Source organism: Cibotium barometz, chromosome 49 (genome assembly GCF_041138505.1).
Source record: "Cibotium barometz isolate CiBa-2024 chromosome 49, ASM4113850v1, whole genome shotgun sequence".
In the NCBI taxonomy this organism is placed as follows: Eukaryota; Viridiplantae; Streptophyta; class Polypodiopsida; order Cyatheales; family Cibotiaceae; genus Cibotium; species Cibotium barometz.
Window position 1 is genome coordinate 25,742,110 of NC_141094.1, and position 72,089 is coordinate 25,814,198.

The 72,089-nt window shown below is 43.0% G+C and overlaps 1 protein-coding gene across 1 annotated transcript; it reads left to right on the top strand.

The window, feature by feature from the left end:
- Positions 1-17,099: 17,099 nt before the first annotated feature.
- LOC147610432 (sm-like protein LSM8) lies at positions 17,100-36,253 on the top strand. Its single transcript, XM_086786425.1, has 5 exons — positions 17,100-17,227; positions 17,337-17,377; positions 17,470-17,544; positions 35,483-35,535; positions 35,620-36,253. Exons 1-5 carry the CDS (start codon positions 17,194-17,196, stop codon positions 35,708-35,710), a joined length of 294 nt encoding a protein of 97 aa, XP_086642551.1. The 5' UTR covers positions 17,100-17,193; the 3' UTR covers positions 35,711-36,253.
- The last annotated feature ends 35,836 nt before the right edge of the window (positions 36,254-72,089 follow it).

Below are 72,089 nucleotides of genomic sequence, written 5' to 3' on the forward strand. Positions count from 1 at the left end.
TATGGCAAAATTTTTAAGAAATTGATACATAATTCATTCTTATGCATAACAAGAAAAGAGGACTTCCTACCATATTCTAGGATTAGTCATCCTATGTTAAAAGAATGATTTTATCAAAAGTAGAAAAGAGAAAATTGATGTGATGTGATGTGAATTGGGATAGATGTGAATGGATGAGATGTGATGTGAATCGGGATAGATGTGAATGGAGGAGATGTGATGTGAAATGGATGTGATGTGATGTGATGTGAATCAGAATATGATGTGATTGGATGAGAATGGATAAAGGACGATGGGAATACATATGATTGGACGTGGATTAAGAAATGTAGATTGACGTGAAACAATGTGGAAAGACGAGAGTTCATTATAGAAATTGTATTTATGACCTATTTTTAAATGACTGTTTTATGTCAAGAATACTGGGGAAGCATTTTGACCGTCTTGTGAATGAGGTCGTGGAGACCTAAGTGATAAAGTTGCAATACCTGATGGAGAGTCAATGGAGGACGTCTCGCGTAGCAAGGTTGGCCGAGGTCTTGACCAATCTCAGTTTGATTTAAATGGTGAGCTTTCGGTACGGTGGATGAGGGACCAAGGAAGCGGCCTATGAGTGAAGTGCTAGGTGACCTGCGAAGGATCTTAGAGGGTGTTAACCATATGGTGCTCGAGCTTTGGATTGCCGAAGATACCCACGCATGCATCGAGGAAGAAAATAGAACAAGGTATTAGAGTTATTTTTTGAACTCAAGCATGGATGACCTTGCTAGTCCTCAACGGATGAGTCCATGGCTCTTTTATATGGATCTGTTGGTTGATCTTGCCGATCTTCAATGGAGAGTCCATCTAGATTTTTATAAGTGAATATATTTCTGGGTACTATGAGCTAGGAACTATTGAAAAGGCCCCTGAGTGGACAGGTGGTGAGCGTTCTGGTTGCCAATGATGCCATAGGTACACGATGAAGGAATGATTGGAAATTAGAATTCAATCAGATATTTTGGAGGATTATGAGCAGTAATACTATGGTTTCATTAAAAGATTGTTTTAAAGACAGCTGAATCTATGAAAAAAGTAATTTCATATTGGGTGTGTAAGTGGTGTGACTATCTTGAAGTTTGCATGAACTCCGGCTAGGGGACCTGGGAACTCTTTTCCCTGGTACCTGGGACAAAACATTACCAAATTTCTTAAATGGATCTTATCACTACAGTGGTTGGGTGGTTGGCTAACCCATGGGACTAGGCTGGACTGATGGATCCCTAAAATGAGACTCAATTCTGTTATGGTACGATAGATGAAGTAAATCCCGAACAGTCCTTGTTCTATGGTGGTGGAAAAGAATCAACGGCTATGCCTCTCGATGAGGAAAAAAGCATTGGTGTTTATGATCCAAGTGCAAGTTTTCTCCTTGATCTGACCATGTGAATTATAGGTTCGGTCGGATCACTTGGGCTAGTTAAGGCTCTTGACTACGTTAGAATAAAAATATCCTGAAGGAATCGCCCATGCTTTCTAGGCGAGGGAAGTTTTTCCGGGTTCGGTTTTGGAAGAACCGAGGGATTAGTCTCTTGTCCGGATATCCGTGGGTGAGGCCTCGAGTGAGAGGCTCTGCCCTGTGCAAGAAGTGCTACTTTCGCTGCTAGCAACCCTGAATTCGTTGCGCGGAGGAGGGGGTAGGGATCTTTCAGCTAGTATCAGAGTGAAATGGCTAAAGTGGATCAACCGAGAAGCAAGAAATGTCAAAAATTTATAAAGTATGAGTAAAAGATTATAATTGTGTGATGAAATTCATACAAATTGATATTTAAAATAAAAATTCATAAATTGGCCAAAGAATCTATCCTGCATGATCTTCTCACTTGCTTCAATAAACAAGGGATTTGATACTACAGTAATTGCAAGCAAGGAGGCTTTTCTACTGAGGGCATCTGCTACCACATTTTCTTTGCCTGGGCGGTACTTGATTTCAAAATCAAATTCCTGCAGGGTCTACATCCACCTTCTTTGGCACATGTTGAGGTCCTTTTGAGTAAAGATCCACTTTAAGCTCTGATGATCTATCATCAAAGTGAATCTTTTTCCCAGTAGGTAATGTCTCCACAACTTTAAGGCATAGACTATTGAAAGTAGTTCCAGGTCATGGATAGCATAATTCCTCTCATGCGTTAACATTATGAAGCTGTTCACGGTGTGAAACCCTTACTGGTTCATGATGTGAACCCTTTTGAAATAGTTCACGGCATGAAACCCTTTCTGGTTCACGACATGAAACATTCTCTGTAGATTCACGGGTTGGCCAAATTCAACGATTAGATAGAGCAGGGCCACGAGGGTCAGTTAAGGAGGGCAGCCTACCTTAAAAAGAAGGGATCTAACCCGAAAGGTAAAAATTTTTGAGCACATGAAAGTGCAAGATACCTCCGTTCACGCCATGAACCATTTCGTGCAATTTTACGCTGTGAACCATTCTCTACAGTTTCACGGCTTTTGAAACAGAGCGATAAAATCGAAAGCAAAATCAAAATTGGGTTGACAAATAGCTTATCAAATCATACATACATGTACTTAAGATCTAGAAAACTCATCGGAGACAATCTTACGCCTACTGACGACAGTGCATTGAATCACCCAGGATCTTCCTATCAAAGAAGTGTGGGATCAGGACATTCCGCAAGCACACACTTGGGTTGACAAATAGCTTATCAAATCATACATACATGTACTTAAGATCTAGAAAACTCATCGGAGACAATCTTACGCCTACTGACGACAGTGCATTGAATCACCCAGGATCTTCCTATCAAAGAAGTGTGGGATCAGGACATTCCGCAAGCACACACTTGAGTGTTTTAAGAAACCTGACCACGGCTAAAACTAGTAGCAAAGAGTCCATTTGGAAGAAGGGCTGAGATACGCTGGGTTTGGGGAAGAGGAGAAACCACCCTCCCCAACAACCAGGTCCAGTGGTATCATTGATATCACCCGAGGAATTTTTGGTCTCCAAACCAGTCATGATGAAGAAGCGCAATCTGCGGGCATGGGTCCGTCAACCAGCGTTGGACTCAGTCCACAACAAGAAGTGCCATTCCAAACGTCAAATTCTAGGCTGTCGAATACTGACACACCTCGAATAAGACGAGACATAGAAAGTGCGGCTAGGACGGGTCAAATATTCTTCCCCACCACCGAGGAAGTAGAGTTAGAGCTCAAACGGAGTGAGGTGGAAAGACAACTACAGGAATTGAGCTTAAAGAAACAAGAGCTTGATACTGAAAGGAGGACGAGAGCTGGGCAAAAGGAAACCGGAAGTTTTAACCCACTCCAGTCACAAGGGAAGGAACCAAAAATAGTTATGGGTAGAAGTGAGGGAGAAATTCCAAACTTGGAACCCATAAACAAGGAATCCAAAACGGAGGAAGGATTTACAACCATAGAAGAAGAGAGTAACTGGCTAGCATGGCAGGTGAAGTAGAGGAACGACTCTACACCCAAAAGGATATTGAGCAGATGATCAATAACCCTACGTTCTTACAAGACATGGAACTCCTGATTCTGCAAAGACGTACGGAGGTGACTAATGGGGAGTCACTCCAAGGTACCGCGGCTGGACCATCCCATGGACCTGAAATACCTAGAAGAGCCAATACAGGGATGAGGTCTAGGAAGGGGGGGAGCAAATCCTCAAAGGCCTAGAATAGATCCAGCCATGGACCTTAATGTAGCCACAAGGGCAGACTTGTTAAATACGGTGGCAAAAATGGGCCGGAGGATGGTCAGAGAACTAGGCACTGCTCTAGAAGCTCGACCTTCCCATATGAAACCCCATATCATTTCAAAACTTGTCCAAAAGTTCTCTGGGGAGACGAGGATCCTATCTAACATGTTGAGATTTTCGAATCCACACTAACCTTAGAAGGAAAAGCTCATCAGTGGTTCCGAACCCTTAATAAGCCTGAGGATAAGGTTAACTTCACAAGGCTAAAGAATGTTTTTGTGCCCAATTTTTCCCGAAGTGGTGACAGATGGAGCCCTATGGCACATTTACATAATATCAAACAAAAGGAAGATGAGTCGATGAGAGACTATGTTTCTTGTCTGAAGCACTTAAATTCGAGGTGCAAACTTTGGGAAAGGTTAATTGATCAGTTGTTGCCTTGTTTCCAGAGGGGGGTTAGAGACCATAAAATGCATGATTACCTGGTGTACTAGCCCGCCGACCTGCTACTCTTGATGCATGTTGCAAATTGGTAATCGAATATGAGGATAATATGTTAGAATTGTTGCAACCAGAAGATGTTAAAACCTCTTCAGCAACTACGACTTCGTGTGTCTTGAGCCACCAAGAAATTGGAACTCGAAGCAAGCAAGTCAGAAACATGATGATGGATGAGCTCAGTAATGCCATATTAGAGAAGTTGAAAGTCAAGGAGGGAAGAGAAACATCTAGGCATGGGCATAATCACCTTTACCCCCGTAGGGAATCGGTGTGGTGCCCTATGTGCATATTAAATCACACCACCACTGAGTGTCCCACAGTTAAGAGCAAGGCCATTACTCTATTGTGCTCACTGTGTGAAATTAGGAAATCATGACACTTCAATGTGTAGATATCCAAGGTTTCAAAATGTTGCACAGCTACCAGCACTTAGAGCCCCATTGGCTTTATTAGCGCCAACTGTATAGATCACCACTACTATTGGACAACCCAACTCTTCCTACTTACCTAGGGGGATGTTTTGGGTACAAGACGCTTCACCTTTGCCGCCACCAGTTCTACCACCACAACCACCATAGGCTAGGATCAATCAAGTATTGATCGAAGAGCCGTCAGAAGATGTTGACATGGTACGGAAAATAGAACTTAAGCGGGGAATACTACGAGGAAACGACGGCTGAGATTATGCCAGAATACTAAGTCCTACAAAATAACATGCCAATACCTATGTTTCAAACCACGGTACAATGGAAGGGCAAGGACATGAACTCGAATCTGAGAAGAGGACCGCTACAATGCTTTGGCTACGGAGGGCCGCATCGAGTCACCGAGTGCCCAAATAAGACTATGGGACATACACATCAACCGGCTTCGCTTCGACTGCCAATCAGGCCACCATCCGGACCATTAGTGTACAATCTGGAAAGATCACACCACTCAATGTCCCAACAAGAGCTAAAGCTCAAGACAAGGGAAGAAATCAATCGGATGCAACTATTTCCAAAACTGGCTGCAGGAAGAGGGGTGTCAAGGGATCAATCATAGCGGATCAAACTAGGGAAAGCAAGGAGAGCAACCAACAACTCCTAAGGGGGTCAGTGAATATCCCATCAGAAAGCTCGAAGAGGCCAAGGCCTTAGTCGAAGAGTACCAACGGCTTCATGAAGCCAAGCTGAGGGCTAACCAGGTGAGGGATACAGTTTATCCACGAAATGAGTCAACACGAGATAGGGAATTGGACGTGCCAACCCCAATCCCAGAAGGAACAGAAGAGGAGTCCCAAGCAAACACACTGTCCAGAATGTTTGAGGAAAATGGGTTGGAGGAGTCCATCCATTCCTTCCCTATGGAAGAATACGAGACACCTACATGGGAAGAACCCTCTATCTCCAAAGAACCTAGAGACATAGGAAGTCTTGCGGGAGGCTGTGCTATCCATGCATGTCCAAATGCCATTAGGGCAGCTGTTACGCAATTCACCAACCCTATGGATAGACATAAACTAAAGCCAACCGATACTCTAGATGAGACTCTGCCACCTCTGGCAGAAAGAACCTTGAGGCATACAAGGAAAACCCGAGTCGTTAAGATACTAGTTAACCAACTGGGACATTACTATAAAAGCAACGACACAAATTCTACCATACCGATCCATCATAATGGGTACCAGGCACTAGCTATCCTGGATGGTGGGGCAGGGGTTAGCATCATTACAAAATGTTGCTGGGAAAACTAAGGGGGAAACTTGATCTAAAAAAAGTAGATCTGATTGTTAAAATGGCTGACAGAACATCTTTGAGTCCCATTGGGCTTTTGGAGAATGTTAAATTCAGACTTTTAACGTTTCGTTATCATCATACATTCGTGGTCATGGACTTCCTGTGCCAACTTGATACATATGACTTAATATTGGGGAGACCCTTCATGAGGAAATCCAAATTGGTTCATGATTGGGCCTTGGATCACGTGTATGTATGCACGTGTATGTATGTAGGGATTCGCAAATCTTAAAGATTTATCTGAGAACATGGAAAGCACACCCCATGGAGGGACAGTTGTTTGGTAATGATTCGGTCACAATAGAACGAAACAGTTCTATACAGATATGCCAACCCTCAGAGGGAGATTCCAAGGATGAGGAGGAAATAAAAATGTATGCGTCACTTCCTCTTCGGACTTCAGTGAAAACTGGATGCATGTGTTGGCTACCATTAATGTAATGCAGCCCTGAGAACCCAATATTTGGAATCTGGAACCGTCCCTACGACCTCTATCTGCATGGTTAATTGGAAGATCATGGATGAGGGATCAGGAGGGGAGACATCAAGTACAGAAGGTACTATAGCACGAAGCCGTACCAGTGCTCAGTGCCTCAAACGATGGCGGAAACAGAAACAGTATATAGCCCGAAATGCCCTATTACGAAGAAAACCCATGGATGCCCACTTGCTGAGATACCTTGAGAGGCCACTAAGGCACACAATGAGTTCTCAAAGAATTGGGGCAAGGAGTTGAGTAAGATATCATTGGAGGGAAGGCACAAAGAGAAAGTCATCCTTCAAGAGCCAGACGCACCCAAGCTTACAAAAGTTGGGCATCAAAAACACAATAAAGCCCTAGCAGAGGCAGAACGTAAGGCTAAAAAGATCATGGCTAAAGACAAAAGTGACAATGAGGACAAGTCTGACTTGTTTTCAGTATACCCGACCACTTCAAAAGCTACACTATTGAACGAACGGAGGGTGGTCCAACTGACAGCTACAAGGGTGAAGGAGGATGGCTGTCCACATCGTACGATGGCCTGGCACAAGTCAAGGAGGTGGATATTGTGGGACTAGGGGAAGAAGCTCGGCCCGTATACATTGCTAAAGATTTGACTTTGGCTGAAGAAGAAGAGCTCATTTCTCTTCTCAAGGAATTTAAGGATTGTTTCGCCTGGAATTACAAGGAGATGAAGGGGGTACCACCTGAGGTGGTACAAAATACAATTCCAATCATGGAAGGATTGAGACCAACCAAGCAAAACTCATACCAGATGAATCCTAAGTATGTGGCAATTGTAAAGGAGGAAATTGACAAGCTCATTGTTGCGGATTTCATCTATGAAATCGAACATACGGATTGGTTGTCACCAATTGTGATAGTGCCAAAAAAGAATGGGAAGCTTAGGGTATGTGTTGATCTTAAAAAGGTTAATGCAGCCACTAGGAAAGACCATTATCCATTGCCTTATACATAACACATTTTGGAAAGAGTGGCTGGGAGAGAGAAGCATAAAGCTTCTTGGATGGATTCTTCGGCTACAATTAGGTGTCCATAGTACCAAAGGACCAACACAAGACAGCTTTCAACACAATGTGGGGGACATTTGCATACAAGGTTATGCCGTTTGGCCTCACAAACGCCCCAGCAACCTTTCAACGGTTGATGTGCATAGCCTTCAAGGACTACTTACAAAAGTGGTTAGAGGTATTCATTGATGATCTATGTGCACACTCTCAATGGTGGGTAGGCCATATGGCCTGGTTAAGGAAAGTGTTTCAACGAGGTCGATTATATCATATATCACTGAACCCCTTGAAGTGTTAGTTTTGGGTCAAGCATGGTGTGATATTGGGATACATTATCTCAAAGAATGGTATATCTGATGATGACCTTCCTGATGCTTGTTTATTTAAGTTGGACATGGTACCCGAATGGAGCGAAGAAATCTTAGAGTATCTAGCTTATGGTTTTCCGTAGGAAATAACTTTGAACAAAGATAAAATGCGACGGCTTATCAAGCTGGCTGCACCTTATCAACTGATTATGGGAGAACTATATAAGTTGGGAAAAGATAATGTGCTCAGACGGTGCGTTAGAGAGGATGAGTTCATCATCATATTGGAAGAGGCTCATTCAGGGATAGCAGGTAGGCATTTTGCTGGAGAAATCATAGCTTGAAAAGTTCTTCAAGTAAGACTATGGTGGCCTATGTTATTCGGGGATGCCATCAAAGAATGCCAACATTTTGCTATATCATAGCAAAAGGACAAGATGCCGCTCACCCCTATTATTGTAAGACAACCATTTGAGAAATTGGGGATAGATTTTGTAGGTCCAAAGTCCAGGGGCACATCCATCCCAAGCCCGATACATAATCGTGGCCATATACTATTTCATGAAGTGGGCAGAAGCCAAAGCCTCAAAGAGAGCTGACGCGCAAACAACTGCAAAAATTCTTATATAAGAAAATCATCTCGAGGTTCGGCTACCCATTAGAATTAGTGAGTGATCGCAGCTCACATTTTATCATGAGGTGATTGATCATTTACTTGCAGGATTCTTAGTGATCCATCAAAAATCATCACCTTTTTATCCATAGGCCAATGGTCAAGTAGAGAGTACAAACAAGATTTTGTGTACTATCTTGATGAAAACCTTGGAAGCAAGTCGAACAGACTGGAAACATAAGCTAACAGCAGCCCTATGGGCCTATCGAACATCATATAAGGTAGCGACCGGTTACACTCCCTTCCGTCTAGCTTATGGTGTGGAAGCAATTATGTCTATGGAATACCTAGTCCCAAGCTTAAGGATCGTTGTACAAGAGTGGCTAACAGAGAATGCATTAGCTGAAAGGATAATTGACTTAGAAAAGCTTGATGAGACCAGACTGATAGCATCACATGGACTCATGGTTGAAAAATTACGAAGGAAACACTGGTTCGACAAAAACCTTAAGTAAAAAGAACTTGAAACGGGGGACCTTGTCCTCATGTATAGTGTTGGTAGCACCAAGAAAAAGAAACTTAAATACCGAGGCTTAGGACCTTTCCGGGTATCGAAAATCACACCTCAGGGGTCTGTCTAAATTGAGACAATTGACAGGGTCTAAATGGAGGGTTATGTCAATGGAAGTAAATTAAAAAAATATTTTGGACCACTGACCCAAGAGATATTCTTGCAAGAACATCTCTTGAAACAACAGAAACATGAATAAACAATGAGTGCAATGGCAACACCTTAGAGGACAAGACCAGCAACTGTTCCGTGAGACGCTTACCCACACAATACCCTACATCTAAGGGTACACAACAGAAGTGGGTGCCCAAGAATCAACTAACAGATCAACCAAACAAGATGGACACCATAAATGATATAAGGAAGCCAAGAAGTGCCTACAAACAATTTAAAAGTCAAACGTTGTGGACTCAAACCAATTGGCAGGACTCCAAGCATCCAAAGAGACCTCAAAGAGCTCGTGAGCAATGGGTCCGAAAGGATTTACTGCTGCAAGCACAAGGATACTACCAAGGCAATGCAACAATATGGGTACCTAAAACAAACTCAGTGGCCAATACCATAAACAGGTCAACTCATCAAAAAGAGGGTGGTAAGAGTGTGCAACATCTACTCCCAATCCTAGCTAGCACCACACCAAACCTTGTGTGGAGGAAAAAGCAACCCTAACCAAATGGGTTGGGAATTCGCAAGGCAACGAAAGTACCCACTTTGGCTATAGAACTGAGCAGGGAACTTAAGGGCAAAAACAAAGAAATTTAGAAAGGAGATGCATATGGAAGCCCTCCACAGCAACAAAATTGTTCAGTTCGGTGGAAGGAACAATAAAAAACTCCCACATGGAACTAAAATGACTACATCAGCAAATGCCCAAAAGTGCCCAGGTGATCCCTTGGTTCTCATGGCAATAAACAAAATGTATCCAATGAGTGCACAAATGGGTACAAGGTAAGCAGTGCATCATTCACTCATCATGTGCATGTGTGAGTACTTGAGTACAAAGGAAAAAAATGAGAAAAATTCAATCTTATGCATTCACGTGAAACTACAAAAAAAAGGATTCACGTCGTGAACCACATTATAGCCATTCACGCCGTGAACCACCTTATAGCCATTCACGCCGTGAACCACCTTATAGAGTTTCATGCCGTGAAAGAGTTCAAAACAGTTCATGTTGTAAAATGATAATTTTTTGGCAACCAATCACACGCAGTGCCAGATGGCGTTCTCCATTAAGATAGCCACCCTGTCCGCAAGACGGCTATGTTATAAAATCAATTTTCTTTTCTTTTGTCATTTCACCTCGTGTGATCGGACTGAACGTTGCATTCGCATCCCTGTGCATTCTTCCAAGCTCACCATCTCTCTCTATCGATTCTCGACTACTCTTTCGAGGTGGGAGCTTGATACTCGTTTCACGCCAGAAACCAAAGATGAATTTCTTAGGTCATTACGCCCAACCGTTCCATGGGACGCTCATCTAGAAGGAAACTGTTACAGCCCATGGAAAGCTAGCTCTCCAGTACCACAGCTCGGAGTGTCTACAGATACTGGAAGATGATGAAGTGAAGGCCAAGTTAGACAAAGTCGGTCTCGGAAGAATGGTAGAGATACTCCCCCAAAATATCGACACAGAACTCTGTGCGGAGTACTTGAAGACATATGACAAGCAGACCAAAAGAGGGAGAATCACCAAGGTAGATGGCACTACTGAAGAGGACTTAATAAGAGAAGCTCTGCAACTTCCAGCTACAATCACGGCCCACATACACAACATTGACAAGATGCCTTTGGAGGACATCCTGAAGAAGAATTCTTATAATTCGAATGGTGCAGAATATGAAAATATCCAAGATGAAGCTACAGAGAAGGCATGCAGGGCAATGTCCTTAATGATGTAGATAAAGCCTGTAGACAGATACAACAAAGTGGGTCTCAACAGAATAGCTAAAGTACATGAAGAGAAGGAAGAAGATTGGGCATTCTATCTACATAAGGAGATGGAAAACTATTTGAAGGCCCACCAATCTAAGATATCTAACCCTTACCTTCTCACACAGGTGCTCAATCATGTCGCCAAAAGACCTCTCAAGGAGCCTGAACTGGAGAAACACATGCAGCTGGCCCTACTACCAGATTGCCCATTAATTATATCTCCATGGTGTGTTGCACCACTTCAGGTGGTACACCCTTCATCTCTTTGTAATTCCAGGTGAAACAATCCTTAAACTCCTTAAGGAGAGCAACGAGCTTCTTTTCTTCAGCTGGAGTCAAATCCTTAAACTCCTTAAGGAGAGCAACGAGCTTCTTTTCTTCAGCTGGAGTCAAGTCCTTAGTGATACAAACAGGTTTGGTTTCCTCCCTCGTGTTAGAAAACATGGGAGCTCAAGGATGGATTGAGCACATGATTAGAGTAAGAATTAAGAACTAGGAAGCAAGACTATGCTTAAGCATGGCTAGATTAGCTAAAGACAAATCATATGAGCTTCTTTTCTTCAGATGGAGTCAAGTCCTTAGTGATACAAACAGGTTTGGTTTCCTCCCTCGTGTTAGAAAACATGGGAGCTCAAGGATAGATTGAGCACATGATTAGAGCAAGGAGAACTAGGAAGCAAGACTATGCTTAAGAATGGCTAGATTAGCTAAAGACAAATCATATGAGCATAATGACAATGTGAATAAGGCAAAAACTAAAGTATCTTCTTCATTGGATGAGGAGCCTTTAAATAGGCTAAAGTACAAAAGGATTAAGGAGGAGATTAGGATCTAATCCTAATCAAGATGCTTATCACTTGCCTAGAAGTGAGCACCCAAAGCCTAGAGTAGAGAGCAAGAAGTAGAGATTCTCCACTAAGGCATATAAAAAAGCTGAAAATAGGACATCCAAAAAGGAGCTACTAAACCTTAGAGAAATAATCTGCTAAGGTCCAAATCTAAAACCAAGCTACTAAACCTTAGAGAAATAATCTACTAAGGTCCACTACTAAAGCCATGTAGAGGGGCCATAAATTCCAATACCCTCCCTGGACCTCAACATGGCCTGAAAATAAGGCAAGAGCGTCCAAGAAGTGTGAAGGAATACCAAAATACCCTCCCATGTTCCAAACACTAACTATGGGACTAACCAAAAAGATTTGCCCTCCCACGAGGCAAATGTCTAAAACGATACATGAGCTACATCATGTGGTGCTCAGAGGTAACCATACAAAAGTCCCACTACTAAGAAAGTTACATGAGCTACATCATGTGGTGCTCAGAGGTAACCATACAAAAGTCCCACTACTACTACTAAGAAAGTTACATGAGCTACATCATGTGGTGCTCAGAGGTAACATACATCAAAAAAGACTTCAAAAAGCCCAATCAGAATCAATAGAAGCAAAATTTGCTTCTTCTTCCTTTGTCAAAACTTCTTTTTCCTCAACCAAGTGTACTTTATCCTTCTTTTTAAAGTAAAAATTCTCTGAATGACCTTTAAGACCACAAAAACTGCATATCATCTTCAACCTGCATATGTCAACTTTGTGTCCTGACTTTCCACAATGGGAGTAGGATACTTTTGATTTGCCTACTACCATTGCATTGTCAACTTGAAAGAGACCTTCTTTGCCCATCTTTCTTTCTTCTTCCAGGATAGAAGATTCTACCTTTTTCAAGGTTAGATCTGGTACATTTTTTAAAGTGGTGATCAAGGTGCTCTAAGTGGAAGGTAAACTTTTAAGCAAAACAGCAATGACTATTTCATCTTTCAAAACTTCTCCTTCACCGGCAAGCTGAGAGAGAAGGCTTTTACCCTTATTGAGGTGAGTTGATAAACTTTCATTAGCTTGCATCATTATTCCAAAAAATTCTATCATGAGGTTCATTAAGGTGCCTTTCCCTTTGGCTCCAAATAACTCCTCCAATGTATCCCATGCTACTTTGGAGGTGTTGCATGCACTAATATGATGAATGAAATTATCATCCATACTAAGCACTAGAAGGGCTTTTCGTCTTTAGTTATCCATTCTGCTTTCTCATCTTCTTTGTCTCTGCCGTTTGGACATTTGTTCTTACCATTGACAATATTCCAAAGTCCCTTCTTTATGATTTTGCCTTGACTGACCAAGTAAAGAAATTAGTGCCATCAAACCTAGTAAGCCCTTTATCCTTGTGTTCTGACATACCGAAAAATGACTCACTCAAACAAATTACATGCATGGGAAATCAAAGTTGCCTTCCCCATATAAGTGTAATACTTCAAGATAGGATGATGGAATTGTTTTTGGCATGAACTTTGTTGATGGATTTGACTTTGGCTTTCTTCACGACTTTAATATATTTGACATACTTTGCATTGTTGGACTCACATGAAGAAGGCATGTTGAGCTTACAAAAAAAATAGTGATTAATGTCCACTAATCACTCATTAGTGATTAAGTTCACTATTTTGAAAAACCAAAAAACTGGGCCACCTTGGAGTGAAAGAATGGATGCCTTTCACTAAACATTTTTAAAAAAGCTTCAACATGCTTCAATAGCAATGTGTCCACATGATAATCATCACCCTAAACACTTAATTAAGCAAAGGAATCATTACTTAATCTCTGTTTTGACCAAAGTGCCTTTTATAGTTGCCAAAGTGCTAGAGGAGCTACAAGCAAACATTTTTAGCCAGATCTGATGCTACACGCGTGTTTGCTATGCCCAAAAACCCCCGGGGCTAAGAGGAATTAGATCAATTCGTGGTGATTGGCTCAATTTTTGCAAAAAACGAGAATTTTTCCTTCAAGATGGCGATGGCGATTCCGCCTGTTGTTGTGAGCATCATTTTGCTTCGAGCCTCCACATAGAGGGTTGCCTAGGGGTTAGCTTGAAGCCCCTAAGAGGGCTTGATCATTGTTGAAGTGGTTTGTGCACAGCAAGGCAATGTTCAGCTGTGGGTGCAGATGGGCTATGGTGAGAAGAAGTAAAAGTGACTTAATTAATGAGGGATGATTAGCAAATGAGATTAGGGACTACACACAACTTTTTAGCTTGGGGTGGTTGGCGGTAGAGGTAACATGTCCTGTATTCGAAACATCCCCCTAGGTAAATAGGATGGGTTTGACTATTCTGCAGCCACGGTGATTTACACGGGTGGTGCTGGTAAAGCCATTGGTGCTCTGGGTGCCAGTAGTTGTGCTACGGTTTGGAATCTCGGATACCTGCACATGGAAGTGTCATGGTTCCCTAATTTTACACAATGAGCACAGTAGAGTAATGGCCTTACTCTTAACTGTGGGCATTCAGTGGTAGTGTGATTCATTTTGCACACAAAACACTATACCATATCTCTACGAGGGTAAAGATGGGTATGCCCATGCTCAAATGCTTCTCTTCCATCCTTCACCTTCAATTTGTCCAGTATGGCATTACTGAGTTCGTCCACAGTCATGTTCCCAACTTGCTTACTCCGAGTTCCTGTTTCTCGATGACTCAAAACTCGCAAAGTCGTTGCTGCTGAAGATGCCTTGACATCTTTAGGTTGTGGCAATTCAAGCATGTCATCTTCATATTCGATTGCCAACTTATAACATGCATCTAGAGTAGCCGTCGGGCTAATATTAGATAATCATGCATTTTGTGATCTCGAACTCCTCTCCGGAAGCAGGAGAGGCTAACTGATCATCAGTTAGCCTCTCCTGTAGTTTACATCTTAAATTCAAGTGCTTTAGCTCGGATACATAGTCTTGCTAGAGTCATTTTCTTGCTGTTTAATATTATGCAGTTGTGCCACAGGACTCCATCTATCACCACTTCGGGCAAAGCTTGGCACAAACACATTCTTGAGTCGAGTGAAATTGATCTTATCTTCTGGCTTGAGGGTTCGAAACCATTGATGAGCTTTTCCTTCTAGGGTTAATGAGAAGGCATGAATCACGGTTACATCACTTTACTGGCCCGCAGCTTTTGCATGTGGACTCAAAGATCTCCTCATGTTGGATTGAGTCCCCATCCCCTGAGAATTTTTGTATGAGCTTTGAAATGATGCGTGACTTCATTTGGGATGGTCTAGATTCTAGAGAAGTGCCTAGTTCCTTGACCATTCCTTGGCCCATTTCCGCAGCCATATTCATAAATTTGTCCTTGTGGCCGCATTAAGATCTACATTTGGATCTACCGTTGGTCTTTGAGGCACTACTCCCCCCTACCTAGACCTTGTCCTCTTCCGACATTGTCTCTTCCAGGCATTTCTGCTCTATGGGTAGGTCCGACCACTTTATTCTGGCCTGGCTCATTATTAGCAGTCTCCGTCTGCCTTTTTAGAATCAAGAGCTCCATGTCTTGTAAGAACGTGGGATGATTGATCATTTGCTTAATGTCCTTCTTGGTGTACAGGCGGTCCTTTACTTTGTTGGAGAAATCATAGTCAAAGAGTGTGTTCTAGTGTGTACTAGGAACTAGTTTATGAGTCTTTGTGTGAGAGAGTGCCACGTGTCACTTTGGGAGTTATCCCATAAGCATATGGTACTTGAGTGTGTGTGTGTGTTCACTCTATAAGAGTGATGTACTTTCTTGTGTGTCACATCAATCAAGTCAAGCTATCTTGGTCTACATGTAAGTACTTGTTCATTGCTTTCATTTCCATTTCATTATGTTTGTCATCTTTCCTTTTTGCACCTAGAGTTAGCACCTCCATGTTTCCAACATGGTATCAAAGCTATGCTTCTCCATGGGCAACCCTTAGGGGTGAAGGCCGACCCACAAATGGAAGTTGGCCTTCCTCCTTTGGTTTCCCACTCCCATGAGGCTCTCTTCTCTTGCTCACCATTGCTTGTTGTAGCTTATCTCCTCTCTCTAAAGCCTCTTCATGTGAGCATTGCTTACTTCGCTTAGCTCCCCTCACCAGCCTCATCAAGGGATCTTCTGATGATTGCCGGCATATGTGCCGAGGATAACATCACCGACCTGCTGATCTGCTGGTTGCCAGCGATTGTCAACAGTCTTCTATTTGCATGAGCATCATCGCTATCGGTGTGCTTAGGATAACATCGCCGACCTGCTGGCTACCAGCAACTGTCAACAGTCTTCTATCTGCATGAGCATCATCGCTATTGCTTAGCTTCAACACTCATGCGCCGACCTGCTGTGTTGATTTGCTGCCACCTGTAAAATGGCCACCATCCTCTGCTGTTTCAGTCACACTGCCATGTCTAGAGGAGTCGCCTATCTAGCCCCTTGATGGTCATTTTTCTGTCCACACTGGCGCCACCATTTCTTGATAGATATGTTGCCTTTGCTACAGTCTCATGCCTTTAAGTCACCATTGCTAAAGTAAGACTGCTGCCCAACTTGATCAAGAAGGTCGAGACCCAGATCTGATTTTCTACTACCTCTTCACACCGACTTCACAGCCACCTAGAGCCATGATATCACTCCATTCTACATCTGTTATGGTCGAAAAGTTTAAGGGGGAAGGCATTCCCACCTGGCAAACCAAGATGCAGCTGCTCCTTATGAAAGAAGGAGTATGGGACATAATTGACGACAATGAAGCAGATGCTACTACGACAATGAAGCAGATGCTACTACGATCTTCAGCAACCCAAAGTGTGGAAGCAACACAATGCCCGGCGGATTCCTTAATTCATCATGTGGATTTCAAATCGACAGTCAAGGACGTAATGACCTATTGTGACGAGTTGCATATTGCATCTAGCATGTTGCTAGGACATAGTGATGGTCACCAAAGGTGTTATATGTTAAAGCATGATAGGACGATATAGCTCTCTCAAGACCTTGTTTGCTGTTGGGGACGAAAGGGTGTCCTTCACATAAAGGAAAAAAACTTGGAAGTCTATACTAGAGTGTAGAGCACTTTACACACAATTCCATTATGTATGCATAATAGAAGGTAATGGCCTGTAGGGTGCACAATAGACTTGAAGTGTTTCTCAGATCGAGTCTTAGAACGAGCGTGCTTGCTTCTGACCCCGACTCGAAAAACAAAACAAAAATAGACTTGAAGTCTTTGCCTTGCCCATTCTGACCAAGAATTAACCAAGAATTATTTTATTCTCTATATTCTTTTGGAGGTGATGGCCAAGGCCCAAAATTCCCTTCTTTTACAAAGGCATACATTCTTATGCAATAAAACCACATTAATGAAGGTTTAGTTACGGTGAGAATTTCAGAGAACTGTGTGCGGTGCTCCAACAGGAACAATCGTGATGGCTACAACCAGCCTGGAACCGCTTGTCGATCGTGCGCTCTCTCTCTCTTTCTCTCTCTCTCTCTCACACACACACACACACACGCAGCGTACTTTCTACACACAACTAAGGTACTAACGACTGTATCGGCTATTTTACAGAGACCATCTCCGTCATCACAAACGATGGTCGCAACATCGTGGTGCGTGTGTGTGCGCGTTTTACCCTAGTTTAAGAAAGAGAGGATGGCATGTTAGACACGATGCTCACACGTGTGTTGTGTGTGTTCTTCAGGGCATACTTAAGGGCTTTGACCAGGCCACCAACCTCATATTGGATGAGTCACACGAGCGAGTGTATTCCACCAAGGTAAAGTTGATGCTTTTATCCTCGTTCAAAATAGTCCTCTGTGTCATGCATCTTTTTGTTTTCAATGTGTAGATCCTTGTGTAGTCACACGGTGGTACCCTGCCTGGAAGCGGCTTGGTCTCCCAGGAGCCACAGCTTGTGGCCACCGTAGCAATGGGGTTTGAACTGGGGGCCTCCTGCTATCATCGTTGCGCTTCGTGCACGTTGGCCTCTGTGCCATGCATCTTGCCATGTATGCAAACATAAAATGACCTTTTTTTTTTCCCCAACTTGCCTTTGGCCCAATATCCTCCCATAGTTACCAATTTTTCACCGTCCGTAGGTGGCTGCCCATAGGCGCTTATTTATCCACCCGTAGGCGATGCTGCCGAGAAAGCACAAAAGGGGGTTTTGAACCCAGGACCTCTTGGTCCTAGGCAAACACCTTCGCCACTTGAGCTATCACCTCATTGGCCATAAAATGATCTTTTAGGTCCATAAGATTTTAATTTTTATGCAGAGAAGCATAGGGCTTAGAATATTGGAAATGCGAGCTGAGCTATGTGGAATGAAGACTTTTAAACACTAGTCAAGCAGCATGTCTAAGCTAATTGAATATTTGGCAAGCTAGTGATAGGATAGTATGTGCCACACATGGGAGATAGTGATAAAGATAGTATGTGGGGCTGGCACATGTGCCACACTATGTGAGATAGTGATAAAGAAGACTCTTAAACACTAGTTAAGCATGTCTAAGCTAATTGCGTATTTGGCAAGCTAGTGATAGGATATTATGTGCCACACATGTGAGATAGTGATAAGAGATAGTGCACATCATGTACATCTTTCATCCCCCTTAGCTTTGCAGGAAACCTAACCCTAACCTTAATCTACTAACATGATATCAGGGCATAGTTTTTTTCAAGGGTTTATTCTTCTATCTACCCGTTGTCAACATCATTCACCTTAGAGGTCTATAGGGGACTTATTTTATGGTTTTTAGCTCCCTCACGTAGCAACGCTGAGTGACCTTTTTTGCCTTTGCTGCACTAATCCTCACAAAGCTTCCTTCGGGAGTACGATGTGGTTTTGCGGGCTTTGAGGTGCTAGGTCACAAGAAGTCAATTGGATTTTGATGACCTCAGCTTCCTTCTCTTGGAAGAACAGTCTGTCCTTGTTTCACAAGGGAAGATCAAGGTGTCCTTAATGGTCAGGATCGAGTACTTGCCTCAGTACAAAAGAAAGGTCGGAGCCGGTGCTACTCTCGTGGGACGAAAAGACATTTGTCTAAGGAGTGCGTGTCCAAGAACAAGGGCAAGGGCAAGTCTTCATCCCCGAAGAAGGGCAAAGACATGACTAAAGACATGACTCAAGATAGTGATATAGATACTTCTAGTGACTCATCTAGGCCTCCCAGGAGCAGGATGGTGTTCTTCTCTAGTTATACAAATAGTTTCCTCCCATGTGCTTCTAGCCAGAGGAGGCTTGGGGGCAGGAGAAGGGGCTATTAGTAGCTCCATTTTCTAGTGCATGGTTACCGTGAGTCGGAGTTCCAACCAATCAAAATTTTGGCAGGACAAGGTCAACTTTGGGAGCTATGGACTAGATGTATTTTAGGTTCATTGCTTGGTGTAGCAGAGACTATGGAAAGGATGTGTTCCGAGTTCATTGTTTGAGATTTTGGGACGTGATGTGTTTCCAGTCCACTGTTGATGGATTATGGGCGTGGTTTGTCCGACAATGCATCATTCTATATACTTGGAATTCACTGCACACTGGTGTGGGAATTCGAAGCCAAGGAGATTTCTTTGCTGTTCAGGGTGGCATTTTGTTTCGAGGAGTTAATTTGGTAGGTGCTCTTTTCGAGGTGTATCCTGTACTGTGCAATACTGGAGTGTCCATGGTTGGATCTTCATTAGCTTATCTTCTTTAGACTTTTGCACACACTGAGCTGCAGAGGGTGTGTGTGTTAGAATATTGTGCATCTCAGTGTTTTGGGAACTGGGCCTTTATTGGGGTTTATGTATTTTCTCTTGATTTATGCAAGTCATGGGCAGTCGGCCTGCCCCATATGTAGTCGGCTAGTACATGGTCTCCCTATATAAAGGGCCTCCCTCATCACTTTTGTTATATCCAATCCCAAGCACATTGTAATGCCTATTTGCTGACTATCACCATTGTAAGCCTCTTGCTATTCAATAAAGTGATCTTGTCAACAATTGCTCTCTCTCTCTCTCTCTCTCTCTCTCTCTCTCTCTCTCTCTCTCTCTCTCTCTCTATGCTTCCCTATGCATACTCCAACAATATGCGGTTATTTTTTGGGACTTTTTCAAATATTGACACAAAATGGTAAAATTGATGCCTTCTACATCAACTAGTGTCACCTCCATGGATACCAGAGGCGGCGGTACTACCTTGAGGCATTCTGGCAACAGTGGAACTCAACATCAAAGACACTTGGCTTCGCTGACTATCCTCTGGCCATTGCTCCAGGTGACGGTGCATTGGAAGCTGAAAAAGTGATATCACTGGCATCGACGAGGGGGGGATTCATCTTGATTTCCCCGGAATTTGTAATTTTTGTGTTGTGTGTGTGAGTTAAGGTTATCTGCCCCGGATGTCTCCCGAAATGTGAAAAATAATCTTGTGTGTGTTTTTTCTACCTAAATGTTTGTGCCTCCTTGTGTTATAAAAGGCTATGTAATTTCTTGGTTAGCCTTGTTTTGAGTCGGGGCTCCATTCGCAAACTTAGCTGTGATTTGTTGTATCACGTCCATTGTGATCTTTTGCATCATGTGAGTCTAAATCACCATAAGTATGAAGGCTATTCCTCATAACTCCACTCTCACTTCGAAGGGAGGTTTGCTGGGTATTTGAAAGTCTCATGTATGTGTGCATGTACCTCCGTTTATGTACCCGTATATGTGTTTGTGTGTGTGAATAGTCCCTAAATGGGTGTGAACACTCACTTATGTGTGGCCTCAAGCTTTGCTAGATCCATCTGCACTCCTTCCTTAGATACTATATATCCAAGGTAATGTATGTCTAAGAAAAACTCACTCTTCTTGATGAACAAGTTGTGCTCCTGCACCTCCTGAAATACCTTAGCTAAATGCTTTCTATGTTCCTCTTTGGTCTTTGAAAACACATGAAAGTGCTTGCATTCTTCCAATGTGGTCTAAAGATCCGATCCATCATGGGGTTGAAGGTAGTCGGAGCATTTGTGAGTTCAAAAGGCATCACCAAATACTCATACAATCCAAAAGTGGTATGGAAGGCAGTCTTGTGAATATCTTGTGGTTGGATCTGATGATAGCCACTCTTCAAGTCAATCCGCCTAAAGTATGCCGTGCCTTCTAGCCGATCCAATATATCATCAACCCTCGGTATAGGAAACTGATTCTTGATTGTAATCTTGTTCAAGGCTCTGTAATCCACGCACGTGCAGAATGAGCCATCCTTCTTCTGCACTTGAAGCACTGGAGAACAAAAGAGTGAAGAACTAGAACATATCAACCCCTTTGATAGCAAGTCTTGTACTTGTGTCATAATCTCGTCTTGTTGTACTGCACTCACACGGTAAGGAGGTTGATTCGGGGGTGAACTCCTTGGAATCAACTCTACCACATGATCTTTTGGTCACTCAGGAGGCAACTCTCTTGGAATAATATCTATGAAGCAATCCTTGTATTTCTCTAGAAACTGTAGTCTCTCCCTCTCAAGAGTTCAAATCTTTCACTGAGTCTTCACTCTTATCCTTTACAAAGATCATATACGCAAAGATGGAAGACTTTATTGCTTTGGAAATAGATACATGGGATACAAGAGGGATGGTATCTCCCTTCTTCTTTGCTACAATAGTGATATCCTTATTCTTATGCTTAAAAGAAATAGTCCTCTCGGGAATATGGATAATAGCACTCTTTCGACGGAACCATGGCATCCCCAAGATGACATATGAGGGCTTCAAAGGTGAAATATAGAAATCCTCGTAGTCCACATAACCCTAGACATGAATCCTCAACTTATCAATGATAGGCATTACTGTCACTACATCACCATGAAACACTTGTTCCGCATGCAGTGCCGGTCCCATCTCCTCGGGTTTGGTACCCAATTGTTCCGCAAGCCCTATGGAAATGAAATTATCTGTGGCTCCCTTGTCAAACAACACTAGAGCATTCTTGTCCCGCACTTTTTCTGGAAATGGCATTTTGTCCAGCCCTAAAAAGGGGGTTTATTTGGATTATTCTAGGTTTATTAGATTTTTTCCATCTTTTTGTGTCTTGTTACTTGCCGACAGTCTTTGGCTTGGCCGACTAGCAGTCCGCTTGACTATATATAGCATTACCTCTTCATTCATTCTCTCATACCACTTCATAGACATATCCGGTACCACCACATCATTTATCTGCTGCTGTCGGCGCCTACCCTACATCAGCACATCTTCTTCGTTGATAGCATATCAGCAACGTTTTTCCTTTAGCAGCATACCTTGGGACAACATCCCATTCTCTGCTACATATCATCAGCGTTTTATCTTCAGCTCATGGGACAGCAGCCCTCTTTGCTACACTTCAGCACATCAGTGTTTTATCTCCAGTTTACACTTCGGGACAGCAGCCCACTCTCTACTACACAGTACAACACCTCAGCGTTTTATCATCAGTACATATCTTGGGACATCAGCCCTCTGCTACAGCACTCCATTGTATTTCTCCTACTGTTTACCACGGTTCAGCAGCCCTCTCTGCACACCATCTCACCTCATTGGGATGGCAGCCCTCTCTGCTCCTCACCATCACTCAGGTATTGCAGCACCCTTGTCACCAGAGCTTGCACCACCACTCTGGACGACAGCCCTCACTGCTCTTCACCACCCCTCAGGTATTGTAGCACCCTTGTCACCAGAGCTTGCACCACTCGGGACGGAAGCCCTCTCTGCTCTTCAGCACCACTAAGGTACCGCAACACCCTTGTCACCAGAGTTTGCATCTCTTCCGCTGCTCACTACCACCTCGGAGTGCCTCTGCATCCACCGATGCGAGCCTTCGACACCGACCACCTCACGGAGTGTCTTTGCCTCACATTGACGCGAGCCTGCGTCACCGACCGTGCTTCAGCTCTGACATCCTCTTTGCTTCTGCACTGGTCTACTACTTCACATTAGAGGGCTCTTGTACGTATGTTCACTCACCATTATATATAGACTCACTCACCTATTTCATGTTGTGTTGTTTTGCTCTGATCTCTCGTACATCTGGTCCTTTCGTCCTTTTGCCCTCACATGGTATTAGAGCTATCATGAGCAAAGGGATTGAAGACCTCGAGAGCACACGGCATGCCTCGTCTACCTGCACTCCTGGAGGACCAATTTTTCTCAACAGAAGTTGATTTTCCAAACTCTGATCTGGACCACACAGGGAATGGAACTTCTTACTCAGAGGAGAGCCCCGTTCAAGATCTTACCTTAGGAGACAATCAACCCATCTACATCAACTCACCTTCACTACCATTGCCATCATGATCGCCCTCTCTGACTTTATAAGACTTTGTTTCCAGAGGGGGATACATTCCTTTTGCCAGTGTGTCAGTGCGGGACCCTGACATCCTCCATCTTCTCTCATGGTCCCCTTTTTGGCCTAAGAGGGGGTGTCCAAAATGGCATTTTGTCCGGTCCTAAAAAGGGGATTTATTTGGATTATTCTAGGTTTATTAGTTTTTTTCCATCTTTTTGTATCTTGTTGCTAGCCGACAGCCTCTGGCCCCATTGCATAGTAGCAACCAGAACGGGAACGGGAACGGAACGAAAGCCCCATCAGGGGAATGGGAATGGGCCACAGGGGGGAACGGGAATGAGGGGGAATGGTAAGGGGGAACGAGAGAGAAAGAGAGGGAAAAGTACGTAGCCTTGCTGCCTAGCCTTGGAAAGTAGGAGTCAATGTCGAAAGAGACTCGAGAGGAGGCCACTCGTGACTCAAAGCTGTCAAGCAGGCACGCCTCACGGGCCTAGGAAGTATGCGGGCAGGCGACAATAGGGTACGTCTTTCAAGGATATCCACAAGCGGCTCGCGACAACAGGTACACTTTCTCTCTTTTTTTTTTCTTGGCCAAACATAAAAAACGTTCCCCAAAGGGGGAACGGCAGCCAGACGTTCCATGTAACCGTTTCCCCACGTTCCCCCACATTCCCTTGGCCGTTCCCATGCCAAATCGTTCCCCCGTGCACAATCCACCCGGTTTAGGCATCTCAGCCTTGGGGGAATGCGTTCCACCGTTTCCAAGGGGTGGAAACGGCGTTCCTCTGCTACTATGCCCCATTGCCATAGGACTACGGGAGGCCAAGTTGCAATCAGGAATGAATTTCTTGCAAGATATGCATGGTATTGTAAAAGTTGCAAGGGAAAGCGTAAAGAGTGCTGAGGATCGCACTCAGTATTACACTAGTGACTAACCAACGAGACGGACCCCAAGAGTTTTACATGAGGGCATGTGGGTGTATCTTAAAGTCCCAAAGGACTCTAAGACAATGAGGAATGGCAAGCATTACAAGTTATCTTCTCGATGTTGTGGTCCTTGATCACAGAGAAGGTTAGTGATGTGGCTTACTGGGTAGCACTATCTCCTGGAATCAAGATTCACGGTGTGTTTCACAGTAGTTGTTTGAAAGAACATTTGGGTGAAGGTGATGAGATTGTGCCAGTGGAGGAATCTCGAGGACATAACTAGGTATATTTCACATGAGTAGGACTGATGTGCTAGAGTGGTTGTACATATTTATAGAACTGGTTGGATTGGCCATACAATACTCGGGTTCTAGATTGATATACTAGATGGTCTTGGCATACCATCTATTTAAAGTACTTGATCAAATGGAAAGGAGGGCTTGAGGTTGAGGCTACATGGGAGTCAGTGCGTAGTCTGAAGAGTCACTTCCCCAGAGTCATTGCTGAGGATATCAATGATTCTTAAGGGGGAAAGTATGTTACATCCCAAGGCTAACTAGGGTTAAGACCTTTAGGTTAGGTTAACCATAGCCTAGGCGTAAGGCATCTTACGTGAGGGTAAGTAGCTTTTATGAGACACATGCTATATTTGGCTTCTAGTTTATAGGAGGCCTATATAAGTGACTTCACGAGTCAATTTGAGGGAGAGCTTCTCAGACCTGGACTCAAGGCCTTGAGACTACTCCGTGCTTACATCCGATGGGTGTGTATTGGTGGTATGGGACACTAGGGAATTTGCACGTGGAGCCATGTCTCTGATGCTACTATCCCCTTGTGCTCGAGGGTGAGCTTGAATGGCTCTATGGTACGACGGTGAGCTAGATGCTTGGGTCTATGTGCGTTTTCCATTTTTGTTTATACTTAATTGCAGAGTTTGTTAGCGGATTCACATGCAAAATATTTCACTAGTTGGGCATTTTCTATGCTTCTAGACCTATGGACGGGCTCCATAGTGTAGACATGACACCTCGTGGTGGCAGGGGACTTACGTCTACGTTGAGGGTCATGTGAACTGGCACCTCATTGTAAGGGCATGGTGTGTACACGAAGGGCCAGTAGGCTGCATATGAGAGGCCGAGGATTTTGGTCCGCGTCCATATCCAGATTACGATATTCCGGTTGGCCTAGGGACATAATGTCTACGCCAGGAATGACCGCTTGGTATAAGCTAAATGAAAGGGTGTCCAATACATTCTTATGCATGGCATACTTGCATGCTTGGAATTGTTTTCGCATGAAATGTTTTATTGCATGCAAGATCTGTGTGTCTAGTTTATGGGTTGGGGACATCCTTTCGTGAACCGTGCACGTGAATCTGTATTGTAGAGTGAGTTTGGACACAAGTTGGATGGCGGCCGGCCAAACTCTCATAAATCAAGCACTCTTTGAGTGTGGACAGCTTATTGGGCACCCTCTCCACTTATGGGAGAGGTGTGCCCCTTGCTGAGGTGGCCCAATGGCCACCCATTATTTGTATGGAAAGGCTTATCCTCTCCCTTCCTTCCAAGGAAATGGGCGCCTTTTTCATGAGGAGGTGAAGGAAGACAATTTCCAACATAACCAGTCCATACACATACCTTTTGGCATGGTTTCTTGCTTCTCCAACTCTTGGATCAGTCGGCAAATGAGTGCGACATTGCTATCCAGTCCTTGGGAATTAAAAGCTAATTTCTTCTCTCAAATTTCAGCAAATTCAGCGGTAAGAGCTTCAAGTTCTATTTACCTACTCTACATCTGCGTCGCATGCTTGACAATTAAGGTCTTCTATGACTCGGCCAAGCATACACATGCTTGTGTATGGGTGCCAGTGGAGCATAGCTGCTTGTGGCAAGACACTGGGGATTGGTTTTCATTGCAATGGATGTCATTGGAAATTTGGCATGTGATGCCCATGAAACTTATATCTTGAGGAATACAATCATATTACAAGGGGGGTTGGCCCTGTTCAGCATTGCAGTGTCATTTAAATTTCTGCATTGCTATCTCATTTGGTTTTGTGCTATTTCATCTTGTTTAATAGTATTAATAGTTTAAGTGTGTGTCAAGATTGTGCTCAACCCTTTTTGAGGTAATTACAAAATACGTGGCATTGTCTAGGCAAACGAAACAATGTCACACAAATAAAATAACTGTCGGACACACATATGAATGCATTATGCATATGTAAACTTGGAGAATCACCCATCTGCTTTCTTGTACTTCGAGGAATTCCACCTGCCTCTCAATACCCGTGTGCACATTGTCGGAATCGTCACTAGCACCATGTGTACACGTGTACATGGCCGGAATTCACATTGGTACTGTGGTTATTGCGTTGAGTCCTCATAGGTCTTGATGACCATTGTGGCTCTATCCAAAACCTCTTCAGGCATCTGCACTGAAGCACAAGTTATCAATGCTCTTTGGGCATTTGCATTGAAGTCCAAAAACTCCGAGAAATTAGGGATTTGTGATAGATTGCGTAAGGACATTGAAGCAACAATTTGAGGAGGCGGCTTCTTCAGATTCAAAGGATGAGTGTGAAGGATATGCATGTGTGCACGTCTTAGCTTTTTTCATTTCTCAGGTCGAGCATACACAAGGGTGTTGAATTGCACGAGGACACAAGCTTGAACAAAGGAAGTTTCTAAAGGAGAGTTTACATAGTTGTTGTTTGCAATAGGTGGAGAATCTTTGGCTTCAATGGTGATTGCTTTGGTTTTGCGGCGCGTATAAGAGGACTCTTCTCGTTTTTCGATTGCATTGGGTGAAGTATCTCAATTCCTAAAGTCATGGAGGCACCATAGATGGGCATGCTACCAGATGTGTTGTCATATCAAGTGGATGTACCAGTTGGTATGTTTGCATCAGAGGGTGCTTCAACAAGTCCCCCCATTTACTGAGCTTACGGATGTAATGACGCGAATGGAATTTTCCTAGATTTTAGGAGTCTATTCCTTTGTATTCCACCTTATTAGAAATCTATGTGAGCACCATCTAGAACATGTTTCAATGCTAGATCGCTCCCAAATGCTCGGGAGCTCACCGTACATGTTTTTCACTTGACACTTTAGCTCCAATGTCTATTTATGTGTCCAAGAAACCATCTTGGGCACGTAGACCAAGCTTTAGGCACTCTTCTCTACTAGATAATCCCCCATTTCCCAAGCTTGTACATTAATGCATATTCGGGCGTCCAAAATCCACCAAACTCCTTTTCACGGAAATGTCCAAGCTTGTGACATCATGTAGCTCCGAGTGGGTAGGGATTTTGCAAATCACTTGACCCTTAATGCGATTAAACACTTAATTTTGTCACAACCTTAAGCATATGCCACTTAATTCCACAAAATTGTAAAAGAGAGATGTGTACATCTAACACCACATAGAGGCCAGAGTGGGTCGACCCCCCCCCCCCCCCCCCGCCCCCCCTTAGTACTTTTTTACCTAAGGTAAAAAAACATCATGTATAAGCTTTGAGGGCCTTACACTTCCCACGAGAGATGCCAGATTATCCATATGCAACCATCATTAGACCATACACATGGGCTATCATCAAAAGAAGCCCCAAAATTCCATGAACGTGTGTTAACCATCTCTTCCCATGTGGGTAATGATCTTCCCCAACACCACGGGTCTTCAAGATGCCATATGTGATAGAAAAACTCAGGTGAAGCAAATAATACTTCCATATATACCATAAATCCAAAAGATCGATGAAATACAAACTCAGGCAGCAATAAAACCGGTGTAGAAGAGTCAAGATAGCTTTAGACACCATGAACAAGTCAGGCAGCAAGACCACGGGCAACCAGCAGGTCGGGGCAGCACCAATAGAGCTAGTACAAGAGGTAAACAATGTTGGGGTAAAGGCGTTATGCCCACCCTTATAGTGTGTACAAGCCCATAAGTTATAGTACATAGTACACTTAGTACTTTTAATGTACTAAGTGCACTATGTGTACTAGTGCAATATACATGTGTGGTAGGGGAGTCACACACTCACACTTGGTGAGTTGACTTATCCCCACAACTCTCTCTCTCTCTCTCTCCCTTGTTCTCTCTGTGTATGTCTCCCACACATGAATTAACCTAACCCTGCTTCTTCTTTCTCCCACACAACTGGTATCAGAGCAAGTCACTCCTGGAGCTACCCATTTCAGTTGTGCGCCTTCAAGCTGCTGGCTGCACTTCCGTTCAGACTGTGGGAGAAAGAAGAAGCTTGTATGCAAGCTGAAAAAGAGTCTTTATGGGCTCAAACAGGCACCAAGGGAATGGTATCATAAATTTGATACATTCATGAAATCACAGAAATTCAGGAGAAGTGACATAGATCACTGCTTGTACACCAAAAAAGCTTTGGATGGCAGTCTATTGATCCTCATCTTGTATGTTGATGATATGTTGATTGCCGGGAAATCTCGTAAGGAGATGGATGCCTTGAAGCAGAGGCTGCATCAAACCTTTGATATGAAGGATTTGGGTGATGCAAATCACATTTTGGGTATGCGGATACTTCGGGACAGAAATCAGCATGTGTTGTATTTGTCTCAGAAGGAATGCATTGGCAAAGTCTTGCAGAGGTTCAATATGGACGGGGGGAAGAAGACTAGTACTCCTTTGCCTCCATATGTGAAACTCAGTGCTATGGACAGCCCACAGTCAGATAGAGACAGGGCTGATATGGCCAAGATTCCGTATGCTTCAGCTTGTGGCAGTCTCATGTATGCCATGGTTGCTACTAGGCCGGACATTGCATTTGCAGTGGGAGTGGTTTCTAGATACATGGCCAACCCTGGCAAGAAGCATTGGGAAGCAGTGAAAGGTGTCATGAGATACCTGAAGGGCACACAGGATATGTGCATTTGCTTTGGCAAACAGGATGCATTAGTGCATGGTTACACGGATTCGGATTATGCCGGTCATCCAGATAACCGGAAGTCTACTACCGGTTATGTGTTTACATTCACAGGAGGTGCTGTGTCATGGATATCCAGGATGCAGAAGTGCACTGCCTTATCTACTACAGAGGCTGAGTATATTGCAGCCACAGAGGCTTGCAAGGAGGCATTATGGCTATCTCGGTTAGTGGTTGATTTGGGATATACAGGGGATGTTCCATTGTTGCATTGTGATAGTCAGAGTGCCATCCAGTTGGCAAAGAACCCTGTCTTTCATGCAAAGACGAAGCATGTGGATGTGAAGTATCACTTCATCAGAGAGGTGATAGAGAACAAGCAAATTCAGCTTGTTAAGATTCATACGGATGACAACCCGGCTGATCTGTTGACAAAGAGTTTGCCTCCGGAGCGGTTTGCTCATTGCAGACACTTGATGGGCATTGGATGAGGCCAGTTTCAGCCTTGATATGGCCTTGTATATTATCATGTACATGCTGATTTTTTCTTTTCCTTCATTTAAGGGCACTTTGCCTTTAAGTGGGAGGTTGTTGGGGTAAAGGCGTTATGCCCACCCTTATAGTGTGTACAAGCCCATAAGTTATAGTACATAGTACACTTAGTACTTTTAATGTACTAAGTGCACTATGTGTACTAGTGCAATATACATGTGTGATAGGGGAGTCACACACTCACACTTGGTGAGTTGACTTATCCCCACAACTCTCTCTCTCTCTCTCTCCCTTGTTCTCTCTGTGTATGTCTCCCACACATGAATTAACCTAACCCTGCTTCTTCTTTCTCCCACACAAACAATTGGAATAGTAGATAGAGAAAGTGGAACTGTAGGTATAGAATCTGGAACAGTAGGTACATGGAATGGTACAACTCGTACATAGGTTGGTACATCAAGTACAATGGTTGTACAATAGGTACAATGGTTGGTACAGCAAGTACAGTGGCAAATACACTTGATATAATAAGAATACTGTCATAGAAAAGCTAGAGGTAGATTATCCTTTTGCGGGGGAAAGTGAAGTAGTGTAGAGACTCCATAGTGTTGTAGACAAGAATGCAAGCAACCAACATTGTAGACACTAGTTTGCAGCAACAAAGTTTGAGAGAGGGCTCCAATTTATAGATTTGGGGCTCTCATGAGCTAAAATGGCAAGAAAAAGCTATAATGACAAGTGGAGCGCTGAGGTGACAAGTGTGAGGCCACTTATCTCACTTTGATCCATTGTCTTGCCACATGTTCCAATTTAAGAAATGGTCCCCCGAAGAAGGTTAAGTTGAGACAAGCCAATGTAACATCACAAATACCTAAAACATGGGCACAAAAGCCAATCTCAAAAGTAAATTCTTCATTCAAAGTTGTAATTGCAAAGTAGAATTCGATCCTCAAAAGTCTTTATTGTGCCAAGTAAAATGCAATAATCCTCTCTACTTCTGGAATCAATATGCCTTGTGTCATCGTGGGAAAACAATGAACTATACATTTGATTCTACCCAAAAGTTTCGATGACTCTACTAGCTACACTCAAGCTAGACAATACTGAGTGACAAGCTAAGTCGGGCCTTAGTAGGCTGTTGCACACAACCAAGTTCTTTCTTGGACTAGTGTCCTAGTACGAAGCCATACGCTTGTCTTGTCCTAGATGCACAATGGTCAACTGGTCCAAGGGTCCTACTCTTGGTTCTATCACACACACGTGATCTCCCCAAGAGTGGTCCATGAATCGGACCACTTTGATCCTAGGATCCGGAAATTGTACTACTTGATCCTAATCTTAACATAGATCTGTCGGAATACGCAGTTGATATGAGACAAACTGCTGAGAGCACAACGTAGCAAGACACCAACATGAAGATGAGCAAATGCAAGAGAACCACCAGCCTGAAAAACGCTAAACTGTGTGTGGAAGAGCAAACGCAAAAGAGAGAGTGAAGCTGTATGAACTTTGCGCTATATACAAGATCCGGTACAATACCCAATACAACAAATAAGTGTGGGGGGCAGGCCACCTATATATATGGCCCTGGGTTGTTGGTCGGCCAGCCCAAAACAGGCCGACAGTAGCCCTGAATGCTCACGACCAGATCACATCAGTCGGCCAGCACTAAAAACAGTCGACAACAAAACATCTAGTCGGCCAACAGATCACAGCTCCCCACGACCCAAAAAAATGGAAAAAAAACATGAAAAGTGGGGAAAAGTGGAGGAACAGTGAGCAAAGTTCCTGGGTAGGTACACCCACAACAAAGGTCCTTTGGGAGATAATGTACAAACAAGAGATGACTGCTAACACCCCCTCTCAGCTCCTAGATGTGGAACCAACCCCAGTGCGCTAGAGTGCTACCGGAGCATCGCCTGAGGTAGAGCCTTTGTGAAGAGGTCTGCCGCATTGTCGTCCGTCGAACAAAACTCTAGCAAGATGTCATCAGTAAAAAACTGCTCACGAACAAAGTGACTCTGAATGACCGACGGTTGTCACCATTTGGTCCATCTCCATTTTTGGAGCCACTTCTATGGGACTGTCACTCCATAGAGCGGCTAGATTTGTGCCATGTTCACATGGGGCCAGGCCAGTGTCCCATGTGAAAGGGCCAATTTTATGGTGTCACATGGATGGGAGCCAGATCATTGCCACCCGTGTGCGACCAGTGCTGCGTCACATGGATAGGAACTAGTTTCGTGTCACCCGTGTGATTTGCTTCGTGCTGTATGGACGGGAGCCCCCGTGTATGTCCAGGATGGTGTCTTATCTATGGGACTGTCACTCCATAGGAAGATCAGGACATATTTATTTATATTTGTCGCGCCAGTTTTGTGCCCGACAGGAACCTCTTGTACAAGTTTCATGAAAGGGAGATTTTGTCCACTATTTTTGCACATGCATTTATGCCTGCATGCATAAATTTGTTTTTGCATGACTTGTTTGCGTGTGTCTGCTTGTTATGCCGTGCCAGTACACTGGATGGGGACGTCCCCAGTGTACCTAGGAATGCTGTTTGCTGACTTGGTGGCGTGACGTGTGAACAGGTGGTAAGTATTGTCATTTTGCCCCTTTTAAAATGTTAAAATCCATAAGCTATGGTTAACTTTAATGTTTATAAGCTAATGTGTTCACACACATTTAAAAGAAGGGCTGGACATTTCCGTGCCCATAGTATTAAATTGGATCTAAGGTTTATAACCTTTGATAAGGCTTTTGCATGGAACATTATTGAAAATTCCCCATGTGGTAGGTTGGTGGCTTCTTTCTCTCCATTGCCTGCAGCCTATTCTATCCATCGCCTGTACCCGCCTGAAGCTGCCCACGCCTCCTTGCTATTGGCTGTACTTGGTTGCTGTACCTGCCTGTACCTACCCTGTACCTACCTGCTGTACACGCCTGGCAGCCCTGCAGTACCTGCCACACAGTCCTGCTGGCTGTCCATGCCTGTACCAGCCCTGTTGTACCCGCTTGAAGCTGCCCACGTGTTCCTGCTGCCTTCCCTAGAGTACTTGCTGTACTTGTTGGCTGCCTTGGTGTACTTGCTGTACCAGCTGGCTGCCATGGAGTACTTGCTGTACTTGCTAGCTGCCCTGGTGTACTTGTCATGTGCACAGTGTGTATCTACCGTGTGCTACACGCACGCAAGACTAGCTTCGAGGTTTGGGGAAGCTTGGAGCTAGGTAGGTTGATTGGCGAGCTGAGTTAGGGATAGACTAACGGGCGGGCACCCAAGTATGGACAGGCGGGCGCCCAAGTGTGGATGCCCGATGACCGGCCAAGAGCCTATAAAAGGGTGGCCAAGGTTAGTCATTAGTCATATAGAGTCTCACGAGATTTGTGAGAGCTTTATGGTCTGGAGCCTGAATCTAGTGCAGACGTGCAATTGCTTTACGTAGCCGAGGCCGGCAGCAATCTCGAGGCCTGCGAGGGTAGCTTCGTGGCGGTATGGGGCATCGCGAGGTAGAGATTGGTCGGTACGTCAACCTAGTTAGCTCAACTCGTGGCTCGGTGGGGACAGCCAAGATTGTGGGCTTGCCCACGGTTGTCATGGTTGGGTGGTGAGTCAAGCCTGCACCCCCTTCTTGTTTATTTGTTTGTTAGCAAGTTTCGAGTCTCGAACCAGGAGCGTTCTACGAGGAGATCCGGTGGGGTTTTGACAGTGGTATCAGAGTGTGCCTCGTGAACGAGCAAGTCGGTAGGTAGAGATTGGTCTGTATGTCAACCTAGTTAGCTCAGCTTGTGGCTCGGTGGGGATAGCCAAGATTGTGGGCTTGCCCACGGCTGTCATGGTTGGGTGGTGAGTCAGGTCTGCATCCCCTTCTTGTTTATTTGTTTGTTGGCAGGTTTCGAGTCTTGAACTAGGAGCATTCTACGAGGAGATTCGATGGGGTTTTGACAGTACTTGCTGTACCTGTTGGTTGCCCTGGTGTACCTGCTGGTTGCCCTTGTGTACTTGCATAGTACGTGGTTGGTTGGACCTGCACACGTGTGAAGTACCTAATGTGCTTGATTGTACTTGCTACAAATTGTATCGGTTGTATCTAGATTGTACTCACCGTACCAGGTGCTCTCATATTCTTTTTCTCATTTGAATAAATCTGAAAGTTGCTAATTTAAATTCAAAAAATGCTTTAAGTTGTGTAGTGCAAGAGCATGGCATGTATATGCTGACCATGTTTGGGAAATTCTTCCTGGTGTGGCTAGTATATTTCCCTGTGTGGTGTTGTTAACCGCGCTCTTAGAGTTTCTGAGAGCCAGTGAAGGTTAGACTCACCAGGGAATTTGGGAGCAAAGCTCATTGGGGAGAACCAGGCCATGCTCCCTCCGCGGTGTACCCGTGGCCTACGTTAGTACGGACGTGCCTGTTGGTGCAGGAAGACCAGTGAAAGGCACATGTCCACCTAGTGAAGGTGGGAATGAGCCTGTGATTTGGGGCTACCCCGTCCAACACCTCTTCATCGACTTGAACGAGTTCTATTTGGTTGTTTTTACTCCCTTGTGGAGAAATTTGGCCTGTCAGGCCCCTGACACCTGTACAAATATAAATACTCCAAGAAATACAAAAAGTATTGAGGGGGGGGCCGGCCCTTTCCGGCCCCAGTGCCGGTGTCATTTGTATTTTCAGTATTTGTGTTGCTGATGTTGTTTCCATTGTTTAATTACTGTTAAATTAAGTGTTCTAAATTCATAACCTTCCAGATGCCATAGTTGGTCCCGTCCAAGTGTCGATCCACCGGGAACGTGGGGAGAGTAGGGATCTTCATGTGCTTCTCAGCCATCTCAAGCAAGTTTGCCATCTCCGGGGGGTTACTTTGGTCTTGTGAAAGGAGGGTGGGTGGGGAAAAAAAATGAAGAAGAGGCTGCAACTAATATGCAAGGTGTCTGTCCAACGGTGATGGCCGCCTTCTACCCAATCTCCAAGCCCCGAATAGCCCAAGAGATCTCCAATCAGCACCAAAAAACCAGCAGTCCCACAAGCTCTTCAAATCTCCCGCAAGCTCCAAGGTCTTCAAGAAACAGTCCCGCAAGCTCTTCAAAGTCTCCAACCTTCAAGCCACCTGGGGCTCTGATACTATGTCGGAATACGCAGCGGATATGAGCAAAAATGCTGAGAGCACAACGTAGCAAGACACCAACATGAAGATGAGCAAACGCAAGAGAACCACCAGCCTGAAAAACACTGAACTGTGTCTGGAAGAGCAAACGTAGAAGAGAGAGTGAAGCTGTATGAACTATGCACTATATACAAGATCCGGTATATAGAGGCCGGAATGGGCCGACTCCCCCCTTCGAGTATTTTATTACCCAAGGAGCTCTTTACCAAATGTAAGGGCCTATCAAGTAAATAACAGAGATTAAAAAAATGCTTGAACTGATTCACATGCACGCACAGATGTGTAAACTTCTGTTAACCATGTTACTTTTGTGAGCATAAGCTCTCTGTACAAGCCTGCCAACTCTACCAGTGCAGACTGAGAATGAAAATAAAGCTAAAGAACCTCCCAGCTAACAACACAAATCTGTGTGAACCTCTTTTAACAGATAAACCGTGTCTGCAACTGAAGAGGATTGATCTGCTGCTGATTTCCTGCTGATTTGGCGCACTCATGTGCTGGACCAGCATAGGCTGAAGCCAACAACAACGATAACGAAGAATGGGGTGGGGTAAATTAGCCCATGTTTTGCACGTTGGCTGGATATGGGCTGGCTAGGCTGAGGTTTAATGCTTTTACTTTGACCAGCCTTTTTTCACACCAGGTGTACTTGATGCTGTTGGGCTTGCCCACTCTGTCTAGCCTGCCTGCTGCCTGGTGGCCTGCCCATACTGTGTAATGGGGATGTGGGTCTGCAGGGTACCCTCCAATTCTTTGGTCCTTGGGCCAGCTGGTCTCAAATGGAGTCTGCTTACCCGTGTCCAAGAAGCTGGAATCCCTAGTCTAAACACTGCTGGAGCAACACGTGTCTAGTGTTTTCTTTGTTTAATTTGTTGAAAAGCGTCTTGCTACATTAAATTTTAAGACCTTTGGGATGTTTGATTTCTACTCGGATGCTTCATAGCTTGTTTGTTGGTTTTCAGGTTGGTGTTGAACAGTTAGTCCTAGGGCTTTACATTATACGAGGGGACAACATGTAAGATGCCTTATCTGCTCTTACAATTCAAAATTGTGATTTTCTGTAGGACTGTTGTTGATCTTTCAATTGTCATGTTTCTAGTGCCGTCGTAGGGGAGCTGGATGATGAGCTAGATGCAAATCTTGACATGGACTCTGTGCGAGCACATCCTCTTAAGCCTGTGCAACATTAGGTGGTCTGATGGAGGTGGACCTTAACAGTGTCAGCACCTTACAGAATGCTAGGCCCTTCCATCACTTTTGGTTTCCTGGTTATCTTTTGGATCTTCTAGTGGACATACCCGATCAGCCTTTTGGTCCTTCAAAAACATTATGGTCCAAGCGTACTTGATGCAAGGTCTCCAGGGTGCTGATTTCATGATGGTGAATTTGTCCCACAAGAAGTCCTTGAACCTTACACGGGTTTGAGGATTTTATAAAGCGGGGATGATTAAGCTACTACAAAGACTGATCCATGCTGCTTGGCTATCAATGGCATTTTGAGGTTTTCACTTTGTCTTCATGATATGGTTCAGTGTGGCTAGATGGAGTGTATCAGCAAGTTTGATATAGCTCTTTCAAATAGTAAGTTGTCTTCTTGTGAAGACTAGTAATTATGTGTCTATTTGCAGCTTTAAAGGAAGTATCGATGGGCTGTCTGCATCTCCACAATTCCTGGTGCAATTTGGGCTGTTGGGTAGCTCTCACTAAGAAAGTTGGCACTCTCTTCAATCAAATCTTGTATCGGTCCTTGGCTCTTCTATGTGTTAGTTTACAACTGAAGAATGTGGGAATAGGTTTTGTATCAAATATTGCAGTAGGGTGTATGATGCTGAAGAGTTCATGCATAGGTCAATCCATTGAGGAGGGCCTTTATCACACGCAGAAGCCTTGTACACACGACTAGAATGTGCATTTATTGTGGTATGTTAATTGAAGAGAAGCGAGGGGGGAGAGAGCGCACCAATTACAACATGCAACCCACCGAAGGCCCCCCACCTTGCGGTGTATTTGCTTTATTATGAAGCGAAATATGTACAATGCCGATCTCGTCCTTGACCTGAATATATCCTTCTTGTTGAGTTGAGAACATGAGCCTATACCCAGGCTGAACAGTAGGCTAGAACTTGCTGCTAGTACAGGTCCTTTCCGCAGCAACTGTCTATTGAGGGAGGGATTTGGAATACCTTGTTTTGCCAGGTTTGATGTGATACGCTTGCCTGTGTCCATCTACCTTGAATAAGAATATTGATGTCATGCTGGATGCTCCTGTTGATGTTGAGGACTTGTCCCTTAGCTAGGAATTAGGGGATGAATGAGGGAAGAGGCATGACCTTGTTACAGAGCAATTGCTGCCCCCTTTTTCGCTGTTGGCTTGGTTGGCATGTTGTATGGCCCACTATTGCACCTGCTGCCCGACTGCTCCAGATAGTGTTCATAGATAACACTATGAACACTTTCTTGTGAACAAATTATAAAACATACTATGCTACAATTTTAAAGGTCTACTAAGGAACCTTATAGATTTCCCTTTCCCCATGCCCGGACTATTTCAAGTTTTTAAAGCCAAAATTTAACTAGAATGTCTTAAATTTTCCAAACATTTCAAAATTGAGAAAATAAAAGATACACTTGGCAGTGGAAATATTCCAGGTTTTTTGTATGTAGTTTCTATTGTACTGAGCACTGGTTTCATGTAGCGGAAAATAAAAGATACACTTGGCAGTGGAAATATTCCAGGTTTTTTGTATGTAGTTTCTATTGTACTGAGCACTGGTTTCATGTAGTGGGATTTGAAAGTGTTTTACCTGCCTTACTAACGAATCGATTGGAAATAGTGTAACTACCTTCAACAAATCAAGCAAGAGGGGATACCAGCAAGAGGGGAATATTATATGCAAAAGTTGGTAATAGAATTATGCGGCATTTATGTATGTACATCTGCTTAGACTTACCCTAGCTTGCATCGATGGCAATCGGTGACACATGTTCTCAAAGTGGACTCACAAAGGTTTATAGTGCACATCACACTTGCACATTGCTAGTGTTGTCATGTCACCGTGCACATTGTAGTGTTGTCATGTCAACTTCAAGTGGGATACAAAAGTGTGGGGCAGTTGTGTGCGACTTACCTTGGCATATTCAGCTGGCAACTTAGCAACATGCCCTTGGACTAGGGCCCACAATCCACATCATCAACCCAAACTTGCACATTGCTAGTGTTAACGTGTCACCATGCATCGAAATGTGGGGTGCACGTGACATCCTTGGCAAAGGAGGACTATGATGGATGCTCGTTTGCGTTGTAAGCATGTAGTAGCAAACTTTACGATTACACATGATAAGTTGCACACATCACACCTTGTGTTATCGTAGATGAGTATTTAGAGACCAATGGAGCCTCTCTTCAAAGGGAGGCCCCATTATTTGAGTGTAATGTATTACATTGGTAGTTGATAAATCAAACACCTCTTATACGTATAAAGATGCAAGTTGGACCTAATTAAATGGTCTCCTACACACTGATGATATAAAATAATGACATTCTAAGTTTAAAGACTAACAATATAGCAAGGATTTGTCATGCCGAGAGGATAATGTAGCACTTGCCAACTAGGCATATTGATAGTTATTCCATGTGCTTGAAAATGCATACTGGAAATGACGTGTGTGTAGAACCATTAGTCACTTGAAAACCAAAGGAAGAAGTTGATGTAAGATGGTTGGTGAAAGGTTTGCCGTGAGATAACCAAGCATGTGAAAACTCAATGTGAAAGAGCCACTCCTAACTATTGTGAAAATTTGTGCTTGCTAGACTAATTTACTCCAAAGAAACTCTTTGATGCAAACTCAATCTCAAATCCAAGTGGGTTTCAGTCCCATCAAAGAGTGCTTCCCTGATAAGAAGGCCAACTTCCATTAAGCAAGAAGCTTTGGGAAGAAATGAGCCAATAAATGAACACAAACTTGGTGGAGGAACTCATGAGAGACCCTGTAAATGGGAGGCGTCACGGTCCTTCAAGCCCCAAATTTTCCAACAAGCTCGTATGACGACTTCATGAAAAGGGTGTGGAATTGTCCTATCTTTGGGCACGGCTTCAATGAGGGGGAAAACCAAGACCTTGAAGGTTCGGCCCAATCAAAACTACATAAACCATGTCAAATGCCACTCTTCCAAAATTTTGGTGAATACACAATTAGTAATACCCCCCATTGGTCTTGGCCAGGTAGCCCCATTACCTCCCTTGTGGCAATCGAGACATGCCTCTTTTGTTGTAGCACCATCAGGGGGGGGCAATCCACAAGGCGATCCCCAAACCAATTCGCAAGCGTACATAGTGTAAGCAAGAGTACCACCTCTCAAAGGAGCCCACCTAGGATAATTCTTTACCGTGGAACCAAGTTCTAGTTTCTTTTCGTTCGGACGAGGAACATGGAATGCAAGGAAAGGTAAAGAACCAATCCCAATAACCAATCCGAATAACCACTTCCAACCCAAGTGTTCCACAAGGCAACCACCTGATGTTTCCTCAGCCCACCACGTAGGCTCATAACTTGAGGGTAGGCATAGGCAATGGAAACCTTACAGAGCTCATGGGCATATAGTTTCAAACTCATGGGGCTTGAAACTCCAAACCTTGAGACCAAAGGTTATGAGCAAACATTCCCTTACATTCTTCCACCACGTGAATGTCAAATACATGTTCAGATCGGCATATGAAGTAGTTAGTATGAAGGGGGGTTGCCATACGTATGGCACATGAAGTAGGAAGTAGGAAGAGGGGTTGCTATACATACAGCACATGAAGTAGGAAGGGTGGCTTCCATACATATGGCATAGGAAGGGAGGTTTCCATACATATGCCACATGAAGTAGGAAGTAGGACGAGGGGTCGCCATACATGAAGTAGGAAGTAGGAAGAGGGTTTGCCATACATACGTCACATAAGTAGGAAGGCGGGTTTCCATACATATGGCACATGAAGTAGGAAGAGGGGTTGTCATACATATGGCACAAGTAGGAAGAGTGGTTACCATATATATGGCACATGAAGGGAAGTTGCTATATATATATGGTACATGAAGTAGGAAGGGGGTTGCCATACATATGGCATAGGAAGTAGGAAGGGGGGTTTCCATGCATATGGCACCTAGAACCATGGATTTCACCAGGAGTAAGCCATTCCACATCTCAAAGCTGATGACCAAATTTGATGAAAATGGGGGTCTCATTCAATATCTAGAGAAGTTTGACAGTTATGGGAAGGATTGATGATCCCACCAAGATCCGCTCATTCAGACTTTGCCTTGAAAGCAAAGAAGGCTAGCTGGTTAGGTCCCTAAATCCACATGAAAAGGCTACATACAAGGGCTTGAGATACACCTTCATAGTCAGATTCTCTCTGGAGAAAAACTATATAACTTGTCGCGCTCATTGACAAATTCATAGTTGGTTTAAAGAGCAAGAGGGCTCACAACCATCTCTATAGGCCTAGGCGCTACATCTTTGATAAGTGTTGTTGTGAGAAAGTGGACCTAGTGAACACCTTGTAAGACATGGATGTAGATTACTTCTCCTTAATTTTTGTTATTTCTAAGGGAATTTCAAGATGATTTGTTATATGGATATAGATTACTTCTCCTTAATTTTTGTTATTTCTAAGGGAATTTCAAGATGATTTGCTATATATAGATATAATTTATATGCATGTAGAAGCGATAGGAAAATGCATCATCCAAAGCCTCTACCTCTAAGGAAGCCCAACCACTAATAGAAGGGGCTCTAGTTAAGGACATCTTGGCTTAGGAGGGTGTGCTATAGGTGGTGTGGGTGTGGTGTGGGTGTAGTACTTTTGGGGTCTCCATGCAAGCCATCTTCTCCCTTCTCAGCATGTCCAGAACTCCTTGCTCCTACCTGTGGGTCACCTCCTTGCATCCGTGTGTGTGTGCTACTTTTTCTTTCTTATGTTGCCTAGCTGCATAAAAACAAAAGATCATTAAACTCTATCTTACACATATATTTACAATGTTTCTAGACAACATAACATGACATACCAACTTCACTATTGTTTTTTTTTCCTTTGCCTGCTCTCTTCTTTGATAACTTGGCTGCCATTTGCTGAAGGGTATCCTCAGGGGGGTGGCAATGCCATTAGAATGTAATTTCAAAGCAGCCTCCACACCGACTGCTGCTGCTACGTCATCAAGATGTGCACCATGCTCTCCAAATGTGTAGGCACCTTCTCAGTAGCCTTCTCTGTCTTCTCTTCTGTCTCGGTAGAACTCTTGGTTTCCTTCTCTGCCTCTGCAGAAGTACAAAAAGTATCCCCTTGCACATACTGTGCACTCTCTTCTCGTATATCAAAGCTAGACTCCCCACTGCAGCCTTGTCTCCACCAGATTTCGAGCCATCCTCGTCTAAATCATGTATGAAATGTTGCTTTCATAGCTCTTGCATTATGCCCTACATTTAAAAGCAAGAAACAGATGTGCTTCTAGTAAAGGTATACATACAAAGTGTAGAGTATAGTACAAACAAGCATACTTACCGAACACGGATGGCTGGGCAAACACGCATTGCCTTGCAAGCTATGGGATTCTCTGGCTGCATCCAGGCTTCACATAGGTCGATTTGCCTCTACTTACACTAGCAAAGCACAAACGGTGGTATTGGTGTCTACATGCAAAGCACAAACGGTGGTATTGGTATTCGAGCCATCCTCGTCTAAATCATGTATGAAATGTTGCTTTCATAGCTCTTGCATTATGCCCTACATTTAAAAGCAAGAAACAGATGTGCTTCTAGTAAAGGTATACATACAAAGTGTAGAGTATAGTACAAACAAGCATACTTACCGAACACGGATGGCTGGGCAAACACGCATTGCCTTGCAAGCTATGGGATTCTCTGGCTGCATCCAGGCTTCACATAGGTCGATTTGCCTCTACTTACACTAGCAAAGCACAAACGGTGGTATTGGTGTCTACATGCAAGCATGTATACACCAACCACATCCTCACTCTCCAATGATAGACCACAAGCAATGCATTCCCCACCATCGACTGAAATCGTGGCGAATCCAAAGAGCTCAGGATCATGGGGTGTGGGGACAATGTTGAATATCTCACCAAGCTTCAGTTGTTGAAGTAATGCCTGTGTAAATTGGCATTGGCTCTCTGCATGTGCAACTTTAGACATAGCAGCTTCATGTTTTTTTTGTGGAGGCATATTAAATAGAAACCATGATCAGAGAGAAGGAACACTTAAAAGAGAGGATGAGTTTCACAATCTACACACTATAGAGAAGATCAAGCATAGTGCTGATGAGACCTGCAAAGTTATTTTAAGTGGTTTCAAAGTGGTTTGAAGCACTTCAAAACACTGCAAAGTGCTTTGCAGTGCTTTCATAATTAAAGAAAAGCACTTTCAAGTGATTGGAAGCACTTTCAAGTGCCTAGAAGCACTTTCAAGTTCTTTTAAGCACTTAAAAGTGCTTTTCCAGCACATTGGAATGTTTTCAAGTGCTATTAAGTACATTAAAGAAAAAGCACTTTCAGGTGCTTCAAAAGCACTTTTAGGTGACTAGAAGCACTTTCAAGTTCTTTTAAGCACTTAAAAGTGCTTTTTCGACACATTGGAGTGCTTTTAAGTACATTAAAGAAAAGCACTTTCAGGTGACTGGAAGCACTTTTAGGTGACTAGAAGCACTTTCAAGTTCTTTTAAGCACTTAAAAGTGCTTTTTCGACACATTGGAGTGCTTTTAAGTACATTAAAGAAAAGCACTTTCAGGTGCTTGAAAAGCACTTTTAGGTGACTGGAAGCACTTTCAAGTTCTTTTAAGCACTTAAAAGTGCTTTTCCAGCACATTGGAGTGATTTCAAGTGCTATTAAATACATTAAAGAAAAAACACTTTCAGGTGCTTCAAAAGCACTTTTAGGTGCAGCACTTTCAAGTGCCTAGAAGCACTTTCAAGTTCTTTTAAGCACTTAAAAATGCTTTTCCAGCACATTGGAGTGGTTTCAAGTGTTTTTAAATATATTAAAGAAAAGCACTTTCAAGGGACTGGAAGCACTTTTAAGTTCTTTTAGCACTTAAAAGTGCTTTTCCAACACATTGGAGTGCTTTCAAGTGCAATGAATTTCATTGGAGAAAAAACACTTTTAGGTGTTTGAAAGCAATTTCAAGTGTATGAAATCCCATAAATTTCTTGGAATCACTTTCAAGTGCTATAAAGTGCTAGAAAGAACTTTCAGGTGTGCTTCAAAGCACTTTGAAGTGATTGAAATCCCATACATTTCAAGGGAAGCACTTTTTAGTGCTATAAAGTGCTAGAAAGCACTTTTAAGTGTGCTTCAAAGCACTTTCAAGTGCTTGAAATGCCATACATTTTCTTGGAAGCACTTTCAAATGGCTAGAAGGACTTTCAAGTGCTTGAAATGCCATACATTTTCTTGGAAGCACTTTCAAATGGCTAGAAGGACTTTCAAGTGCCTGTAAGCTCTTTCAAGTTCTTTTTGGCACTAAGTGTGCTTACCAACACCTTAGAGTGATTTCCAGTTCTTAAAAGCACATTTTAAAGCAGTCAAAAATACTTTTAATAATAAGATTTACGAAAATCCTAGTGTTGTTACCTCTAATGACTCCAAATTTTCTTTCACTGGCAAGAGGCTCTGTAGGTCAACCCCACAAAAGCTTAGACCCTTCTCACACAATTGGATTTACACTTTTAACTTTCCAAACTCCACCAGGTCAGTCAGACTACTGCGAGGTTGTTTGTATTACAACCATCTGTCTTTTCAAACTTTCTAGCTCTGACATGAACATTACAGCTATACTGGAAGCACCTTCCAGTCAAAGCAGAGCATATCTCTTACTTTCATACTCTACTTTTGCTGTCCTCGATGCTTCTTCCTTTTCAGCCAGCCTGAATTTTGAATTTCACCTTGGCAAGCATTGCCTCTGCCAGCACTATATATGTTTCATATGAGTTGCTTCTTCTCTTTCACTTCCTCCACGAATGGAGGAGGCTTGCGTTCTGACTGCTCTGACATTGAGCTCTTAGTGGAATAAGCTCGTAATGGCCCATTGGCTTTCTTCCAATTGTCCAACTTCCTATTTAGACCACCAATTTGGTCCTGCACAGTCTTCAACACATTCTCGCCAAAAAGAGCCCATGATCATTTTTGGCTGCTTCTCATTTTTCAAATGCGAAGCAGTTTGCAAACCTTGTTGTTGTGATTTCATTGTTCAGAGGAATAATCCCCTAGTATACCTTCTAGTATAGTAGCCAACACTCATGGAAGGGTGAACCATGCTCAAGAAAATCTTGTTGTCCTTTTGGTGGCTGGCATTGAAGACCGTCAACCACACTGACTCTGTGGAATATCCTTGTCATTGAGATGTATTGGCAACTTTCCTGTAAGCTGAGTCCATACTCAGGATTCAACTCAGCTGCATAGCAAAATCATGTGAGGCGAGGATATTTAAAGTTAGAGGACTGCTTACCACTCCCTGCATAGAAAACCATAGAACATGACGAAGAATCAGGATTGACTGCCTCAATTAGAATCATGCAGAAACCATGAAAGAATAAGCCATTTAAAATAATATTAATAGAGACACCTTACCTTGGGAAGGAGCTTTGGATGATGACTTTCCTGTTCCAGCTGACTTTCCTATTCCAACGTCATCAGGGGGCTATGGATGGTTTTTGTTGGTGCACTTTCTTGGAGGAGTTTTCATTCTGCATAAATAATTAAGGGAAAAGAGGCATGTACATGGTTAGACCTAGCAGCCTACTAGTTCTTTGATGACTTTGCATGAGAGAGAGAGAGAGAGAGAGAGAGAGAGAGAGAGAGAGAGAGAGAGAGAGAGAGAGAGAGAGAGAGAGAGAGAGAGAGAGAGAGAGAGAGAGAGAAGAAGAAGAAGAAGAAGAAGAAGAAGAAGAAGAGTTCAATTAAAGTAAAGCACGAGATAGAGTGAGAGTTAAGTGGCACGATGTGGCGTGAGAGAGTGGAGTGGCACGTGTCCCACCACCACCACAGCGTTTAATCATGAAGTTTTTTGAACTAAAACTTTTTGCTCCTTTCAAAATGCCTCTTTTACACCCTAAATAACTACTTGTAAAAGCCTTCCAAAAAGGAGAAAAGTGGTACCACGTATGCATGCTTTGACCCATACCTCTTGTAGATACCTCTCCGGGATTATGGTAGGAAAGCACAGGAGTATGTGGAGAAATTGGTGGTGCTAGTAGGGCTTAATGGTTACCTTGGCACACTGGGAGTATTTTTCATGGTGCAAGAGTCCACCCTATTAGGTTTACCAATACTGAGTTATATCGTGGTCTCGTGCCATTGGTAATGTGCCACAAATACTGTTCTGGTCTCGTGGTGGCAATTGTAATGTGCACAAAACTGTTGTGGTCTTGGCCTTATCACAGCATCGATGGACACTCCATGCTTATATAGTTTTGATGGAAAATTGTGAACCAAAACATATCTATTTATGGGAATAAATGAGGCTGTCATGCTTGTGGATGGATGTGGTTGAGGTTGCCCTTGGGCGGCCTGACCCTGCCAACGATGGCATAATATTTTATGGGCAGATTAATGCTGACAAGGGAGAGGAGATGGCTTAAGTACTACCCCCACACCACCTATAGCACACCCTCCTAAGCCAAGAGCATGTAAAAAGCTGTAAAATTGCATTAGATCCTCTAATGTAGCCCTAGCTTCTCTTGTATCAGGCAATGAACTTTCCACTTTTGTCATCCCCACTATTGGAATGAATTTTTTTTTTGTGTCTTTGTGCATCATGTTGTGTTATTGTGCGCTTTTGCCGCACAGGTCGTAGCTGGGGACTCCGTATGCGAGCCACGAATGGCTACAAGCATACAACCAGGGAAGGAAGCTCAAACAGAATGCAAAGGGTGTGTCACTCACCGCTCAACCGCCGCCTTGAAGGATTCCCGCGTCGCAGTGAAGAAGGAGCCGCCGTCGCCGCTCTATCGCCTCTCCGCCGCCGCCGTGCCGCTACACAGTGCTCGATCACTCTCTCACTCTCTCTCTCTCTCTCTCTCTCACACACGCAGGAGAAGGAAACCAAAGAGATAAGGCAAGAGCACTCTTGTATTCACAACACATGAGAATGAGGATTTTAGGGTTACATTTGACTCTTATAGGTGACTTGGCCGTTCACACTTGGGCGCCCATACATGGCCGGCCGATCCTAACCCTTATCCTACTGATATTCAAGGTGCGCCTCTCATCGGCGATCACCCAATCCCTTCATCCTTAACATATGGTGCCGACAAGCCCGGCCCATGACTCAGAATAGTTAAACTAATTACATGACGTAAAACATAGTACGTCTCATTGTCCGACATAGGTTAACATGCCCCCCTTCCTGATGTAGATTCCGTCCTCGGAAGCTATGGTATGGTAAGCTCGACAGGGTTGTTGTGGTGGACCGTCTGCAAAACAGGGAAGTAGAGTGAAAGTATGCTGGAATTCAAAAGATATAAAGTGTATAAATTCAAGCATGTTAGACCACAATGGATGTTGCTATGAGAACTTAGTTTAAGGGGTCACATGAATGAGCTAGTGTAGCAAATTAACAGGAGTTTAAAATTATTGAAAGTAAATCAAGAGTTAGCAAGGTGTCAAAGGTTAATCAAGGTTTATAACTGGCCTAAGTCAAGGAAAATAACCAAGCTTAATAAATAAACAGATGACCACACTGTGTCTACTCTAAGAACAAGTTAATACCACGAGCCTAGGGACACAAGAAACATCAGAGTTACAGGAGCCTTTTGCCTTTTTTTAAAAAAAATGCACGTGACAATTTTTACACACAATGGCGACCTTCCTAAGGCAAAACTAACATCGATCCTGGTACCATGTTTAACACAAAGCATTCTCCAAGAATCTATTAGTTCACCTTAGGCAAGGCTACCCCCTACCAACCAAGGCATCGGTCTGGAGTAGAATACTCCTCACCTACCAAGTATCAATAAGGCGATAGGCCAACATTAAAGCACATCATAGACTTGCATTGCCATTTATTGTAGGCTTTTTTTTATAAAAAAAAATTTAAATTTCTTTTGATCTTCGCTCCTGAACTAAAATGTGTTCTTACATCCTTTCGACAAGGGGTAAAAGCTATGTCCTAGAGGTCAACACACACACAGCCAGGTGTCAAACATTAAGATGGTTTGATCCTAGACCTAAGACAATCGTATTCCAAGGTTAACTAAAGACTGCATGCATTTTCAAGAATATATCCAATAAGGTTAAACTCATTAATGATTCACACCAGCACGTCAGGCAACTTCAAAAACTAAGTAGTACATTGACAATTTCCATGTGGTCATGCATTATAGTTCATGTAATTAATTGAACAGTAAAAAATTAAAGAGAGTGGGCATGGAAGAATTACACCTGAAATTGGAGATCTCCTTGATTTGACGAGACAGCTTGCAATTTGATGTAGATATATTTTGATGAACGTTGCGGCAGTCTCAGGACTTGGAAGCAAACCCACCTCAAACTTTTTAACCTGTACAATCAACTAACAAGCACTATACCTCGAGAGGCACATCAGTGTGAAAAATTAAAGACTCGTTTAAGGAATCTAAACTAGAAAAAACTTGAAAACACTAACCTACCTACCAGTCACCACACTACTACTGAGGATACGGTAAGAGGATGTTGTACAGTCCTGGCTCTAGCCCTAAGGCTAAGCCTCTATCCGCATCATCCAAACAAATAAAGTCAACCTCAGTAGTACCATGAGTTTCATCCGTCCATTCATCATTGTCAGATATTTCCTTTTCATTTTCCCATCCACATAAACTCATCAAGAATGTAACCATGCAAGGATAGTCATCTTGTGGAAAAGGAAAGCATTGGGCTATAGGGGATATGTCCTCTACGGAGTAGGGGTCAGTCATGGTCAATAGGCGAATTAGCCATTCTAATTCCTCAATATTTTCCTCTCTGGCTAGTACATCTATATGATCCCATTCAGTTTCAATTACAGGATAGCACATGTGGAATATCTTAGACAGGTACAGATGATACCTCTCACCAAAGGTAGGAGTGGATGAAGTGTATGATGATCGTGCATCTGCCATATCTGCAAACACAGATATAGCATCAGTAGGTTTATGACAGGTCAATCTAGTTCTTGATTGTATATATGGATATTTCTCCTCTTTTTGTGCTCTTGCTCTTTTTACTATTTTTTGTTTTTCTTTTCTTTGTTTTTTTAAAAATGTATGAAGCTATATATATACATCCCCTTGAATTTGGCAATTACATGGTTAGGGGAGAAGGTTAAGGAGGAAGCATTAGAATGTCGAGCGTGAGTACATGCTCCCCCTTTCCTTGGGTAGATCATATTATTTGCAATGATGTTGCAGCCTCTTGGAACCAATTTGTCCAGCGGGTCATAGGTTGTGATGTGGGCAGATAGCTTTTTATGACCCTTGTGGCCACATCCAATTGTAGAGATGGTAGTGTACGCTCCCATTGACGAATGGAGGAAATGGTTTCCGACGATACTATTACAAGGGGAGACGTAGACTCATCGGTTTTTTGTTGGGTGTTGGGAAGAGTAGGTGTAAAGCATGTAGAAACTTCTATATGAGTGTGTGCTGCCTGGCATGAGGAGCTAGAAGCTTCATGTGGCTCCCCCCTTCCTGAGCTAGGTGATAATGATCGATATCGTTTGGGAATCCAAACTAACTCTGGAAGAAGTGGTGCGGAGCACTCTGTTACCTTTCCCTTACCACGGTCTTGAATTGTCATTGGGGTGGCAACAATTGGTTTGCAAGGTTTTACAGGTGATGTGGAGGGATTCAACTTATGTTCAACTTATGTTTAGGGACCCAAATCTGGTCATTCCCCTCGTAGTACCCTTGGGCTACTAATAATTTTCTAGGGATCCATCACGATGTTACATTGCCCTTTCTCGGGTGGGTACCTGCTTTCCTTTTATGAGGCTTCTTGGTAGCTGAACGAGATTGAGCAGGGGAAGTAGCTATTAACGAAGCTTTTGGGACCCATTTGTATGTGTTTTTTGGCATAGTAAGCGGAGCTTTAGAGACCACCTTGCCTGTTTCCACTCTTGGCGTTGAAGCGTTAGAGGAATGGCAAACAATCAAAGATGGTTTTGCCACTTGACTATGTGATTTTTCATTATCTAATATTTGAGTGGATGACTTAGGTGCGGGATTTTGAGCGGTCAGACCTAGTGTTGGTTCTTGCATTGTGACTCGTCTAGTTGCCCAATTGATATTGCACTTGGTGGCCAACATCCATTTGCGCCCTAAGTTTACAGTGCCTTCCATGGTACCAGCAGGCATAACCCAAAAGCTTTGAATTACGGTCCCCTTGTCATAGGCAACCGGAGTGTGCAGAATTCCTGAGACAGGGGTTTTCTTCTTGTTGATACCTTGAACTTGGATAGCACTCTTGGATAAAGGTGGTTTTCCAAGTTGACACCACACGCCATATGATAGCAAATTATGTTGAGCTCCTGTATCCAATAATGCATTATACAGCACCTCCCCGTAAGGACTCTGTAACTCAATTGGGTATCTTAGGGGCGGGTCAGATTCCAGTGAATCCTCCTCTGCTTCCTCGAAAAATACTTGCGTAATTCCCAAGTTGGCTTCTCGTTGGCGCCTAGCACGCTGTTGACGTTCTTTGGCTTCGACTCTCGCTTGTATCTTTTTAAGCTCAGCTTGTTCTTTAGCTGCCTTCTTTTGATGGATTGCATGTAATTCCTCTTGGCTCAGGGGGTCATAGTATCTTTTGAATTTACTCCCATTAAGGAATCCAATGGTTTCAACTCCGTCGAGAGTCTCTACTCTGATGGTACCTTGCAGGGTAATTTCACATACTCGATACGGTCCCTTACCAGCATATTTGAGCTTCTTCTTTTCGTTTCACACTCCATACATCAGGACTTTATCCCCAACCTTGATGTCCTTGTCCTTCAAGTGTGGCGATCAAACCATTTTTTCCTTCTATCCTTTTCCACAAGGGCATTGTATACAGCCAATTGTCTTTCTTCGTTTAGCCGCTCAAGGATATATAGACGCTCTACTAAGGGATTACCATCCCAACCCTCTTGAGTAGCAACACGAAGACTAGGAATGACAAATTGCCATGGCATGACTGCTTCTTGGCCATATACCATTTTGAATGGTGTGCAATTAATAGCCACTTTGTATGCAGTACGATAGGCCCATAAAGCTGTCGTAAGCTTTAGATCCCAATCCGTGCGATGAGCTTCAACTGTCTTTGTCAAAATAGAGATTAATGTCTTGTTTGTACTCTCGGCTTGGCCATTCGCTTGTGGATAATAAGGAGTAGATTTATGATGGGATATCATGAAATTTGTTGTGAGCTCCTTAATCACGTCATTTATAAAATGCGTCCCATTGTCGCTCACAAGTTCAAAAGGACAACCGAAGCGTGTGATTATATTTTCAAAGAGGAACTTGGCTGTTGTCCTCGCATCTGCCTTACGTGTCGCTTTCGCTTCAGCCCATTTGGTCATATAGTCAGTGGGGCCACAATAATATAGCGAGATTGTGTGTTTCGGGCCGCTGGGCTAATTGGACCTACAAAGTCTAAACCCCACTTTTCAAATGGTTGGTTTACTTTAATTGGATGTAGGGGCATCTGAGCTTTCCGTTGGGGTTTCTTGTATCGTTGGCATTCATCGCAACCCTTCACAAAGAGTGATGCATCTTGGAACATAGTGGGCCACCAATACCCTGATTGTAAGATCTTTCGCGTAGTTAAGTCTCCTGAGAAGTGACCACCGGCTACGCCCATATGTGCCTCTTGCAAAATGTATAGATACTCATCCTCTCGGGCACAACGCCTAAGAACGTCATCCTTTCCTCTTTTATAAAGAGTCCCTGCTATCAGGCAATAGGGTTCGCATTCTTTGATCAGCTTTCGAGCTAGATCTTTACAAAGCTCCTTGGGTGGGAAGCCATTAACCAAAAAGTTAACGATCTTCTCACTCCATTCAGGCATTGTCTCCACCATGAACAGGGAAGTGTCAGGTAAGTCATCATCAACCCCCGTAGGAGCCTCACCATTAGGTATGCGAGACAAATGATCAGCCATAACATGTTTTTTGCCAGGTCTCACAACAACAGTAAAATCAAACTCAAGAAGAATCAATAGCCATCGTGTGATTCTTCCTGTGGAGCATGGTTTGTTTACCAGATACAACAATGCTTGATGATCCACATAGAAAACAAACTTGGTGGCAAGGAGGTAATAACGAAATTTCCTTACTGCATATATCATTGCCAACCCTTCTCGCTCCGTAGTGGTGTAGTTCATCTCAGCATCGTTCAACTGGCGACTGGCAAAGCTAATGGGGTAGTCTAGCTTGTGTTCTCCAGGTTGAGTTAACACACACCCAATAGCAAAGTTTGATGCATCAATATGCACATGGAAGAGTAAATCCCAGTTAGGCATTCTCAAGATTGGAGCACTCGCCAAGGCCTTCTTTAATAGCTCATAGGCACGGTCACATTCTTCGGTCCAAATAAACTCGATGAGAAGCTTATACAATGGTCGAGCTATCTCGGCGAAGAAGAGAATAAACCTTCGATAATAACCAACGTGGCCCATAAAGCGTTGGACTCCCTTATAGTTGGTGGGTGGTGGCAGTTCCATAATGACCTTGATTTTACTCTCGTCCGTGGAAATCCCATTTTTGGACACTATATGCCCTAAGATAACTCCGTGTTTAACCCAGAATTGGCATTTGAAAGGATTCAAGGAGATGCGATATAATCTACACCTTTCAAATATTTTTTGTAAACACATCACAAGTGCTCATCCCAAGAGGAATGAACACAAAGATCATCTAAGAAAGCTTCATAGAAGTCCCTTAGATATTCCTTAAAGGTCGTGTTTATCAATCGTTAGAATGTTGCAGGTGCATTGGTCAAGCCAAAGGCCATGACGCGAAAGGCAAACACTCCAAACTCCGTGATAAATGCTGTTTTAGCTTGGTCCTCGACTGCAATTGTGATCTGATTGTAACCTGAGTACCCATCTAAAAAGCTATATGTCTCTTTGCCTGCAACTCTTTCAAGCACATGTTCAGAATATGGCAAGGGGTAATGATCCCTTCTGGTGGCTGCATTAACCTTTTTGAGATCAACGCACACTCTGAGTTTCCCATTCTTCTTTGGTACGATGACTATCGGAGAAACCCATTCTGAGTGCTCAATAGGGTATATGAATCCATATTTTACAAGCTTTTCAATTTCCTCTTGTACAAACTTTGCGTACTTAGGATTCATTGGGTAGGGACGTTGCTGGACTGGTTTAGCAGTGCTAATCATTGGAATCGTGTGTTGCACCACCGAGGGTGGAACACCCTTCATATCATGATATGTCCAAGCAAATATGTCCTTGAATTCTTTAAGAAGCTTCGTAAGTGCAGCTTCTTCCGCCTTGGTGAGGTCTTGAGCAACAAAAACTGGTTTAGACTCCTCACCCAGATCTGCTAAGTCTATCTCCTTAACTACCGCAGGGCCATCGTAGACACCGCTACTCCCATTGGTAGGCGTTCGTTGGGCTTTTGTGTAGACCACTTTACGTTCCCCTGTGGTAAATGATTTGAAATGCTCGGTGCGGGGTGTAAGTCTACTGGTTCTTGTTGTGCCAGGCTTTTTTCTTTCAATTCCGCTTCCTTTTGTTGCTGAGCCAACTCTTGGTTTTGCCGCCTTCTTGCAGTACGACTTAGTTTCGACTTCTCTTCGATTTCTAATTGGGCGACGTCATGAGGTTGCGGAATACACCACATGACACTTTGGAGGTATTGTCCCCAATTATCCGCTAACTTCCGATGAGCATCAATGGCTCCTACATAATTAAGCCATTTTGCAGTGGATCTTTCCTTGTTTATTGCAGTGCGTACATTAGCTCGATAGCGTTGGCACTTATGTCTCGTTTTCTTCTTACCAAGTTTTTGATTTTTGTTTCTATCAGATTCGGCCGGTGTGGTTCCTCGTGCTTGGTTGGTGACCTCAACCAAATTCAATGGCGTAATCTTGGGTGCATTAGGATTATGTGGATATTGAGCGATCAAATGATCTATGCCACAACGATTACATGTAAGTACCAGCATTCCCGATGTGCTCCCTTGATTTGGTTGCATTTGAGTAGCGATCTTCTGTAGCCTATTAGGGCACTCCGCTACACGATGCGGTCCACCACACTCATAGCATTGAAGAGGTGGTCTCCTCGCCAAGGTATTAAGGTTTTGCCCTCTTGTGGCGAGAGCAGCCGCTTGATATACAGGCTTGACTTGCCCGAAATGATCTTCCATGTAGTACTGGGGAATCATTTCAAACGTATCAATCCCATATGGAGCAGTGGGGTCTATCTCCTCTTCATAATCCCCACACGCACTATGTGACTCACGACCCATCTGGTTTATTGGGGTAATCCTTGGATGTGGAGGTTGTGGTCCTAGCACTGGCAGTGGTAATGACACAGACTGGACTACATTCGGATTCCTTGTGCTGTGACGGTTGCTCGACAGGTTGTGCATGCATTAGCGCGGGTACTTGAGGTGTGTTTGACCAGGCTAGTGGTGCCTGATTTGCCAACATTCGCTTAAGTACTAGGAAATCTTTAGATTGATGGCCGTACTTACCACATGCATTGCAATTCCCATTGAATTTGACTCTGAATGTGGGACATTCACTCGTGCTATGTGGTCCTAAGCAAACCGAACACCATTGTTGCTCTCTTCTTGGGTACATATGGCTATTCTGAGGAGCTCGATTACCCCTAAAGTATTCTTGGAGAGCCTTAGTAAGGTCGGTCACAGACATTTCAGATATCTTGGGCTCCTTGGCAATAGGTTTCACCGTCATTGGCTCTTGCCCAAATACTTGCGAACTAACGGATTTTGTCTCCGAAGACACCTTTTTACCTGCAATCATCAAGTTGTCTTCTAACTGGATTGCATTGGCAGTGACTGTTTCCCAAAACACGTTGGGGGATGCCCTTTTTACGAGCGTAAAGTGTCGAGCATGGCGAGCGAAGGAAAAAAAAAAGGGCCATCATCATTGCAATATCCAAACTATGAACCTCAAGGAAGCTTGTATTTCCCTATGAATAAAGATAAAAAGTGCACATCAAAGAAAAAATTGAAATTTAAATCCATTACAAACATGACTTTAAAGAAGATCCCAAAAAGAAATACATTATAAGTTTCATTGCAGTATGAATAAAGACAAAGGAAGCTTATATTTCCCTATGAATACAAGTAAAAAGTGCACATCAAAGAAAAATTGAAATTTAAATCTCTTAAAGTAAAAATTACATCGTCAAGCCACTAGCAGCAATGCTTGCTACAACTCATTGCAATTTGCGAACAACACCAAAAATTAAATACATTGAAGGAGTTCCAACATGGACTATGCGCAATACCAAAAAGTCAAAATTACATCATCAAGCAACTAGTCGCAAAGCTTGCTGCAACTCTCTTTTAGTGAGGGCTGCTTGGTGAATAAACTTTTGGTGATCCACATTCAAGTCCAGCTCATGCATATAAATAAAGTAAAGGTGTTTGCAAGGCATGTATCTTTTGCCTTTGCGATCCCGATTTTGAAAGTCATCGCATGTGCAAGAAGGAAAAGCTGAAACAGTAACCAAGTAGTTTTGTCCTTTCTTGATGCTTCCTTCAGTCGATAAAGTGTATTCAACATGCTCCTTTGGCACAACAACCCTACACCCATGAACAGTGCAAATAAGCTCTGCAGCCCTTTTGATTCTATCCCGCATTTCTTTGTTCACCACCCTGGCAACAATCACTAGCTTTCCATTGCGGTTCATGGGTCGCACATCAGCATCATCATGACTTGCAAGAGGAGTCCCTACTTGTTGATGTGCCTCTGCACTAATGTTCTTCAAATCAAAGCCTGCCTTTGACAATGCAGATATTTCTGTAGAATCCAATGAAGTTCCAATTGCAATGGGCCACACAGCAGGTCTAGTACTTGGTTTCTCGATTACATTGTGAGAGGGCTCCCAGGTATGGTCAACATTACTTCCACAAAACCATACAAATTGTTTCCTGGTTCCAGAGGGGATTTCAATGAGTCCCTCAAAACATGGTGCTGGCACTCCTAGTAATCCTACCCTACCTTTTTTATCAATAAGTTCATTACATTTTCGTTTCTCATTTCTCAAGTATCCTTGGCACCGCACCTTACTCCCTGGTGTTGTCCTTCTGATTGCCCACCTTGTTGAATGTATTTCCACCTCTCCCTCATTATGTACTTCCTGCAAAACATTGGGTGCACCGTGATGTTGTGTGTTGTAAGTGACATACTCATACTCTGGTCGGTGTGAATCTCCCTCTTTGATAGGATTCTTTAATACACCTCGTCTTTTTCGCCGAACAGACCTAGAATCACCATCTGCGGAGAGAGACTTATTGGCAGCCTCCAACTCTATAGCAGCCTCATTTGTGAGATCAACAATTTCTCTTGCCGCCGCAGGTGGGATTGCACTTGTTGAGGCCCGTCTCTTAAGTTTCTCCAATCCAGGACCACATCCAAGTTGGCCACCCTTAAGATAGCTATCATATTTTGACTATTGGATTAGAGTATTCAAAAGGTCATTATAGCAAGCATTGTAGAGGGAAATGTATTTCACCCCATCATTGGATGCCAGCCAACTCCCATGCATAGACTCCGCCAAGTTTGCTCTTGGAACAAGGTACTTTTCATCTCCCTCCATGGCCTGCATATTTGAACAAATTTAAACATAAGATAAATGAATCAAAATTACAATGCAGGAGTCAACTCCATATTAGATTTTCTAACCTTGACCATGTATTCACCCCAGTGAGCTACTCTTGCATGCCACCATATTAACCATGTTTGCAAAGCTGAGATATTGGTTTTGTCAGCATGACCTTCTTGCAACCATGTCCAAAGATTGTCCAATTCCTGCTCAGCAGCCTCCTCCGATGGTGCTGCTTTCCATGCACGACATCGTGACTTGAACTCCTCTTGGCTATGAGAGGGAATGCATTTTTTTGCATGATGCTGCATGCTTTGCTCCCAATGAAAGGAGCAAGACCTCTCTCTTCCAGCCATGACATTTTCAGGGCCTCCATTAAAAACTGTCCTAACTGCTCGCCAATTAGCCTGAGCCTCATCAGCCATGAATCCCTTGAAACATGCCTTTTTGTAACCCTTTTTCTCCATAACCATATTCAACAATGTCCAAAATAAAATCTGGGACTCTGTGTCCTCGACCTTAAAATCCCCTATTGCAATGGTCTGCATCTCTCGCACAAATGGATTATATACATGGCAAGCCATGGTCGTCCAATCATGCATTCTCTTCACAAAGTCAAAGAACACCCAACAGTCACCTAACTCACCTTTAGGCCTCATTTTATTAATCAACTCTACTCCATTACCTGGTCCTTGGGTTGACATTTTAAAGACATGACACCTTTCGAAGCTTGACAACTCTATCTGCCCAGGGAATACAATACTCTGAAAGTAATCAAACATCAATTTTGATTTGAGCTTTAGCAGAGCCTCAAAGTCACCACATGGATGTCCAAAGTCAACTTGTGTGTCTCTCCTCCAACGTGATAACCTTCTGTTGTCGAGAGAGCAGGTGCTAGTTTTGCCAGCAAGACACTTAAGTCTCTGTCAGACACTTTAACATCTCCTTCATGTTGTTGAAAAAGACAAGATTCCATGACAATCTCCTTTGCTAGTTTTAGTTGAAAAGATCTGGGTTTACCACCAATGTCTCTAGAAACCATTCTACTAACTCTTTCATGGACATTATCCAGAATTTGTTTAGAAACACCCTCTGCAACTGGATGCATGTGGTGGCCAATATGTATGACACCTCTAGACACGTTTCTACTTGCAATCTCATTGGGAAAACAAAGCACCAGCTTGCATGTACATTGAGCGATGCAAGTTGGATATGACTTGCAATAAAAGCACTTAAGGCTTCCGAATCCTTCTGTTGTTGAGCCCTCTGGACAAACTCTTGTTAACCGACCAGTCCAATGCTTCTCATTTTTTACTTTAGATCGTTGCAAGCCAGTGCATAAGTTGTTAAGGCATTGTAAATGGCCACCACACTTTCTGTATCTCACTACTCCCTCAAATCCAGATATGTTGCTTGTCATCTCATTTGTCCAAGTATGCCCATCCAACTTGCTTTCCATGCCAATGGTTTGCATAGGGCAGCTCGAACATTATATTCCCATTATATCTATTAGGTAGCTCTGACACTTGTTTTATTTCATTAGCTTGCATAAAAGTGTTTCTCAATGAGTTCCTCAATGGAAGATTTCTGAGTAATTGCACTATACTGACTGTAGCATCATCGCCTTCTTGAAATGTGTCACCTGTAATCCTCTTTTCAACTTCAAGATCTATAAAATCTTCATCTTGAGAAGGGATGCATGGCACCTTATCTCCACGAACAATAAATACCTTTCCAAACTGAAAATCCAGGTGAAACATTACTTCTTGTTCTCTAAGGTAAGATGCAAGATCAAAATACAGGCCATCATCCGGATCACCAGATACTTGGTGAAGGTGGATGGATTCCTCTGTCAGGCCAAAATGTAAAGACAATTCTCTTTTGGACACCTCAACAAATCCAGCCATTGTTACGAACTCCATCTGATTGAGACCATTCTCATCCTGAACAATTGCTTTCTCCATTGTCAAGAACTCGTCGACCTGTTAGAGGCGACACTTCTTTTATAAAGAGTGTCCTTTTTATTTTTTGTTATGAGGCAAGATATTTAATCAAATAATTATTATAAAAGGTTAAAAATAGCTATTATTTATAATATGTAGCATAAAGAGAATGTATAACCGTATAAATCCAGGCAATCATGAATATAAGTTGTGCGTTAAACCCAACAAGTGTGTGTGTGTCATTCAAGCTGCCGCCTCCTTTTTAAAGAGAGTTAAAGAGAGATTCTCTAGATCCGCTTACCAGAGGGGGGTTGGGCGAGTGGTTAAAGTGAATGGGTGGGTGAGTAAAGGACCTAGGTGCAACCTAGGTATCGAGGTATCATCTGCCCTCTGTTGGGGTGGGTCAAGCTCTTGATGATTTGAGCGTTTAATTCGGGTAAATGACAGAACGCTCTAGATGACAGAATGCTCTAGAGAGAGTATGCTTGGGAGAGATGTACAGAGAGAACGAGTGCTCAATAGGGAGCCTACAAAGTATTAAGGCTAAATAATATCTCCGGAGAGACAGAGAGAGAGAGAGAGAGCCCATAGAAAGGAATTAAGGCTAGAGATTGATGGACGCGAGTGTGGGAGACCCTGGAAAGTGAACTCGGATTAGAGAGAGAGAGAGTTAGAGAGAGTTACAGAGCCTTTTATTTGGGTAGGTGTGTGTGAGTTAGAGCGCCTTTTACTCGGGTGAGACCCTGGAAAGTGAACTCGGATTAGAGAGTTAGAGAGAGTTAGAGAGCCTTTAATTTGGGTAGGTGTGTGTGAGTCAGAGAGCCTTTAATTTGGGTGTGTGTGAGTTTGTTGACTCTAGTTCGTTGCATCTCCCCCTGAGCAATCTCTTCAGCAAGTTCGTTCATCTGCGCCCGAGCAAGTTCGCTCTCCCGAACATTGCCTTCAGCCTCTGCGCCCGAGCATTCTCCCGAGCATTGCCTTTAGCCTCTGCGTGGGACGAGGAGATCAGTGGGCAGCACACATGAAGCGTGGGACAAGGAGATCAGTGGGCAGCAGCAAGGTATTTCGAGTCCATTTCGCCAGCGAAATAGTGTGTGTGTGTTTGTGAGCAAGGCGAAGAATATTAGTGTGTGTGTGTGTGTGTTTGTGCGCTCGCCTCCTTCTATCATGCCCTATCGCTCATCTATGGCGTAGACAACTCATGTATGGTGGATGTAACTTAGGCGTAGAGATATGGTGGGACAACAATGTGTATAGATATGGTGATCAACCAAAAACACACACCCACACTATTTCACCAGCGAAATAGTGTTTGTGTGTGTTTTTGTGGTAACCAAAACTCACATACACACTATTTCGCCAGCGAAATAGTGTGTGTGAGTGTGTTTGTGTAGACAACATGCACTTTTGATGCGAGTCTAAACCTTGTGAGCCTAAACTTTGGTCACTTTCCTCTCATCTGATCAAGAATAAGAAAAGAACCTATGAGATAAATCTTGATTCCACCACTCAAGTCACAACAGCCATAAACTAGGTTAATAAAACTTCATGAGAGGGAAATGTGAGCCATAAGACCATTCGATTGGGCAAGGCATTTGTCAGCAGTTTGTTGGGTGATGAATCGCAGAGCACATGAATTGAGTTTTTATAGACTTATTGGACATGTAGTTACATGGTGTATTTAAGACTCACTAGCATGGAAAGCTAGTCCATGCCTTGGGAATTCAAATACACGTGTAGCCTGTGTAGGGGCTCATTGAATCTATGATACTAGAGACAGACAAGCTAAGGATATAGTTAACTCTAATCTTCACCTTGTTGGATGATGATGAATGACCATATGAAAGATGGCTCAAGAGGGGTAAAATTGGCAAAGAGAAATCAAAGTGTGCTCAGGTGTGCATGACACAATAAGGACCATACATGTGCTAAAATTAGGCAACCCTACCAAAGGGGGCTTGGCCGAGTGGTTAAAGTGAATGGGTGGGTGAGTAAAGGACCCAGGTTCAACCCCCGGGAGGTATCGTCTGCCCTCTGTTGGGGAGGGTATTGCCAAAAAAAAATTAGGCAAGCTTTCCAAGGTGTTGGGACACATGACCGCCAGCATCAGAAGAACTGCCATTATGCCAGCACTGCAGCACCAATAGAAACATGCATGAGCATTGGAGGGATAGCTGATAGCTCATGAGGGCAAGTAGGGGCAAGATATGGCACAAGAGCAGTAAGTAACTGGCTACTGGGGAGGCGACTGCCTTCCCTATATTATGAGGGAAGGACTGCCTTATCTACGGACACTCACCAGAGCTATAGGAGTACAATTGTCAGAAAAGTTTGGACAATCAGAACTACACACACACACACACACACACACACACACACACACACATGCCTTTCCTCCCCTACGTCTACCCTAGAGTGTCCGCCGACTGTGATGATGGGTTCTGCTAAGAATAGAAACTGGAGGATATACACTACAGGAAACCAAAAACACACACCCACACTATTTCGCCAGCGAAATAGTGTTTGTGTGTGTTTTTGTGGTAACGAAAACTCACACACCCACACTATTTCGCCAGCGAAATAGTGTGTGTGAGTGTGTTTGTGCGCTCGCATTTTCGTCCCGAGGCGTAGACAGCCTGCACTTTTGATGCAATAGAGGTGTGGCGGATCCAAATTACAGACAATAAAAAACACACACCCACACTATTTCCCCAGCGAAATAGTGTTTGTGTGTGTTTTTGTGGTAGCCAAAACTCACACACCCACACTATTTCGCCAGCGAAATAGTGTGTGTGAGTGTGTTTGTGCGCTCGCATTTTCGTCCCGAGGCGTAGACAGCCTGCACTTTTGATGCAATAGAGGTGTGGCGGATCCAAATTACAGACAATCAAAAACACACACCCACACTATTTCGCCAGCGAAATAGTGTTTGTGTGTGTTTTTGTGGTAGCCAAAACTCATACACACTATTTCGCCTTTTCATAGTTGCAGGATTATGTCGTGATGGCCAAGCTCAGAAGATTATCAAAAACACACACACACACACACTCATTGCAGATTATCAAAAACACACACACACACACTATTTCGCCAGCGAAATAGTGTTTGTGTGTGTTTTTGTGGTAACTAAAACACACACATACACTATTTCGCCAGCGAAATAGTGTATGTGTGTGTTCTTGTGAGCATACCTATCTATCCTCCACTCAATGCAATGTGGAAACCTTCCCAACTTGGAGTACACATCCATCCTCCACTCAATGCAATGTGGAAAGGTATTTGTGATGAAGACTTTTTCGATTTGAATTGAAGGGCATGTGTAGAGCGGTGATGATGAAGACGAGAGAGGCAAAATATTTGCCTTAGGTAAACACTATTTCGCCAGCGAAATAGTATGTGTGTGTGTGTGTTTATGAACAGGGCGAAGACTATTTCGCATGTATGTGTTATGAAATTTTTCTTATGCCTTGAAATTTCCTCGTTTTGGTTAATTGAGGTGCATGAATGCCTTGAAATTTGTGAATTTGTCTTATGCAACTCTGAATGCATGTAATGTCAAGTGTTTTTCCATCCTTATGTATTTCGCTGGCGAAATAGTGTTGCAAAGAACAATGTCTTGTATAATCACTTGCTCTTAATGTCTTTTGTAGTCACCTGCTCTTGGAAAAAGGAAGACATCAACGGCCAAGAATGTGGGAAGAAAGCGAAAATCTCCACCTAGTGATGGCAGTGAAAAGACCATTGAAATGGCAGAGAGTGGTCAAGGGAGTCACATTCAAAAGGAAGTTAGCAAAGAAGCTGGAGACAAAGTTCTAACTGAGCCTTTCATACCGATTCAACAACAGGTTGATGCTTCTAGTGACAAGGATGAGAAAGATGTGGATGATCTTATTCCACAATCCATCATCAAGCCACATGGGTCTGAGTTCATAGACAGCTTGGCACTTAATCAGGGTTCCATGCCTCCATTGATCCCTCTGTGTAGATGCTTGGTCAACGAGAGGGTGCGAGAGCTTCGAAAAGATCTCTCATTGTTAAAGAAGGTTTTTGAAGAGGAAGGATATTTGATGATGAAAGGTATGTTTGTTCTCTCCATAAATCTACCAGATGGCAGCACAAAGGATGTGGATGAAGATATCATGAAGACATGGGACAAAAACTGGCAGCTTATCAATGAAGAGTTTGAGGAGGAGATTGCATCTAAAGATGAGTGGTCTATGTTAAGTGGAAAGATGTTTTATGTTTGGGAGGGAAATCACAGGACTGCTTCTTGGCTTGAGAGCATCAAGGAGATGTATCGTAATGATAAGAAGAAACATGTTCGAGTTATGGCGCAATTCATTGTGCCTAATCAACAAGATGAGATGAGGCTTATCGCTGCACTTCAAAGAATAAACATGTGAGTATTACACATTTTGTAAATTCAACATTGTATTTATGGTTGTTTTGATTAGTTCTTATGGTTGTTTCTATTTATTTCATGAAGAATGAATGAAGAGGCTATTGTAAAGACAAACCTCAAAGATTACTTATTCCATACAAGCACGGTTTGCTCTCTTGATCCATCTAATTTCACTGACTCCTTCACGGAAGAAGATAAGAGGTCGATGGAGAAGGCCAGGTCTAGGGAGGCACAATCTGGAAGGTGAGTTTGGTATCCTCTCACTCAAGCTATTCTTGGACCCATTGTATATGGGGTAAGTACTTAATAAAGGTGGTTAAGAATGTTACTTTGCTATCTTTGTCATTAAGTGTTTTTTTAATGGCTATTATTTTTTGAAGAATAAATGGAAATCAGATTTAGAATTGGCAATTAAGAAGATTCCCTCAAGCTTGGCAAAGGATGAGCGTATTAAGGCTGAGACACTAGCTAGGAGGAGTGTCGTTAAATCCTATAATAGAAGGATGACACGGGTTTGTATCTTCTGCTTTTGGTTCTTTGGCATCACAAGCATTTCTTCTTCTAATTCTTTTCTGTTGGTGGCACAGAATCTTTCGGTGGTAAATCCATCTAATTCAGAGGAGTGGTTCAATGTATTATGGAAGCTGCCCTTTGAGGATGAGAAGTTTAAGATCTCAATTGAGAAACTTTATGCCATTTCTAGTGCTGCTTGTTCCCAAAATCTCAAGCTGAAAATGTTAAAGATGTTAGGTGCAGATGAGAATTTTCGGCAGAGCTATGGTATGCCACTTGGAGATCACCACTACATTCCTTGGCTTGCGAAGGAGGTTTGGATGGATCAGGTATTGGAGGATGCCACACGGCTTCTACACCAAGTGGTAGATTCTACTCAGGGGGTGAATAAGGTGGAGCTACCTGCCGATGTGCACATAGAGACTTATTTTGCAGATATTGTAAACCGTTATAGAGGAGTGCTGTTTTATGAACTCCAGAAAGAGATGAGTGTGGCAACTCCGCCGGCCAAGCATGTGGATCTAAAAAACTCCTCAAGACGGTTGGTTTATAGGTAATTCTCTTTTTGCATTGTTTCTTGAAATCTTATGAACCGTGTTTATTTTTTAGTTGATTTATTATATTTCTTTTGTAGGTTTTTAATGCATCTAATAGCCAAGAAAACAATCAATGGTCTGCCTGACATATGCAAGGCTTGGGTTGTGATTTCTCCTCCAACCTATAGTATGTATACCTCTTCCATCTTTCGTGAAGGTAAAGATCCTAATGGAGTCTTTATCTTGACGGATTGGGAGAGAAAGCATTGCCCTTGGTGGATTGACATGAAGAAAGGAGAGTGCCTAGAGGAGGAGAAGGAGAGATACCTTCAAAAGCATGGACATATGCAAAAGGTTTAAGACTATTCACTTGAATGTTAATTCTTGCTATTTGTCATCTAATATTGTGTTGTTTTTTCTTTGTTGCCTGTATAGGTGAATGTATTTTATGCTTTGGCATTCCACAAGGGGGGAAAGGATCCTCCTTTTAATAGTGAGAGTGCATTAAAGGTTGAATGTTTCAGTACTTATTAGGAGTGCATTGAATTTAAATGATTGGAGGTTACTTTTGAATGTGATCACTTAATACTATGTGTATTTCAATTTGTAGGTGGGAAATATTTTGCAGCAGGACCTCTCTTGTGAGATTATTGGTCATTACTTACCTTCAAGCAATAGAGCACGACGTGGTGGAAAAAGTGGTAGTTGGCGAGGGATTCTAGAGAGGAGTCCCTCTCATATGCTTATGTTTACTGAGGCTCTTTGCCCACGAACAGGTACAATATTGGAGTTGGGGGCTGGGACAGGGCCTATATTAAAGGCATCTATGCACACTGGTCGTGGTTGCTTGGTCATTGATAATGATGAGGAGATATGCAAGAATTACCTTTCACCATATATAGAGGAGATCTATGGCACAAAAAAGGTGGCAAACCTTGGAGAAAGTGACACATCCTCTGGTGATTATGAAGTGTATGATGCACCATCCGACTAGTAAGTAAAACATGCATGTCTTTCTATTACATTTTTCTTTTCTCTTTTTCTTTGATGTTGTCATGGAAGTTTAAAGTGAGTTACCATGTTATGCAGAGGCAATGGCAATACACATGACAAGCACCATATCGTATGATCGATCATTGGGATGGGAGAAACGTAGGAGAAGGTGTATTTTTCTTGATGATGAAGCAAATGAGAAGTAGTCTTTTGCATAGCGCTATTTTTGGATTATGTGGATTCATGCTTTCCTGTCCCCCCACACAGACTCATAGCTTCATTTTTTGAGCTTGATAGATGATGTATTACTTGACTCTTGTATTAGGTGGATTGCAGGTCTATGTCATAAAGGATTCACAAGCCATTCTCTTGTTTTGTTGGTACTTTTTGTAGCTTGATGATTAATGTTTTTCTGTAGCTTCATAAGATACATGAGTATGTTTGAGGCTAGAGATGTTAGAACCCTGAAATCATGCACATCGCATGAATTTGGTTCTCACTTGAACTAAAGAACAATGAACCTTCTTGTTGGCAACTTAGATGATTTAATATCACATTCATGGACCTTTACTAAAATTGCACATAGTCCTAGACATGATGAAATTTGCCCAATATATCTCTTAAATCCATCTATAATACTTTTGTTGACTACAAACATGTAACAAGGACCTAATTGTTTGCCTATTTATTTCCTTTGATGCATCTTCCATGTGCAACTTGGTTGAGGGTGTCACACTTTGCACTAGCTCCATCTTTTCATGCATTGGATCATGTTGCTCTCTTGGACAATCCTATAGCCCCCTCTTCCCCCTTGGACTAGTCCATCACGTAGACTCACAAATTGGACTACCCTCTTTTTGAAGCTTCTTGTTTGTGCCACCTTACACTTTCTTATTGTCTTAAATACATATGACCTTAATTATTGATATATGATGTCTTCTTCTTAAATTCAAACCCTCCTTATCATTCATAGTAAAACTCAGCTTTTATCTTCTCATGAAGGAGCACTTCTTGAGTTTGGATATATGCAAGCTTTATGCATAAGTCTACCTATATGTGTGAGTAAGGTGTATATGTGAGATCCCATGTATCTAAGAATATTTAAAATGATGCTTTGGACAATCTTTAACAAACTAACCTTGTTGCATTCCAGTTCTATGTCATGACATGCCAGTTTGCATTCTTCTTTATTGTTATTAAACAACTCCAAGCAGCCAACCAGTTAAAGCATATTCTTGTGGCTCCTCTTTCAGGAGGTATTGTATTTCATAGGGAAATAAGGTTTTATTATTATCTCGGAATTGTTGCTCATAAAATACCCTTGCTCGCAATGCTCATTGGTTTACGCTCATTGTATTGACGCACCCTGCTTTGGGGAGTAGCATCTCAACTCCAAAAAGATGAACGCGAGGAAGGGGAGTCAGTGAGAGACTTTATAAGTCGATTGAAGCATCTGAATTCTCGTTGCACTCCCGATGAGCGCTTCAATAATAACCAACTGCTCGATAGATTCATCCGAGGATTGCACCACGAGGACATATACAATGGCCTAGTCATTAGAGGTCTTACAACGCCCAAAGCACACCCTCACGTATATATTCTTTCAAGAACAATCTCTTGAGAGTGGGGTAGTGAGTGCGCTCTTCAACCCTTAAGGTTCGATACCAATCTCTGGCCTTCCCACTCAAGGTTAAGCTTAAGGCTTTACACTTATGCAGCTCATTGTGCTCTTCCAAGGAATCACACACGTGTTCAAAGACTTCAATGTGCTTCCTCACATCCTCATTACCACTGAAGTTTTGAGTGAGCTTAGCCACTTGTACTGCCTTGCTTCTAGGTTCTCTCTCAGGCATACCCCGCATGTTTTCCGCAATAGATCGTCCGATCGTCTGAGCAAACGCTGCGAGATCACCTAGGTGAGCAGGCATAGCTGGTGGAGGCACTTCTGGGATAGCTTGGTTGATAGGAGTTGGCGTTGGTCTGAGTATGTTGGCAAATGACGTAGGATATGATATGTGACTAGGCCTAGCTCCTCTTGGATAAGGGTTGTGATAAGGCGGTCGTGGAGCATATGCCATTGGCATACTAAGAGGCGTAGGAGCTACATGAGCATGAGTAGCGATAGGTACTCATGGTTGATAGGCACCGGCACGCACTGTTGTATGTACCGTTCCGCTAGGTAGCGGCGTCGTACTAACTACAGCGGTAACAGGTGCATCTTCCGTCATGCTCATCATTGGGGTAGGCATTGTGGATTCCTTAATGGAAAGTTGAGCCAAGGTTGGAAAACTAAAGTTACTGCTCGTGGGCTCAACCTGCATTGAGACTCCAGGCGAAACAACATACGAAGGGTCTTTGGGACTCACTGAGGGAGTCTCCAATTGTGATAGGGTTGGTTGTTTGGCCTTGCCCGTATCCAAAAATCTCATAGGGCCAGTGGAAACTAGGTTCACTCCCCTATTTTGCCTCTCAAATTGGATAATTCTATGAATCACCTCACATATCATGTGTTGTTGCTCCTCTAGATTAGTGGCACTAGATGTAGATCGTAGGACTTCTAACCAACCTACATGGTATGTGTAACCTGTGTATAGGTCAATTAGAGTCTCTGTGTGTAGATCATATTCCCAATTTTCATTGAGAAATATCCCATCTAGACTTGGTGTGCCAAATGGTTCTCTTGAAGTGGACGCAATGTCACTTCTTATGGATTGGCTTCTAGGGACCTCTACTTTAGGAAGAGCATCGGAATGTGGTAGCTCAGTAGGGCCCTCATTAAACGAAGTGGGTAGAATATCCACATGGACACTCTTTGGGAGGGTAGGGTCTACATGAGATGTGAATGGCGAATCCACTACCCCTCCTTCTTCATTTACTTCGCTTGTTGCATGTTCAGAGCGTGTAGCTCTACTAAAGGTCTCTGTTAGACGACTAAACATGCTAGATCCGGGTTGTGGGGCCCACACTGGCATGTTTTGGCTTGTCTCCTCAGGGTTCTTGGTAGGGTTCCCTTCCATGGCTTCTGAGTCAGAGGATGAGTCACTATCCACTATTCGTGGATCTTGGGTTGCACTCCCTTGGGTTCCAGCCGAAGGCCAAGATGCTATAACGTGGAGGGATGGTGTGAGCCTGCGTAAACTGAAACGCTTTCTAGTGGCTCAGGCTCTAGCACCCGACCAAAACGTAGATGCATGTGATGTGGGTACCCTACGTGCGTTGGTAACTACCCTTGAAACTCACACAAGTGGTTTCTTAGGTGTTTCGCACCCCGTTTTTACTTGTTTTTAGATTGTTTTTAACATGTTTTTGACCCCCTTACTTACGGTCAAACTTGGACTAGGGCGTGTGATAGCTCGAAACGAGCGTATCGTTTAAAGGGTCCTAGTGTGCTTTACAGCACCGTGTTTGCCTATCCAGAGCTCCTGTGGTCCTCAAAACAGTCCGCGTTTCCCTATGGGGGAAGGGGCAAAAGCCTATTTGCTTGTGGAGGAAAGGGTGAGGGCTTTATCCCACATGCTCACTTTACTCCTTGGGGAGTGGGCTACATATAGGGCACAACTTCCCATAAGCTCTCACTTGAAAGAAAGCTATGGAGGCTCACTCTCCTATATATATATATCAAAAGACCGAGACCGAGGCCGGGGTCGTGGGTCAATTGGGGGTTTTTTCTTTTCAAAATTTTTTTCTCCAAATTAAAAATCTTTCCTCTCCACATGTTTGGTTCTTTCTTTAAAAATAAAATTTATTTTTATATTTTTTATAATTTTTTTAATCTTTATTTTCTATTTTTTTGGGATAAGTTTTCTAGGGTTTCTTTAGGGTTCAGCCTTGGCCGCGGTGCAGTTCGCACACGGCACAGATCTGGGGATTCAGAAATTCCCCCCCACACGTAGGAAACCAGATAACAGAACGCACGCCCACACGCGGAGCGGAAAAATAACAAAAGAAACAGAAATGCAGAAGACAAATTACAGAAACAGATTGCAAAACATAGAAACACCTCAACAACAAACACACAGTCGCTTTTCTACAGTTTAGATTGAACTTCACGCAGCAGCCGATCTGCAAACTGGAGCTTGGTGCAGGGCAACTCCCCGGCAGCGACGCCAAAAATGTGCGCTTTTGTCGCACAGGTCGTAGCTGGGGACTTGCCGGACACCGTATGCGAGCCACGAATGGCTACAAGCATACAACCAGGGAAGGAAGCTCAAACAGAATGCAAAGGGTGTGTCACTCACCGCTCAACCGCCGCCTTGAAGGATTCCCACGTTGTAGTGAAGGAGGAGCCGCCATCGCCGCTCTACCGCCTCTCCGCCGCCGCCGTGCCGCTACACAGTGCTCGATCACTCTCTCACTCTCTCTCTCACACGCAGGAGAAGGAAACCAAAGAGATAAGGCAAGAGCACTCTTGTATTCACAACACATGAGAATGAGGATTTTAGGGTTACATTTGACTCTTATAGGTAACTTGGCCGTTCACACTTGGGCGCCCATACATGGCCGGCCGATCCTAACCCTTATCCTACTGATATTCAAGGTGCGCCTCTCATCGGCGATCACCCAATCCCTTCATCCTTAACATATGGTGCCGACAAGCCCGGCCCATGACTCAGAATAGTTAAACTAATTACATGACGTAAAACATAGTACGTCTCATTGTCCGTCATAGGTTAACAGTTATCTCTTTTTGTAATAAAAGTATAGTTCTTTTTGTAATAAAGCATGTGTATTTTCTAATATGGTACATTTGTATAGGGCTAAGGCACACAAAAAAATCACAAGTCCAAGCCCCTAAAATTGAAGAGATAGAGATTGACAAGGTGCTACCACAGTACGTGACGCCTTTGAAGTTTAGAGAGGATGATTGGAAGGGAAAGCCAACCCTCATCATTGACATGAGCAATGTGTTGATGATGACTTTTGAACCTAGGAGGGGTGATCCTCCAGATTTGAGCATTGATGATGTAGAGATTATCGAAGAGCGTATGGTGAAGTTCTTTGTGCGGAAGGATGCATAGCTATTTTTGGCTATAGCAAGTACGTACGCTAATGTGTTTATCTGGAGCATTGGAATGCTTGCCAATGTAGAACATAAGATGAGAAAATGTTTTCCAAGTGCTATAGGCTTGTTGTCTGGTCGGATGGCGTAAGAAACTCGCTTGGTTACAGATTTCACATTTCCAATAGGAAAACCTGTCTTTTTTAAGCACCTCAGGCATTTTAGCAGTTGTACTCACAGTTTAATGAGTCCAACACTCTGTTGTTGGATGACTCTTTGTAGTACAAGTGTAGCGAAAATAGTCATGGCACATATGTGATAGTACCAAAGATGGAGGATCAATTTGACGCACAATATAAAAGTTTCATGATGAAAGAGCTTGGGCCATGATTGTATAAGTGGCAGTTTTATCAATTGATCGTGTGGAATGGGCATCAATGAACCCCTTTAATGTGTGGGGTATGGTTGAAGAAGAGTTTGTACAGGAGTCTCTGCTCAAAGGAGGAAAGATTATGCCTTATGAAGAATGGTTCAAAATGGAACATGCTAGTCAGAGAAGAAAGAGAAGGAGGTGAAGAGAAATTTATGTACCCCTCCTTATATCTTATGTAAATATGTTCCGCTGACCATGTACACTTATAATGTAAGTTGTTGTAGTTTGCTGGTATCAATACAAGAAGTTGCTGGCATTAATGTACTTTAATGTGTAATTTCGTGATGTCAATGTTTTTTTATACGTAATTTGATGTTATCAATATAAGTACTGCAAGTGTACTTTAATGTGTAAACTAATGTGAGATTCTTAAAAAGCAGTGGTAAAAAGTGTTGTAATTTGATGTTATCAATATAAGTACTGCAAGTGTACTTTAATGTGTAAACTAATGTGAGATTCTTAAAATGCAGTGGTAAAAAGTGGAAAGTGTTGTACAGTTTATTAAGTCAAGTGCTATAAGGTACTTCAATGGACACACACAATAAGATTTTGTAAGTTTGGAAGTTCTTTTTCAGACAGTGAAGACTAGCTAGATCCAGAGAGCCTACGTTTCTTGTATAGACTCACCCATATCTAGGGTGTAACCAGTTAACCCACATGTCAACCATTCATAGAACATGAGAAACATCAGGTATCATATACCCAAAACCAATCACCGCAACTCACTTATCCATTGATATCCCAAAATCATACATGTTTTTGGATAACTTGTCAAAATATTCAAAGCTTCACAGATTCTGAATAGTTGGACATTCATTCTAACCAATGTCAAAGACACATCATGCTGTAGTTGTAAGTGTGGAACTTCTAATCTATGACGTCGCAAAATTGAAGAAGTTTTGTCCTACTAGAAGATAGCTGTACAAACTTGCACTTAGCTAGTTGATGAAAGGCATGCTATTATATATATTTTCTTCAACCTCAGGTGATAGCTTGAATAGATTTTACTCTCCTAGTATGGGCTCCATATGAAAGTTGATGGCCCGCAGCACTAGGTGTGCGTACATGAGAATAGGAGGTTCGTGTGACAAGCAGCTCCCACACATCATCATGGACTCTCTCATCGTAGTATCCCGTAACTACTAGCAATCTAGAGCAAGAATATTACCCTAATTATCCGGCATCACCCTGGGTATTCTTTCCTTTTCCATAGAGAACTTAATAATGTAAAAGTATTCACCTTTGCTTTACACATTAACAACAAAGTTATCTCCCACACACAATGCATCACTTAGGGAATCTGGGTGACCAACATACATGGGGGTTTCAACACCCTCTTCATCATTGGAGCTGTCATCTGATCCTTCACCATCACCCATGGGGACAATAGTACGATACTCCCAACTATTTACGTATGCCTTATTCCTGCATCTTCTCCATTTTCCTTGCATACATGGATCACAAAAGCAAGAGAGCCTCCTACATCTCAAGGCACATTTATTTGTAGTTGAATATCTGTTAACGGAATGCGTAGAGCGTGAACCTTCCACATGCTTGCATTCCCACTTATTATCTCTTTGTACTTCATCCTCTTTGATTTCCCAAAAGATTATGTTCACCTCACTGCTGCTGCCACAAAACCTGGCCCTTAGAAAATTCATGACATCAGCCCGCACACTTTAAAGTCCATCCATTTAGTTTCAGTTGTTCATGTGTAAGCTCTCTCTTAATGATAGCTCTAGCTCCATCATGTTCTCCTTTCCCATGGCCTGAAGTTGGAAAGCTCCATAACATTTCGATAGGCTAAATTTCCTAGCAACAAAGTAGAAAGGGCGCTTGGCTTTGAACTGGGCTGCACATTCGTCAGACCACACTCAATGATGTTTTAGTGCAAGACCTTGATGTTTAAGCCACTGGTCATGTAAGAGAAAGCAATGTTGCACAAAGAGGGTTTCATGTGTCTTGTCATCTGAAATATAGAAATGGAGATTTTTCCTAACATCACCTGAATCAGTGCGCACATATGTTATGTGTGCACTACGATCGTAACTTGATTACAGTACCAGTGCATGGACTGTATTTCATTCTGCTCTTTAAAGGAATAATTCTCAGCAAAGTCAATTACTGAGACCATAAGATCATTTGAAAAGTTCTCAATACAATCTCTGTATTGTTGAGCTTGCCACCTGCAAATGAAGTTGTGCTGAATGAAACTCTTGATCTGATGTGTAAACAAGGATAAAAAATCAATGCATTTCATTTTTTGCACCACAAGATCCTTTCTCTTTTTCTTTCCACCATCTTCATCAAGTTTGCCTATCTCTATATCTTGAAAGACCTTCACAGGGAGGAGCAAGTTATTATTTGTTATCTCATGTAAGGACAAAGCACCATTCTTCTTATGCCACATTCACCCCACACAGTCCCATCATGCATTTATAAATGTGGAACAATGAGTCTACTGGCTTTGGGCATAGCAAGGATTCCCAAAGAGTTATCACTGTTTTGTAACTAGATTGTGCAGCTTCACACAAAATTGCTCGTGCCCTGCACACAAATAGAGTAGGCACATGTGCATGTTGTCCCATGAAGCCCGAACTGTTTCAGCCACATGTAATTGAATGATTCCTCCAAAAACATCATTTGCACGTGTGAAATACAGCATCAAGTGTATCTAGCGCACAAAAAAGGGCTTGAGGCCTTCAAAGCATCTTTGAGAAATCTTGAGCGCTGCGGATAGTGGGCCGCCTTGAATCTTTTAAAGAAATCCACCTACCACAAAACAAGGTTGTTAATAATGCACATGTTGTTTTTAAGTCTTAAAGTACTTTTGTATCACTTAATGGTACTTCTGCATCACTTAATAGTACTTCCGAACCACTTAATAGTACTTCTGGACCACTTAGAAGTACTTAAGGACCACACTTAATAGTACTTCTAGAC

Coding starts and splice junctions, on each gene's coding strand:
- LOC147610432 (XM_086786425.1), top strand. CDS start 17,194: ATGGCTACAACCAGCCTGGAACCGCTTGTCGATC. Junction 17,545..35,482: donor AGCGAGTGTATTCCACCAAG/GTAAAGTTGATG, acceptor GTTGGTTTTCAG/GTTGGTGTTGAACAGTTAGT. Junction 35,536..35,619: donor ATTATACGAGGGGACAACAT/GTAAGATGCCTT, acceptor TCATGTTTCTAG/TGCCGTCGTAGGGGAGCTGG.